This window comes from Mytilus galloprovincialis, chromosome 7, assembly GCF_965363235.1.
Source record: "Mytilus galloprovincialis chromosome 7, xbMytGall1.hap1.1, whole genome shotgun sequence".
Lineage (NCBI taxonomy): Eukaryota > Metazoa > Mollusca > Bivalvia > Mytilida > Mytilidae > Mytilus > Mytilus galloprovincialis.
In genome coordinates, this window is record NC_134844.1 from 47,843,254 (window position 1) to 47,915,342 (window position 72,089).

The 72,089-nt window shown below is 31.5% G+C and overlaps 2 protein-coding genes across 2 annotated transcripts in view; one reads left to right on the forward strand and one right to left on the reverse strand.

The window, feature by feature from the left end:
* The first annotated feature begins 936 nt into the window (after window positions 1-936).
* Window positions 937-46,987, forward strand: LOC143083147 (oxysterol-binding protein-related protein 8-like). The gene is made up of 21 exons (XM_076259384.1): window positions 937-1,033; window positions 6,880-6,950; window positions 8,398-8,492; window positions 11,599-11,679; window positions 12,934-13,122; window positions 13,811-13,933; window positions 14,451-14,535; window positions 15,365-15,556; window positions 21,864-22,012; window positions 22,737-22,808; window positions 24,809-24,921; window positions 26,756-26,837; window positions 28,682-28,780; window positions 30,435-30,531; window positions 32,241-32,339; window positions 33,302-33,399; window positions 33,900-34,025; window positions 34,514-34,614; window positions 36,368-36,553; window positions 37,293-37,558; window positions 39,500-46,987. The coding sequence occupies exons 2-21, from the start codon at window positions 6,899-6,901 to the stop codon at window positions 39,748-39,750; spliced, it is 2,556 nt and encodes an 851-aa protein (XP_076115499.1). The 5' UTR covers window positions 937-1,033; window positions 6,880-6,898; the 3' UTR covers window positions 39,751-46,987.
* Window positions 46,988-52,181: 5,194 nt separating this feature from the next.
* The window catches only part of LOC143083148 (uncharacterized), a 22,348-nt gene continuing 2,440 nt past the window's right edge, over window positions 52,182-72,089 (reverse strand). Inside the window, exons 2-10 of the mRNA XM_076259385.1 lie at window positions 70,495-70,825; window positions 68,527-68,665; window positions 67,516-67,705; window positions 65,891-65,984; window positions 61,033-61,188; window positions 57,840-57,946; window positions 57,303-57,485; window positions 56,729-56,969; window positions 52,182-55,451 (exon numbers count right to left, since the gene is read on the reverse strand). Coding sequence (XP_076115500.1) covers window positions 55,217-55,451; window positions 56,729-56,969; window positions 57,303-57,485; window positions 57,840-57,946; window positions 61,033-61,188; window positions 65,891-65,984; window positions 67,516-67,705; window positions 68,527-68,665; window positions 70,495-70,825 — 1,676 coding nt within the window. The 3' untranslated portion in view covers window positions 52,182-55,216. The remainder of the gene's footprint in view (window positions 55,452-56,728; window positions 56,970-57,302; window positions 57,486-57,839; window positions 57,947-61,032; window positions 61,189-65,890; window positions 65,985-67,515; window positions 67,706-68,526; window positions 68,666-70,494; window positions 70,826-72,089) is intronic.

A 72,089-nucleotide genomic window follows, 5' to 3' on the forward strand; every position in this document is an offset into this window, starting at 1 on the left:
TCATAATATCGGCGAATGTTAAATCCGTCAGATCAACTTTTTTTTTGAAGAACAACATTTTACATATTTAATATAAAGTTTATATTTACTTATTGATCTCTCAGATTTCATAATTTCATAAATTTGATAAAATAAAAGAGATATAAACACTTGTGTCTACCAACTTATTATATTTAAGGCATATAACGGACGAATGTTTGTTCCGTCCGGTCAACTTTTTCTGAAGAAAAACATTTTTATTTACTATAAAGTTTATATTTTCATATCAAGTATTTATTGATCTCGTAGATTTCTTAGTTTCGTGTAAAAATATTGTAAAACAAATAAGATATTGACACTTATTTTTATCAGTTCAATATAATTAACGCGTACATTGGCGAATGTGAACACCGTCCGGTCAACTTTTTTTGGAGACAAACTTTTTTTCACTTTAAAGTTTATATTGCCGTATCCAATATTTATTATTCTCACAGATTCCTGAATTTCATGATCAAATATTGTAAAACAATTAAGAGATATCAACACTTGTTGTCGAGGGGTTGAATATATGTATAGCGTATATCGGCGAGTGTGAATACCGTTCGGTCAACTTTTTTGGCTCAAAAATAAATGTTTTCCCTCTTTTTTTTTAATTTTCATAAAAATATAGTTTAGTATCTTTCAGGTCTACAAATATTAAACAAATCTATCGAATAACAAAAAAGTTATGACTATTTATATGTCGTCCGGTCAACCGTCCTGTCACTATCCGGGTAATCGTCCTGTCATTAGTGCTTCCCTTTATGATGCACTTTTTCAAAGCAGTATCTATCTTTCAAGGTGAAAAATATCACAATTATTTCCACGCATTTTGGCATTTTCATGGCTCTTAAATAGAATAACACTTCCACATTTTACAACGCGCCAAATCTCATCGAATACTGGTTCTAATTACTGGTTTTCTCAAAATCTTCCACTAGGTGTCGTCATCGATTTCCTGTTTACAAGCTGTCAAAATCGAGAAAAATCACTTACTTACAACTTATTTTACTTGGTATGCTCGTTTGGGTTACTTCTAATTATAATGCGCAACCTTTAATCATTGACATGTTCATATTTGTTCTCATTTTTATAGAAATTGTAATCTGTCATTGTAGAAAAAAGCTGTGTACAAAATAGACATCCATGAGCAAATGATGAGCTGATGAAGCTAATCATGGCACGAGTTAGTCCAAATAATTATGACATCTTGAAAGGCTATTATATTTGTTTGCTTTGATGCCTTACATCACCAGAAGGCGCCAAAGGAAAAGTTTTAAATAGCCTTCCAAGACGTCATAATTATTTGGACTTGTGCATGGGCACAACTTTCTGCATGCGTTAATAATTTTTTGGTACAGTGGGGTGCTCATTTTCGCCATATCTTTCCATGTTTTCTACAGTTTATGTTCAGGTCTATATGTTTTTGAAGTATACGATATTTCTATATGAAGATAACTTCAAATGCAAAATATTCTTAAGCTTGAAAACGAGTTTGTTTGGAAATAATCATCTGAAAAGTTAGATTTAAGGGTGTTTGCAATTGCCTGATGTTTTGTCAATGGGGGACACATATTCGCCTTTTTGTATATCTATTTAAACCCAAATAACTGCAGCTTTAAACAATATTTTTCAAATCAACTTCTTTACAGATGACAATAGTAGACATTTTAAAGGTGTACAGAACTGAAATTTAGGGCAATCAGTAAAAAATTTACTAAGAAATACTTCTTTGAAATCGTGTTTTTTCATTCAGGAAATTGGCCGAAAATCGTTGTCCGTTTTTCGGTCCTTTGCGGTAAGTGCCGCAATTTTGTTGTAGTTTAAAAAATAACCATATTTGTTATAAAAATCTTAAGTCACCAGCATATTTCTTCCATTTCAGCCATCTTTTGAAGTATTTACACCTCAAAATAGTAAAACGGCGAAATTGTGTCCCCGGCAAATATGCGCACCCCACTCTACACATTTTGTACTTGGCGATCACAATACTTGTTTATAATTCCATTTTTTTTCCATATCATACTAGTTAGATTTGCACATATTTTATATTGTGATTTTGTATAACATTAATTTTGTATGATTACAATTTGTAATGGAATTATAGTTATTTTGTACCATTGCAAATTGTACCAATCCACCTTTAATATAGATATTTGTTCCCATAATTTACTAGATTTCACACAGGTTCCTGTAAAAGTTTGATCGACACAGAAAGACACAATGAACAGATCTGAGAGTACTTGCAGTTATCTGACAGCTAGTTCAAAGCCACTAACACTAGTTTTTTCAGTCCTAACTTTCTTAAATATTTTTAAAGAAAAAAATCTTAGAGTACTGTAAAAAAAAAATGGAAAATGGCCCTAGCCTGCAGTTCAGTGGTACACAATTAAGATTTCAAAAAGTATTGTAGTTGTTTTAAATGACAGAATTCAGTTGAATTTTAGATAACTTACTATCAACTTTAATCGAATGTTTAGATTTAGAAGATGCAGATTTCTTCCCTGGTCCAAATTGAACGCTAAGCTAAGGAAACAAAATTACATTAAACAACAATTGATTTCAATATTGTCAACCTTTCTACATGTTCTAGCTGCTCTTTTTTTCATTTTTTATATGAAGACTATCAAAAGATACCCCCCTAAAAAAAAAAAAAAAAAAATTGAAACAAGGGCCGTCTTTCCCCTCAGAGCTATTCAGCTCTTTGATTTTTATATTATATTTAAATTGAATTTTTTGTTTCACAAAATCAAAAGTTGAAAGATATCCACTGAATATTAAAAAAGTTATTGAAGTTAGAATTAGTCCGACCATAGATTTTAAGGTCCCTTCAGGTCTTTTCATTTCTCGCAATAAAGAATTAGGGAAAACAGCATAAAAAATCATCGAAAGATCAAATTGGAAAATTCATAGAGAAATCGGAAATACTAACTGTAGAAATTTTTTAACATTGTTACACTAAATTCTTAACACTAATGATAAACAATAACCCACTCATATAATGGTTGCCATTACAGGAAAAAGGTAATTAAATTAAAGTATCTTTTAAGACTGGCTAAAACAATACATTGTTACCAAACTTTTCAACAGTATGATGTAGATATTCTAAATGCAGGAAATAGAAAATTTGAAAGAATCTATACATGTACTCTTATTGCATTTTATCTTCATTTTAATATTTTATTCTTACTTTAACGAATAATAACAATACATTATTTCCTGGTTCTCAACAGATTGATTCAAATCTTGACTTTTAAATAAAGGCAGGAAATTAAAAGTTTGAGAACATGAAGGATCATTTGTGACTACTGTCTTTTGTCTTTACTTCAATATTTTATTCCAGTTAATCACTTTCCATGTAGAATTTCTATAACTGTAAGAAAAGAGATTATTTGTAAAAAAATTTAACCCTCATACTTTCAGCATTAACTACATGTAAATGTAATACATTGTATTTTATTTTTATGTTGAAAAGATTTCTAGAATGCTAGATGCACTCTTTATTTAATTGTCATGACTTGCATGATATGGCATTTATGATTTATTACCATCCCCAACTAAATATGTTGTTTTTTTAAAGAAAAAATAATACATGTACACTTATGACGATGGTAATTTAATGTGGTACCTTACACCTGAACTAAAATTAATTTGGCTCGTTTAATTTTCTTAAAATTTTGACAAAGTATTTACTTTGACCCTTTGACAAAAATATAAAAAAATCAAAAAAAAATCGAACCAACCGTTTAATCAGAAAAATTACACTGGTTATATAGCAGTTTGACAAACACTCATTTTGATCATTGAGAAGCTTAATATTCCCTCAAGAACACAACGTCATTAAAACGTTTAGCTGATTTTACAGAGTTATCTCCCTGTAGTGTTAGGTAACCTTAATCCCAAAATTTCAAGAGAACCGTCAACACCATCATGAACATGATGAACAGGACCAAAAAAATAAATATGATAATAAAACATTAATTACAAACAAGGGACTATTTTGTATCTGAAATAATTTTTAATTCTGGAAAATTTAATTTGAAATTTGTAATGAAAACTTGCCAAACGAAATTGGTGTTTGCATGGCTAAGGTTCTTCATTTCTTTATATACAGAAAAACTGATTGATGATTACTTTCTAACCCATGTCATGCATGTATTGCTAATAATTAAAATTCATTTTTTTTTAATTTCGTATTAATTTTTCAAGGTTCAGTTACTTTCACTGATATTTCAGTATGAACTGATCATGATCACTATACACCCCATGCCCCTTAGTCATCATGGTCATGAATGCATGGCTAACCCCCTTTAACTAGGTTAGTTTTCATTATAAATTTTTCAAAATTTGTCCTTGTTTATAGAGAAAACTGAAGAAATTCTACCAAACAGGGGGAATGATCTCAGGTTACCTAGAAGGTTCAGCACCTTTTGGTTCACTTTTGACACCTGTCATATTATTCTTGTCAAAATGATACATTTATATTATATTATGTAAGTCAAAACAACATACCCAAACATGCCAAATGTATGTGCTGTTTCCAAATTATTGATCATCTTTTTACCCCCGTAGATCGACATGATTTATTGTAATTCTTATTCATGTTATTACCTATGTCTTTATCATAACTATACCAATTTTATCTTTTTATGGCCCATCCATCTACGATAGGAGGGGCATTATGTTTCCTGGTCTGTTCATCCATTCGTCCATCTGTTCTTTCGTTCGTCTGTCTGTCTCTCTTCAGGTTAAAGTTTTTGGTTGAGGTAGTTTTTGATGAAGTTTAAGTTCAATTAACTTTAAATTTAGTACACATGTTCACTATGCTATGATCTTTCTAATTTTAATGCCAAATTAGAGTTTTTACCCCAATTTCACATTCCACTGAACTTAGAAAATGATAATGCAAGTGGGGCATCCATGTACTATGAACACATTCGTGTTAATTGAAGAAATAATCCTTTCTTGGCACATACATTTTTTGTATTTGGTAAAGTCTTAGTTAGCTTTTAAAATCAAAAGTAACTTCATATGCTGTTCTTACCATCCCGTTAGTTAATAAAAATACATCTCAGTCTCCTCCCTCTGTTCCGTCTTTTCCCTTCAAATTATATGGTCCTTGTTTTATATCTTACTCAAATATGTGCCAAACAAATGGTTTGATGCTAGTTAAAAGCTCAACAACCATTTAGTTTTGTGTGTCCCACCAAGGTCATTATGTTTTCAATCTGTACATCCCTTCATCCATCTGTTTGTTTCTCTTCCCCACTGCATGTAAAAGTTTTTGTTCAAGTTAGTTTTTGATTAAGTTAAAGTACAATCAACTTGAAACTTGTTCCCTGTGGTATGCGGTGCATTATGTTTGCACGCAAAAATCAATACATTTGCACGCATTTTTTTGGCAGGTAAACTGAGGTAAAGTCAGGTAAAATACAGGTTATAATATTATTTATTTATTAATTTGTTCAATTATTTACAAGTGTCAGTACCCCTTCCATTAGTCTAAGTCTCATGAGGCAGGGGAAAAAAAAAAGATAAAGCTGGATATTTTTTTTTGGTTTCAAATACAATTCAACAAGTCAAAGGTGTATGCAAAATTTTAAGAAAATCTGTGACATAGCCCATTTATTGTAACTTGACCTTAAGCTTTAATGGAGTTTATACCTGGTTTTAGAATTCAATATGAACAATATATAATTTGAATCAATAAACTTTTTTCAAAATTAATAATTGATAGTCATATCCATTATGAAAATACCAAAAAAATATAGTCATTTATAATTTGATATAATATTTATTTATATTTTTACCTGAGATTACCTGTAAAATGAATGCGAGCAAATGTAATCAAAAGCTGCACGCAAACGTAAAACATGTTAATCCCCAAATGCGTGCTAACGTAGTGCGCCCATGATATGACCTTTCTAATTTTAATGACAAATGAGTTTTTAGCCCAATTTCCACTGATCATAGAAACTGATTGTGTGATTGATTGGGGCATCCATGTACATTTACTTTGGGACACATTCTTGTTACTAAGGATTTTAATGTTTATAGAGCTTGATCCTTTTGATATACAGATATACATGTACTAGTATATATTATATACAAGTGACTAGATGTCTTTCAAATATTTATTTCAAAGCTACATTGTAGGTTGCATTAAATATGCATATATACTCTGCTTCTCCTTTTGATTTTGAATGTGATATACATGATACAAGGATACATATTGCTATTGACCTGTTTAAAGGTGTACAGATAGGACTCTCATTTTGATAAGGTGTAAATGATAAATTATGCATTATTTAATTATCATGATTAAACAGTTATTCCCAGCTTTCACAGTACACCATGTTCACAATGGATTACAAATTGTTAGTTGTAAAAATTTTATAGTTTATAAAATCAATACAGACATTAGATGGTTGATTTAAGATTTCACACTTTGTCATTTTATGTACATGATGTAGGGTTATAGTGGTCAAATTTTACATTTTTTTGTGGCATGTACACACAAATAAAGAGGGGATAAGCTTAAGGAAAAAAAATACTAATAAATGTTTGGATTTAAAATTATTTTTTATTAATTGTAGCCAGGAAGGAAACACTTACGATAGTTATGATAAAATGTCTATACCAAGTTAGGAATATGACAGTTATTTTCTAGGGGTTGATATGATAGCTTTAAGTTTTAATAGTTTTTACGGACTTCCCCCTTTTTGTTATTACATTTTTAATGATATATATACATGTATGTATGACATAACTGGGATTTTTAATTATTTAAGACAAGAGGCATATGAAACATATTGTATTTTTTTTAATATATTAACTAAATTAGATTCATTTATATTTCAGTGAATGAAGACCACAAAGTATGCCTCGTCATGGTAGCACTGGTGACGCGGGTGGCAAAAATTCTGTAAATGGTAAGTTGTCTTTAAAAGCTAATGCAGATTTAGGGGGTGGGGATGGGGATGGGGGGTGGGTTTGTCTGGTGCATTTTTCTTGGCTGATTATATAGGGAAGCACTGAAGCATGGCTGAATTAGCCCCTCTCTTACACAGTCAGTTCCAAGATTTTTAACTGGATTTTTGTGACAAAAATATTGGTTATTGATTTGGGTATGTATGGCGGGCAGCTGGTGGGGTGGTCGGTCAGGCGACAGCCAAATGTTGTCCGTACTCATGAACCGTTCAACCAAAGCTTTTAAAATTTTAAAGTATGTTGTTGCTGACAACAAAATGGAAGTCAAGTTCAATAATGACGATTTTGACTTTTACGGTTCTGGAGTTATGAATCTTGAAAGATTGAAAAATGCCATTTTCTGTCCTGTCCGTGCAGTAACTCATGAACCGTTCAACCAGTACTGTCAGTGCATTAATTTAAACATATTTATTTATAGTGGATTGGGAAACAAGTTTTTCAACTTATATTAATCCCTTTCCACTTTGCGGGTGCGAGTGCTGCCTTGTAGCGACATAAGCCTACTCTTTTTCGAAATCTACAAGGGTGTCTTTTACGTGCAAGAGATATGGCTCTCTCTTAACATGGGTCAGCCATTTATCCTCCCCTTCCGACGATCTTTTAACCTTTCCTCAAGACCTTACTCGCAAATTGTGTCAAAGGAGAGCCAAAAAATTGAGTCCCTAAAATTTTCATCCTGGAACGGGAAGCAAACCAGGAACCTTTGTTCAAATATGTTGTTACTGATGACAAAATTGAGATCAAGTTTAGTAATGGAGATTTTCACTTTTTCTGTTCAGGAGTTATGGTTCTTGAAAGATTGAAAAATTGTGTTATCAGTTACATGTATGTTGTTGCATTTACTCATGAACCGTGCAACCAAAGCTTTTCATATTTTAATATGTTGTTACTGATGACAAAATGGATGTCAGTTTTGATATTGATGAATTTCACTTATTTAATTTAAACCGTGCATCCATTATGGTTGTTGTGATATTGAAAAATGCCAGGACACAAAATAAATATATATATTAATAAATCTGGTTTGCTGTTGCTCTGATAGCCTCTTGTTATTGAATAAGGTATACGAAATATTTTGGCAGTTATTATTTTGGCGAATTCAAAACTAATATCAGTACCTTTGCACGTACACTTTTGAATTGGTGGAAATTATTTTCGCGATTTTCTTGTAACCACGAAAACAAGGCAAAATTTACATCTTGCCAAAATAACCCGCTATACGGTATTGACAGTTCTCAATCTGATTTAATGGTAAATTTAAAATGCATGATAAAGGGGAGAAATGAGGATATTCAAATTATTTTAATGACCTCTTGGTGAATTACATGTTCTCTTATGTATTATTATCTCTTTATGATAACTATCAAAATAAACACATTTTGTTTTCAGGCACGGGTGAAGACAACCATTCCCTAGAACCATCTGTCGGTATACCACAGTCGATATCCTCTCCTGTATTTTCTCCTACCAGAACAAGAGCTAGTGTAAGTGTATGTTATACATAGTAATAAGTCCACTTAATCATTTCTCTTTAATAGCAGGATAAAAAATAGTGTCAGTACATAATTAGTATGGAGTTAGTTCCCTTTTTCACCATTGTCTTGTGACATAGAAAGTATAACATTACTTATCTTCAATATTGAAGAATTGCCTCAGTGGTTGAGCAGTATGATAATGTATATCATACATGAAATTTTCGTTTCTGTTCTCTAACTTTTGTTTGCCTCAACAAAATACTGTATAGCGGGCTATTTTCGCACGTGAAAATTTCACGATATTTACTGAATAAATTATACAAAATATTTTGATGGATATTATATTGGCAGATTCAAAACTTTTATCTATACATTTGCGTGTACACTTTTATTTGGCGGAATTTATTTAGGTGATTTTTTTCTACCCTGCGAAACTAACCCGCTATAAGGTAATTTGACACTTATACACAATGCTTATTACCAGAATACCCATCAAGTTGGAAAGGAGTAATTTCAGTAAGGGCCAAATCCGATTATAAAGTTCAATGTAACAATATGAAAAATGTTTTGATTTTAAGACATGTGAGAAAGGTAAACAGAACTATTTCTATCCAAGTTTTATTCTAAAACGTTTTTACACCCAAATAGGTCTAGATAAGAGATTTTGGCAAAATTTGACAAAATGGGTTGAATTTCAACCACATTAATTAAGGACCAGGAAACATGGAGCGCAGGCATCAACAAACTTAATATTCAAGTTAGACATTTAAAATGTCTTTACAAACATTGTTTTAAAAGTTCTTTTGATGTCAACGTATGCGCTCTGTTTCCTGACTGTTAATCAATAGAAATTTACACATTTTTATTGACATTTTCGTGGAAATCAAAATAAGTACAATTTGTGACTTCATAAGTTAAACACAGGAACGTCAATTTTCAACAAAAGGGCTTATTTCCGATCAAGTCACTAAGCTCTGATTCATTGTGATATTATTGGTCAATAACTCCTAATTTGAAATTTAAGCTAAAAAGGGAGGCTATTTTAGGACCGAACCTACTCCTTTAGTGGTGTCATTTCTGTCGTTCTAGGGTTATGTTCCTTTACAAAAGGAAAAATTGCTGGATTTTTGTTTCCTTTCTCTAACTTTAGTTTGCCTCAACCAAATGTTATGAAACATATACACAATGCTTATTACCACAAAACTCAGATCAAGCACACATTTTAGTAGCATGTTACATGCTAGCAGGGGCATCATCTGCAGCCCATGGACACATTCCTCATTAAGTTATATATGATTAAATATACTTCATATTTCAGGACTTTACTGATCAAGGTACTTGGCTTTTTGCAGTCTACATTTACAGACAGTCTCATATAAATTTTATTGACATGATAAATGCATCAACCGTTGGAATTGTTATAAAACTTGGATAGAAGCTAATCTTTGAGATCAAGAAAAAGCATCTGAAGAAAAAAGTTAAATTAAATTGAAAAAAGATTTTGTATTTTACTTATGAATGGATTTATGCATACAGTCACCATTATATACTTTTACAGTGAGACCAGCATTCGTAGGCAGAACATTTTTATTTTCAGATTTTCTTTACTTGGAGTTCTATACAGGAATGTTTAAAAGTATTATTTTATTTTGCTTACCATTGATTGGCGTTACTTTGGAGTTGCATATGTTATTTTCTATTTTTCTGTTTGTTTGTTTTGTGCTCATTTAAATAATACCATTCACCTGTTTTATATGGTATATATACGTAACATTAAGCCATTTTAGATTATTTTGATTTATAACAACTTTTTGCTTTTGATTTAAAAACATACTTGCCAACCTCTGACAATGGGAAATCATGTCATGACATGACATGATATGTCAAAAAGCGTGTGAAAACAAGTGACGCAGATGCGGACCTTTTGATATTAATGTAGTAATGTTCATAATTTCACATACAAATTTGTTAATATAAAAAAAAAATATATATTCTACTGTTAACTTTTATTGTTAAGCACCACCACTAAGCACGTATTCAAAACAACTGCCAGTTTCAAGTTTAGTTACATTTATTTGATAGCAGCACACAATATAAATGTAACATAGTCAAGTTCTGATCAGAATTCAGTGTCAATTTCTTTATATAAATTGAAAATGCTCTCCAACAGTAGGAATTGATATTTGACTGAATTTTCTTTATATAAATTGAAAATGCTCTCCAACAGTAGGAATTGATATTTGACTGAATTCATGTAGGTTCATCAAGATTTGAAAGAATGTCATAATGTCTTTTTTTCGGCAATGTAAAATGTCATCTATTATCTCTGCCATTGCTCCCATTGCTATTGCCTGGTAAAAACTGGGTAGTTCATCAGAAGATAGCTGGTACTATGAGAGCTGATCCAACAGTTCTATGATATTTTCATCCCCATGGCCTGTAGAAATCTGTTGGCTAGATTTTAAACTGAAATTGAAAAAGAAAAATGTTGTATAAATTTGATTTCCATTAGATAAACATGTTTAATGCTTATTCAAAAAGCTACATTGTATATCTCCTCTCACATGGATTGTTTTTTATCATTGCAACATAGAATGCACAAACTATGCATTACTTGTCACTTGATCATTTAAACTCGAACTCCAAAATATAATTAATAAGTTTTGAATCTTGCCATACACATCGTTTTGGCTTAACAATCTGCGCTTTAGACGAAGGTACAGGCCCTTAAATTAAATTTTTTTACCTGAAACAAGTTTCATTACATGTATAACATGTACAACAAATGTATTACTGTAAATTCAGAAATTATTGTGTGCAATTATTATTGCAATTTTTCAAGAGTGGACAATAAGGCTAGTTTAGGTATCCTGATTTCGACTAAAAACTGCATACAGATCTATGTTTCAGTTATAGAAATGCAAGCTCTTATTTTTGCGATACCCATCCAATCGCATTATTTGAAATGTTAAAAACCTGGCAATAATTTTTGAACAGTAACACTTATGAATAAAAGTCTAAAATATCAGGTTTGTTTTTATCGTGTTACAAATTAAGTAGATAAGTCTTCAAAGACTTTTCAGGTTTTTTTTCTAATTTAGCTTTTTTATTTCAGTCAGAGTCCAAGTTGTCTCAGGGGTCCCAAGATAAAACTGGTAACAGCTCATCTAAATTGTTAAAGAAAGAATCTTTGAAGGTAAATAACATGAATGTAGACTCGTTATTCATGGAATACTAATTTTGATTTTCAGCAAAGTACAAAATACCTGCAGGATTAGATACAAACTTTGCAAAAACCTCACAGTCAAGTTTCAACGAATTTCCTCAATCTTCTAAAAATATATACTAAGAAAAATAAATAATCCACAAGAGACACTAACTGTCTTAAAAGACACAAAATTAGAAGTGAATTTATAGCGCACAACAATATTTATGTAGAATAGATTTAAAGAATCAAATACTGTAAACCAACTTATTTTAGCGGATACTTTATTTTGCATTTAGCCCTTTCTAGCCTATTACGTGGCAATTTAATTTGCCGATTCTCAAGTTTATTTGATGTACATGTAGTCAACAAAGGAAAATCCAAGTTTTACAAATCCAGGGTGATTCATATTCGTGATATTTTTCTACTGGCGAAAAATAAATCGCTCATAAAAATTAATTGATTTACAGTATAAAGAAATATCAAAAACTTACCTGAACAATATTAATTGTATACATCCTTATTCTTTCTTCTATTGGTTAAATATTGTTTCATTTGTAGGTAAATCACATTCTCTTATACAGTGGATTCATTTATAGTCGTGGGTATCAATTTTCGTGGATTGCTGAAAACTTGCATTTTCGTGGATTTCGTGGTTTTGTCAATCTCTGTATACAAAGCCTATTGAAAATATGTTATTCGGTGAACATTTGAATTTGTGATTCAACTCTACCTACGAAACCCACGAAAAATTGGTATCCCACGAATAATAATGAATCTACAGTAGTAATGTTGAATGATCTGTTTGTCAATATTATGCATACAAATAATGTTGTCAAAATTCTTAGCATCTATTTTTGCTAATATTAAAAAGAAGATGTGATATGAGTGCCAATTAGACAGTCCTTCACAAGAGACCAAATGACACAGAAATTAACAACTATAGGTCACTGTACACCCTCCAACAATGAGCAAAGATCATATCTGTAGAAGACCTTGAAATGACAATTGTAAAACAGCTCAAAATAGAAAACAATCTGGCTTATTATTTTTGTACAAAATAATGAAAGAAATACAAATATGTCCCACAGCAACAAATGACAACCACAGAAGCCTATTCTGTCTCAAATTTTGCAACGATAAAATCTACATAAATATTTCTAAACTAATACTTATTATTTTTGTTAACTGTGCAAATGTAATAAAATATATCATTTTATGTGTCCTACTATGCTATTTATAAAGGTGCAAAAGAAATACTATAGGAACCAAAAGAAACAAGCGACCAAAGAATTGCTGAGTACATTAAAAGATGCTTCTGTCATTGTGTTGGCTGATTGGCTTAAAGTGAGGGGGACATTAAAAGGTTGGACCAAATTATGGTGTGTGATTAAACCAGGTCTGCTTGTCTTGTACAAAAGTGAAAAACAAAAGGTAAGGAAAGACATGAAAGATAATTTTATAGTTGAGCAATAAAAGAGGTGGAGACAGGAACTTTTTCAGGACGTTGGTGTGATTTCCAATAAGACAACATACCACCAAAGATCAAAATTATCAAATGATATAAAATTTAACAACTATTGGTCACTATACACTCTTCAACAATTAGCATAATAAGACCTTTAAATTGCATATTCCCCTCAGATTATATAATATCCCATGCATGGCATTTGGGCTTTTCAATAAAAAGTAATGTTTCACTTGACTCTTACCTGCTTACAGTGAGGGCAATTTCTGGCCTCAAAATGTATGTCCTCTTCAGACAAAATGCAGTCAATAGCCTATAAGAGATGAAACAAATCTGGGAAATTTCAACAAAAATATAGTTCAGAAATGTCATTTGTACTTGCAAAGTGAGGTATCTTTATTATGTGAATGTATTATTTAAATGACTTTTATTTACTGTGGATTCATTATTATTTGTTGGATACCAATTTTCATGGCTATTGGTGCCACAAATTCAAATGTTCAATGAATAGCATATATTCAATGGGCTTTGTATACAGAGATCGGCAAACCCACGAAATCAAATATCCACGTAAGTGCAAGTTTTCAACAATCCACAAAAATTGATACCCACGAAAATAAATGAATCCACTGTAGTTTTCTAATTCTATTTCAGAGTAGTCACTGGGTTGGTACTGTACTGCTGAATACGTGTAGACTGATAGAGAGGCCGTCAAAGAAAGATGGATTCTGTTTTAAATTATTTCATCCTCTGGATCAATCGATTTGGGCTACTAAGGTGCAGTGTTATAAAACTATGGTGGCCGGTCAAGACCATTTCGGGTTTTCGCCCTTCATATTCTTTGGGGCCAAAATATGAAATCGTGAAGTCAAAAAGGCTAGGTCGAAAAGGCAAAGTTGAAAAGGCAAAATATTTGTTCTTTCCGATGTCGCGTTTGCCACTTCATTATTTCGCCTCTTCTTGATTTCCCTTTACGCGTTTTCACGATGTACATGTTATTATAACACAACATTTTAAATATAATTGGAGACAAGACTACAGAGTATAAGTCATTCAAATGATTGTCATATAAATTTCTTATCTGTGGTTTACTTTAAATATTTTCTATTATGACTAAAAGTATTATCGAAACAACTACATAGAGAGCTAAGAATTTTGTTTTTAACATTTCCTTTTATGATTTTAATGTGCTACAGCACTTTATAAAAACATAATAAGATGTAAACTTAGTATTACAAATTCTTCCTGTAAAATATGCATTTTCCAATTATCACCATTATTTGTTTATTTTCAGGGACCAAAAGGGGAGACAATAGGTGCAATAGTTCAACCACTGCCATATTCCTACTTGATATGTAGGGCTTTGTCTGAAGCAGCAGGTAAAGGTTAACAATTGGTGCTATAGTACATCTTTGTGTCATATTTATTTGTGATGCATTGGGCTTTCTCTGAGTTTATTTTTAAAGATTTATGTGGTATAGTAAAAACTACAATCCTATTCATTATTAAATTGATATTGCATATGTTTTCATTTTCATGGTTCATTGGTCAATGTTTATATTTCTTGATTGTCTGTTTCTAAGAAATATAAGCAAAAAGTCAACTATATTTAGTGTATTGAATGATTGTATAAAAGGTGTACATGTCTGTCTGGCATGTTTCATCTGACCTTGACCTCATTTTCATGGTTCATTGGTAAATGTTTAGTTTTCTTGGTTAAGTCTGTTTCTTAGAAAATATAACAATAGGTGAAATATATTTAGTGTATTGAAATTGAATGTTTGTAAGATGTACATGTATTTCTCAATTGGTTTATCTGACCTTGAAATCAACTCTTTTGATCATGATAAGTTTATGTGATAGTTGTAGTAAAGCTCATATTAAGGACTATCAACATTATATCAATGGTTAGTATGGAAGGCAAGACATTTCAGCGAGTGCAATCTTGTTAAGCCTTGTGTAAGGGGAGATAACTGTTGCTATTTAATTACCTCTAAAATTGAGCATGGAAATGGGGAACATGTCAAAGAGACAACAACCAGACAATAGAACAGACAACAGCAGAAGGTCACCAAAAGGTCTTTAATGCAGCAAGAAACTCCAGGACCGTGAGGCATCCTTCAGCCTCTGCCTATATAATTTTTGTCTCGCCTCTACAAGTTGGAGTATGCTTATGACAGCAATGCATATATTCTTGTTTAATTTTAGGTAAATGCTGGATGGATGCACTGGAACTATCATTAAAATGTACAAATCTGTTAATGAGGTCAATGAAAAAAGACGTTGACCTTGATACATCACAAGACAGTCAGCCTGATGCTGATTTAAACTTTGACAGTAACCAACAGCTCAGCGAGAATTTGAATGAAAGTGATTGTGAAAAACATTTTGAGGACCAAGGTATAGATGATAAGGATATTTTTTTTTAAAATTTTTAGGACTAATGATATTAATTAAAGGGTATTTATACCCTTTTACAGATTTACAGAATATTTTACAGTTCCTATATAGCTGAAATAACGTATTACAACTATGCTCTGAGTTGTATCTGTGTGATATTGAAAATTGTAAAAAATAACAAATTAAAATTGCTGTAATTAACCAGTCTAACAAGTCATGCATATGTTCCAGTACACACTGTTCAGAGTATAATAATTATTTGCTGACTCTAAAAAAAATCTGTGTCATCCAAAAAATGGTGTTGTAATTTTTTTTTTACTTTCTGGTATTTTTGTTACCATATGGTCAGTATTTTAGCATGGAAACCTCAATGCTAGTTTAATGTTAGGACCTGTTAACATGTATGCAGTATTGATTTTGTGTGTTGATGCTGATAAAAAATAAATTGCAACATTAAAGACTGTACATTGTTAAAATCATCAATCATGAAAGGCTGGGAAATTTAGTTGGTAGAGGTGTTTCGAGCTGTAAGAATCACTAGTTTAACACAAAATTAAAAAGGATAAATAAAATATAAATCCAGTTTTATTGAATAAAAGATTAAGGAAAGATAAATAATATATAAGTTCAAAGTTTTATTGAATAAAAGATTAAGAAAAGAATGAAAGACAAAATCTATTGTCACATGTTAAAGTTTCTGAATTTTTCATCTTTAGAATCTGTTTTTGGTGAGTTCATTTAAAATGATAATTCCTTTTTCCTCTGGCTTATTCAAATTCCTGTTATGGGCCATCAATCTTGCCAGGCTTTCAGAAATTTTCTTTTGATCATGCTATTGGGTATTTCTCACATAAACATGGATTCATTTTAATCTTTATCAATATTATGTTGTTGAATGGCAGAGGAATAAATTCTTTGCCTCTGCATGATTTTTAGTTTGCCTGCCTGGTATGGCATGTAATCACACTAAATATTGCTTACTAACTTAAGTTATTCAGAATGAATTATTCAGAACAGCTAGTTAGCATGATTGATTCCCTTCTTTCAGTTTATGTGAATTTCTGCTCTTGGTAAAGAAGTTTCCCCCTTATATGAGAGAAATTTTTGAAAGGTTTTGGATATTTTATATGATTTTTATAATGACTGAAAATTATGATTAATTTAATGGGAAATTTTATTTTTCTTGATATAATTCTTTTTGACGGCTTATGAAAATTAATAGTCATATATGAGCCAGTCCATGCGATAAGGTACAAAAACGAAAATTTTATGAAATTCTTAAAAGTGTGCATAATTATTGGTAGAAGACTTGTGATTTATAGAACACATTTACTTTTCCTCATATCCTTAAGCTGTGAGCTACATGCACCTGCAAGTGTTGAGACCCCCCCCCCTTTAAGTTTTATCAAGATTTTTAATGAATTATTTCATATATTTCAATCATTTTCAAAGTACAGTTTAAATGGCTTGATTTGCCAATTGATAATGTTAACCCCGGTAGCAGTGGGGATAAGGCTCTCGCTTACGATGCTGATATCAATGTAATGAGACTGGGCAACGGTTAGAATCCCGTGCAACAACTGTTGATTTATATAATATTGAATAACTTAACTTAACTTAAATTTCAATTTCCTAAACACAAGAGGTCATAGTTTTTGTATTTTCCCTCATGTTTTAATGTTGTCTTACTTTTCTTAAACCGGTAAAACGGAAGAAAATTATTGACTTTTGTCTCTGTAGTGTCGTAAAATTTTAAGTTTCTGGTCGGTATAGCATTAGTCCGGGGAACAAATGATTTTACACTTGCTCAAATACCAAAAATTCAGATATTTCTACGTCTTTTGCTGTTTTAATTGACAAATTCGTGATAGAATTGACAATCTTATGAATGTTTACATTAATGTAATTTTTTTCCGATAAAATCGTTTTTCAAAAATATTATAACAAACTTTGATAACGTGTCCTGTAAAGTTTATCAAAAGGACTTTTTGTACCTTTTTGCATGGACTGGCTCATATATATATCAAGTTTTTGCGTCGTATAATGCTATCATGTTGTTGTCGTCCGAAGAAGCATTTAGTTTCCGGACAAAAACTTCAGTTTTAGTGAATGGATATTTATAAATTTTTACCAGAAGGTTCAATACCACTGTTTGTTTTGTGTGAGAAACCCATATTATGTCAAAAATTTTATCACAATCCAAATTCAGAGCTGTATCAAGCTTGAATGTAACATGTCCATACTTGCCCCAACTGTTCAGGGTTCGACCGCTGAGGTCATATAAAGCTGCAGCCTGTGGAGCACCTGGTTTAAGTATTTTGCCAAATTTATTTTGAAAAGTAAAAAAGCCATTTTGTAGTTTCAAAAAGTTTGGACTTGTTTAAAATTTAAGAAGATTTAAAAATAAAATGAAAATTGAGTTAAAAATGTGATTCTTCAGATTGTTCTGATCATTGAAAAATTAAAACTATTATCACTGTATCAGTTATGAAAAATTGATGAAATATAGGTTCAAAAATATTTCCACTGTATATGATAAATGAAATAAGTAAAAAATATCTTTATCATTCACTTAGTGAGACCTTGACCTTGCAGCTTTTTTGGCATCTTGTCTATCACATTGTCCAACACTGATATATATATATATACTGTCACACAATCAATTCCTGTCAATTTTTTACAACATGTTTCAAATAGTTATCCACTGAATAAGCATCGTTAGTTGTCTGAGAATCTTCTAATTTCATTTTATGATATGAACAATGAATGCCTATAGATTTTTAAATTCTAAAACAACAAATTGTTCAGGTATTTTAATAATGAACAGTATCAATAGTGACCCTAAACAAAAAGTGTACAGTTGATTCAGTTGAGTATTACACAGTAAAGTACAATTATTGAATGATAGATTTATGCTAGCACATATACTATATTTACTGTAAATACATTATTATTTGTTGTATACAAATTTTGTGCTGTTCGTGGTCATATACAGTTGAACCTAAAATTAAATGTAAATGTTTAAACAAATTTCATATTTGTTTTTGCTTGTATGTAGAGTTGATATGAAAATCAAATTTAATAAAATGAATCCACATTATGCATAATAAGTAATTTTACATTTTGTTTGTTGTCTGTAGCAAAGGAATGCATATATATCATATATATATAGAGAAGATTTAATTTAGAATGAGATTTGGTGTTTATCAGACAGAATAACATTTTGTATAAAAAAAAATGCCATTAGTTTTTTGTCGAGCCTTCGACTTTAGTCGAAAAAGTGAGACATAGTGATCCTACATTCCGTCGTCGGCGGCGTCCACAAATATTCACTCTGTGGTTAAAGTTTTTGAAATCTTAATAACTTTCTTAAACTACACTGGATTTCTACCAAACTTGGACAGAAGCTTGTTTATGATCATAAGATAGTATCCAGAAGTAAGTTTTGTAAAAATAAAATTCAATTTTTGTCGTATTTTACTTATAAATGGACTTAGTTTTTCTGCGGGAAATCATTACTTTCAGTCTGTTGTAAAAGTTTTTAAAATTTTAATAACTTTCTTAAACTATCCTGAGTTTGTACCAAACTTGGACAGAAGCTTGTTTATGATCATAAGATAGTATCCAGAACTAAATTTTGTAAAAGATTAAATCCATTTTTTCGGTATTTTACTTTTAAATGGACTTAGATTTTCTGCCAGGAAACAACACATTCACTCTGTGGTAATAGCTTTCTTATACTATTTTTAATTTGTACCAAACCTGGACAGAAGCTTGTTTATGATCAAAAGCTAGTATCTAGAAGGGAATTTTGTTCAAATTTTGTACCTGTGTATTTTTCTTATAAATGGACTTAGTTTTTCTTCTAGTTAACATTACATACAGTCTGCAGTTAAAATTTGAATAACATTTATTAGATTCATAAACTATCCTGGATTTTTACCAAACTTTGGATAGAAGCTTATCGAAAGGAATATTTTTATTGATATTTAACCGGATTTTTGTGACAAAAATGTCGGTTATTGATTTGGGGATGTACGGCGGGCGGGCGGGCAGGAGGGCAGGAGGGCGGCAATCAAATGTTGTCCGTGCATTAACTCATGAACCGTTCAACCAAAACTTTTAAAATTTTAATATGTTGTTACTGACAACTAAATGAAGGTCAAGTTCAATAATGGCGATTTTGACTTTTACCGTTCAGGAGTTAAGGTTCTTGAAAGATTGAAAAATGGTTTTTCCAGTCGTGTCCGTGTATTTAAGCATGAACTGTTCTACCAAAGCTTCCCAAATTTTATTATGTTGTTACTGATGACAAAATGGAGGTCAAGTTCAATAATGACGATTTTGACTTTTACCGTTCAGGAGTTATGGTTCTTGAAAGATTGAAAAATGGCGTTTCCAGTCGTGTCCGTGTATTTACACATGAACTGTTCTACCAAAGCTTCCCAAATTTTAATATGTTGTTACTGATGACAAAATGGAGGTCAAGTTCAATAATGAGGATTTTTACTTTTACCGTTCAGGAGTTATGGTTCTTGAAAGATTGAAAAATGGTGTTTCCAGTCATGTCCGTGCATTTTCTCATGAACCATTCAACCAAAGCTTTTGAAATTTTTATATGTTGTTACTGATGACAAAATGGAGGTCAAGTTCAACATGTTCAATAATGACAATTTTGACTTTTACCGTTCAGGAGTTATGGTTCTTGAAAGATCGTAAAATGGCGTTTCCATTCATTTTATTGCATTTACCCATGAACCATTCAATCTAAGCTTTTCAAATTTTAATATGTTGATACTGATGACAAAATGGAGGTCAAATTTGATATTGACAATCTTCACTTTCACCATTCATCAGTAATGGTTCTTGTGATATTGCCAGGACACAAATAAATGTTAATAAATCCGGTTTGCTGTCGTTGTGACAGCCTCTTGTTTTCCTTCTTTTTGTTCAGCCTGCAATTTACAGCAAAAGTAGGTGAGACACTGGGTTCCGCGGAACCCTTACGAATTTTTTTATCACAAACTTGTCTTTGAAATAAAATTATATGTTTCTTTTGGCAGATAATATAACTTGAAGTAGTTCAGTACATAATTGATAAGGGTTCCACTGGAGTTCTGTTAGGGCTATTTCATTAAAATATATTTGGGAGGGTAGGAAGGGAAGTTTAATTAATGAATGCCTGTACCAAGTCAGGAACATGACAGTTGTTTTCAATTCGTTTGATGTGCTGGAGCTTTTAATTTTACCATTTGTTAAGGGACTTTCTGTTGTGAATTTTTCTTTGGGTCAGTTCAGTATTTTTGTTATGTTACTTCTTTCTATTTATCTCTCTTGGCCTGAATCAGACATATGGAAGAGTTAAATTAATTTCGAAGACTTCATATGTAAAAATACACCATGAACTGTGTTTGTTTTACTTTTACACTACCAGACTGATATTGAATATGGCCTCTAACGTGCATGCAGTACATGGTGCATGAATATTTGAGTATTTTTCTTTAAAAAATTGCTTATTGTTTGAATAAACATTATATTTTTAGTTTATTATCATTTATTCATATTATGGATCATTTATTTTTACCAAACCATAAAAGAAAGGCAAAAGATACATAAAAAGAAGTCCTTATTAAAATCCTGTCATTGGGAACCATTGTAATACCTTTCTTATTTAGTTCCTTGTTTAAGTCAATGTACATGTTCTGTCATTATACTGGTTTATGAAGGGAGCTACTTTGTCTGAAAATGTAGCTCTGTCTGAAAATAAGGACATATTTTTCATGCACGAATGACATGATGCTAGATGCTAAGTACATTATAGAAATAAATTTTGAAAGGACTCATTGATGTAATAACTCAGCTGAATCACTCACAAACTGAAGAATGTTTACAAAGGGATTTTATGTTAATTTTGTGAATAAAAGGTGGAGTTTACAAATCAATTAACTGTGTAAATATCATCTTCATTACTTATAATTTAAAAAAAAAATTGCACTATTATAATGTGTAGATGGGAAATTTCTTCTACACTTAATGAACTATTTTGCATGTGTAGGAATTCTTACTCTTGCTGTCATGAAATGGTTAACACAAATGTATGAACTTTGCCAAGACACTCGTAAATAGAATAAACTAATATTATTATAGACCCTTGTCTGCTCTTAACTAGAGTTCTCATGGAGGAATATACCATTTAAACCCTGTTCTTAACGAACAGATTAATTGATGTTTGTGATACACCACATTATCATAAATGGCTATAGTGCGTTGAGTCTATTGGTAAAACATGCATTGATAATTTGACTAGGACTTGATGAGGACATGAAGACAGATAGAGAAGACGTGAAGACGGATTCAGAGACAGAGTCGGAGGAAGAAGGGGAGAAGACAATCAATAATCAACAACAACCATTAGAAACACCCTATGTAGAAAATGTCACAGAAGAACTGGGTCAGGTTGGTATTAGATACATGCTCACAAAATTTGAGTCTGTAATTGAATATTGTACATATTGTAAAGTTTCAATATGTTTGTAAATAGTGTTCCATTTAATCAGAACATGATAATACTAATATTCAGCATTACAGTACATAACTTTAGCCAGACTTGATTATAATGGAGTGATACTATTTTTTTCGTGTTTTGAATGTTTTGTGCTTACCTGTCCATTTTTAATTAGGTTATCACCTTAAACAAATTGACTTTTGGGTATATTTAAGGTCTCAAATCTATAGTTTGGAGACTTGATGTTCTTTAGGTAAGTTATTATATATCCTTTCTTTCCCTTTCTCACATTTGAAATTTCCATACCATTTGCGAGGAACCACAAGTCATGGCTTCTTTTAAATGTTCTATGCAATATGTTAGGCTTCCATGTCTACTTTTGCATAAAGTATTTTGTTTATGCATTGGGGTCTTCTAATTGCTTCTATGAAAGGCTCTAAGATTGAAAATGTGAACTATAAACCCAATAGGATTTTTTCACATGGTAAAAGGAATGTGAATTGGAAAATATCCCAAAATGTTTGTGATTTAGTGTACAACTTCTTAAATATTGTGAAACAGGGTTACTAATTATTGAATTAAAGAGACTCAAACAGGTAAAGGCCTTATTTGATTTGAAGTATTGACAAGCCTATAAAGAATAAATACATTTTTTTTATATTCATCTATTTGCAGCAAGGAGATGCCTGCCAAACAGAAGAAGTAGATGAGGAAAACAAAAGCTTGATTTGGACACTTGTGAAACAGGTGAATAAATGTTACATTCTATGGAGAGTAAGCAAATATACTACTAGAGGCAGAGACCAATTTTATTGAGCCACAACTCCTCTGAAATCATACAAAGACAGAAATATTTGTGATATAACTTATAAATGTAATGTTTTGTACTCCCTTGATTTGTCCTTGAAATCTTTTTTCCATAGAAAAAGCCAAATTTTGAGAAAATATCAAAATTCTGAGGTGGTTATCGATCCATGTCTTATACATTTGTCTGCATGCTCAGTCAATGTTCTGCCTGCGGAATTTAATTTTATATATAAATTATATAGGACAATGGTGTAGATTAAAAATTACACCATTCCATAGCCCTTTTCCAAATACATTTTAATTGATATTACCAATAATTAACAACTTCCAGGTCGAATCTGATACCTCTCTAATAGTATCTGTCACAAAATTACCTGATCCCTGTTATCTGATCTGTATGTTCTGTCTCCATCTGGCACACAACTGAATGGTGTATTCAGGATATGCTCATAAAAAGAAAGAAATTGATATTACAAATTTGTTTTTCAAGTAGTCACTGAACCATGAAAATGAAGTCCAGGACAATGGACACATTACAGAGGCAAACTTCATATCATAAGGCACCTATATACAAAGTATGAAGCATCCAGGTCTTCCACCTTCTAAAATTTAAAGCTTTTATGAAATTATTTAAAACGCCACCTCCGCCAGATCATTTTCACTATGTCGAGCTTTTTGTGACAAAAGTTGCAGGCTAAACAAAAATAGCTATTAAAAGAGATCAGTTATAAAGGTCACCCAGTTATATATTATATGTTTGTAAAAATGGTATACCATCTACAAGTGTAGGACATCTTATATTTTGTTCTCATAGTTCAGTGACTACTTGAATAAAAAAAATGGTAGTATAAAATTCTTTCTGATTTTGAGTAAAAGGATAAATATGATTAGAATGTGCATTCATTGCAAGGTCCTCATGTCGGCCAGATATTTTTTATCTGTCCTCCACCTTATTTCATGGATCAGTGTACACTGTTAAGTTTTCATGGTTAATTCCATACATCTAATACTATAAGCAATAAGTCTACTTTATTTAGTGCATGGAATGATGTCCAACTGGCAGTTGTCATCTGACCGGATCTCATTTTCATGGTTCAGTGGTCAAAGTTAAGTTTTTGTGTTTTGGTCTTTTTTCTAAAACTATATATGCAATAGGTCAATTATATTTGGTGTATGGAAATATTTTATAATTTACATGTCAGTTCCCCAGGTTTTATTTGACCTTGACCTAATTTTCGCAGTTCACTACTTAGTGTTAAGTTTTTATACGACTGCAAACATTTTTGGGGGTTGAGGAATTAGGGTCCAAAAACAAGCATTTTTGTTCTGGTTTAGGGGCAATTACAGGTGTGTTGTCTATTGATATCTCTGCAATTGTACCACAAGGTTCCACATCACAAAGAGAAGGCATAGATTGAGTTTGGGGTAATTGCCCCAAACATGTAGGAGTTAGGGGCCAAAAACAAGTATTTTTCTAATTTCCAGACAATAACTTGTTTTTCAGTGTAAGAATTAAATTGTAATACAAGGTACCATATCCCAAAGGGAAGCCTGGGATTGAGTTTGAGAGTAATAACTTCAAAGGGGGGTTACAATTTTTTGGGGTTCATATTTTTTTTCTTCAAATTTTTGAAAAGTTTCAAGAAGAAATCTTCAACATGTTCAATTGCATAGTATTGCACAACAGATTTTTAAGATCTTTAACCATTTATTTTGTGTCAGAAATCTGTATTATGTCAAAACCTTGATCACAGTCAAAATTTGGACAGTATCAAGATTGAATATTGTGTCCAAACTTGCCCCAACTGTTCAGCGTTCCTTGACCTCATTTTCTTGTGTCATGTTAATTTTGTGTTGTACTTTTAAAAAAATTGAACTAATTTTAATATAAATTAAGTTAAAGGATATCATATAAATGTTTTGAAATATTCCATTTTCAGGTACGACCCGGTATGGACCTATCAAAAGTTGTTCTACCAACATTTATCCTTGAACCAAGGTCATTTCTGGACAAGTTAACAGATTATCACTACCATGCAGATATATTGTCAGAGTAAGTCGTTTATATAGAAGTTCAGTGGATTGTATTTAAATTTCATCCTTTGCATTAAACTATAGCTATCAATTGCAAGTTTCCTATAGGTGATTTATGTTGAAAGTTAGGGGCCAGGGTGGCCGAGTGGTCTATGTAGTTACAACTGTAATCACCAGCCACTATGATTGTCTGTTTTTCTATTGAAGTTCAGTGATTTCCTCTGAGCACTCTGGCTTCATTAATATTAATTGGCCGCTAGGAAATAGTCCAAAATCAGTGCTTTAAAGTGGTGTTAAAACACCAAAAATCAAAAATCAATCAAATGTTTTAAAAGTTAATTTTATTTGAAAAAAATAGCAGTTGGATAGCACTTGTTTACACAGCAGTGTTTATGTTCCGGACTATATGAGTATTTGGACCTTATGCGTATACTCATATGGTCTGATTGTACGGTATGGTCGGACCATATGAGTATATACTCTTTTGGTTATTAACAGGCAGGACCATATGAGTATTTGGACCATATAGGTAGTTTTTTATAAATAATATGCATTAGAAAACTTTATAAAAAAAAATTAAGATGGCTACATGCAACTTTATTAGTTACAATTCAAAGGCTACATAAACATTAAATAAAATATTGAGGCCAAAGTTAGTTTTCATCACTAATTGTATTCTTGCATGTATGCATAGGGTCTCTAATTATGTAACATGACTAAATTACACCATATAACCAGACAACTAGTGTCCTTGTTGGTGACATCATTCATTTTTAAAAAACAAAAACTCGTATGAGTAACAAAATTCTGAATATTGCACTGCTAATGCTAATTGTAAAAAGTTTCAAAAGTAAGCAAATTAATAGACTCTTTATCCTGTCGACTTTAGTGTCAGTTCATAGTAAAACAGTTGACTTCATGTATAACAGATCATTAAGATATTTATGGAAGTTATCTTCCAAAGTCAACATTTTGCCATTCACTCGTTATAACATATATTGTTAATGAAAATTTAAAAAAACTAAAATGTGTTTACTATAGTTTTGACTTGTGATGAAATTAATTGTGTGAAACTGCTTAATTTTTAGTTTTAATGTTGTTATTATTAATTTCTAATAGATCTATAATAAAATTGCCTTTCATAGTGTCTTTTTAATGATGTGACAACTAGAAGGGTTATATAAAGAGATAAGTATTAAAAGTAAACCTGTTAATTACCCCGACCATACGCATATGGTCGGACCATATGAGTATATACCCATATGGTCATGACCATACGCGTATCGTCCAAATACTCATATGGTCTGGAACATGTATATGTGTGCATTTTAAATGGAGTTATTGTAACCTCACACTACAAAGTATCAATGTTTTTATGCTCCATTTATGTTGTCTGGTCTGTGCAACTGTTTGTCCGTCCGTTTGTCCATCTGTTGGTCCATCTGTTCGTTCGTTTGTCAGTTCATTGGTCCGTCCATCTGTCTGTCCCGCTTCAGGTTAAAGTTTTTGGTCAAGTTAGTTTTTGATGAAGTTGAAGTCCAATCAACTTGAAATATAGTAACGTGTTACCTATGATATGATCTTTCTAATTTTAATGCCAAATTAGAGATTTTATCCCATTTTCATGGTCCATTGAACATAGAAAATGATAGTGTGGATGGGGCATCCATGTACTCGGGACAACACATTCTCGTTTTGTTTTTCTTGGGGGTGGGAGGGAGGGGGTATATGGTTTTTTTTGTAGAATTGAGGTATGTATGCTTCCTTATTTAGCTTTTTTTTTCATTCTACACATGTTGCCTTGTTTTGTTATTTACCATAGGAATTCATAATCTAACTGTTTACAATTTCAGTGCTGTGACAACGGAGGACCCATTCACAAGAATAAAGATGGTAACAAAGTGGTATCTGTCAGGGTTCTACAAAAAACCTAAGGTAACTAAGACACAATAGTTTGGAACTCTTAAATGGGAGGTGACCATTTTTATAGAGGTTCTAGTATTTCCTATTCTACAGTAACAAAAAAGATAGGTCAAATATTTTGTTACTGATAAAATGTTTATGGTATGTGCCAATTATAATGCTCAAACAGATTGGAACTTTAAGAAAAAGGTATTTGTTTATATATGTAAACGAAATCCCACCACAAGTACAATTTTATTTAAGATCAGACACGGGAAAATAATTTGAACTGTATACTGCAAACAATAAGTAGCTATTTTTATTTTGCATGTTTTGAGTGGGATCCCCTGAGTTAATTAATTAATCTATGAATTTTATACTTTTTCTTCAGAACACGTAACTAATGAAATTGCCTTAAAGTTGAAAAAAAGACTTTAGCATTGGCTGTTTAGATTATATATCAGTTTTTTGTACATTTACACTTGTTAAAAATTGTTCTCCAATTTAAGACAATTTTATTTAGCAACTAATAGATATGCATAGAAGACAGACTTGGGGTCAATTACATTGGAATGTAATTAATTAAATTACACATTACATTGCAAAAATGATCAATTACACTAATTACACATTACACAGTTTTTGAAATGTAATTAATTAAATTACAATTACTTTACTAAAGTAATTAATTAAATTACACATTACATTTCATCATAATATTTTTTAACAATATTATACATGTATATATAATGCATGTGTAAAATATTGATGTAAGCATAGTTTAAGCCTTGCATTTGTTAATCATTAGTTATTTTAATGTTTTGTCATTTAGTCTGAATCTCTCTTGTCTGAACACTTTGACAGCAATTCTAAACAGTCTTTCGACAGGATATATTGCTTGATCAGAACATGGAAGTTCCATGATCAGAAGATCATCATATTGAGAGGAGAAGGAATTTGTTCCTATTAACTTGCCAAAACATCAAGGGGTATTTTGACATCTCAGAAATGAAGTCATTTAAATTAAACATAATTAAATTAGGAAATTATAAATAAATTATAAATATTTTTTTTTTACTTTAAAAACATGAAAAATATTAAAAAGTGTGCTTGTCACAATAATGAAAATAATTTTGAGTACAAACAATGTATATAATGTCTAAATATTAGCAATATTATGCTAATTAGATAAAATACATGTAATAGTGGCATTGGCCCTGGACATTTTAATCTGACTAATTGGTTTGTTTTTACAGCTGTTAATTTTTATTTCTATAATCCTTTTGTGTATACTAATTTGACAAAATGATTGTGTGCAGTGATTTTAAACTCTAAATGAACTGTCTAAGAAAGATTTTCACAGTGACACATTTTTTTGTTTTTGTTTAACAAGGTGATAAATTACTTATCAATCTATTTGAAGATCTTTCTTGAAAACTGAACAACACTAATATATGATCCTAACATTTTTCTAAATTATAAGACTATTAAAAATTCTTTAGGTGAAATAAATAATATAAAAACTTCAGAATAAATTACAGACTCCATATATTAAAAAAGTATGTGATATCAATATTTGAAAAATAAATATAATTTTACAATTTATATTTAAGATTAAACACAAATACTTATCATAAAAGTACATGTAATTCAAATGTAATTCAAAAGTAATTGAGCATTACATGCTTTTTTCAATGTAATTAATTAAATTACCATTACATGTAATTGAAAAAATGCTCAATTACACATTACATTCAATTACATGGAAGATTGTAATGCATTACACTTAATTACCATTACATTTTCAATTACCCCATCCCTGATAGAAGATGCAACCCAATTTTGATAAATATAATTTAAAAAGTTTTTCTTTACAGGGTCTGAAGAAACCATACAATCCCATAATAGGAGAGACTTTTAGATGTTACTGGCATCACCCCAAAACAAACAGTAGAACCTTCTATATAGCAGAACAGGTAATTTACAAAAATCCTAAATAAATGGTACTTTAAATCAATAATCTGTATGTCATATTAATTATAAAATATATATGATATCATATGAACCAAAATAAAAAGTTGCTATTTATGTGAATAACTTTTGTTATATACTGTGTTGGTTTATTTACCAACATATATGTCATATAATATATACTTAAATCCTCATTGAGATTTTGAGAATTGGCATGATGCAAGTATGATATGTCAATAATGATAAATAATGTATTAAAATTTGTATGCACCAATTTTCCATAGTTTTATTTACCAACACAGACTTGGTACCTTTTTCATGTACATGTGTCCATTTGTTTTTTTTGGGAAAGACAGCTTCAAGCCGTCCATTCCCAATGTGGTTGACCAGACTGACATCCCCTCACATCATTCAGTTTGATCTCTTACCAAGATTGATGAGAAGGAGACACATTAATGAATAGATAGACTTTAAACACTTTTTTTACACATTTCCTTTCTGTTTCACACAAAATTTTCGTATCTTGAGCTCTCCCTTACACTATTTACGTTTCTTTTACAATCTGGTAAAATCAGTATATTCTAAATATAGCCAACCTACATTATAGTGACCTTGTTGGAATGCCAGATTAGGTAAAAGCAGGGATATCTTTTACTGATTATTTCAATCATTCTCAGTGTTCGTGTACTATTTAAAAATTGGTATTTGTTCAATTGAACCATAATAATGTTTGCTGTAGATGATTCAAACATCAACATGCAATGCTTTAATGTGTAGATTAACTTTAACTTTCATAGTAAACAATAGCCGTGAAGACACATGAGATTAGGGAGAGAAACAACAGTTTTCATTTTTTCTGTAAAATTCTGTTTTGAGAATCTTCCTCCAATATACCTTTAGAAATAATTACGATTAACATACTTGGGTAGGATTGCTACGGATGATTCCGACAACAAAGGTAAGCGCGTTACACACTATTGTGAAGATAAATCAATTTATATTTACGAATTAATAAGTTTTAGTGGGGTTGACCGCCGAGAAATCGGCATATAACGGAATTTCGTCACCTCCTGACATTTTTCTAAATCGCGAGTTAAGTACCTTGTGTTATATAAAGGTATATAGGGGAAAAAAATCTGGGACGAGTGCCTGTATACTGTAACAAAAAATGGAAAATGTCCCTAGCCTGCAGTTCAGTGGTACACAATTAAAATTTCAAAAATATTGTAGTAGTTGTTAAATGATAGAATTCAGTTGAATATTTGATAATTAACTTTCAACTTTAATCAAATGTTTTGATTTAAAAGATGCAGATCTCTTCCATTGGCCCAAATTGAATCCTTAACTAAGGAAACAAAATTACATTAAATAACAATTGAGTTCAATATTGTAAACCTTTCTACATGTTCTAGCTGTTCTTTTTTTCATTCTTTATTTGAAGACTTTCAAAAGATCCCCCCCCCCCTAAAAAAAAATTTTAAAAAATAGAAACAATGGCTATCTTTCCCCTCAGAGCTCTTCAGCTGTTTGATTTTTTTATGTATTTTATTAGAAAAATATTCAAGGGTTTTACCTTCTTTTCAAAAACACCATTTAAATTGCTGTTTTTACAGGTAAAACAACTGAAGTATTTTAAATTACCAATTGAATATTTTCCAGATATCCCATCATCCACCAGTCTCAGCATTTCATATAACAAACAGACAAGATGGCTTTAGTGTTAGTGGAAGTATTCTCGCCAAGTCTAAATTTTATGGTAAGAATTTATAAAATGTACTCCTTGTTTTGGAATAGTGTTGTAAAATTTGGGGAAATCCTAGGGATTGAAAAAACTTTTACTTTTTATAGTCCTTCTATTTGATTAATTTTGATTGATTTTTGGAGTTTAAATGCCACTTTTGGACTATTTTGTGGCAGTTTTAATGGGTGGAGGAAGCCGGAGTGACTGAAGAAAACTACTTACCACGATAGGAAAACTGAAAATCCTAGTCAATTAAGATTATATTACAAGCAGGATTTGAACTCACAACCTCAGTGTTGAATTGCTTGTGATTACAGTCTTAGACTACTTAGCCACAGAGGCCCCCTCCATCTAATAGATATCTGACTCAAATGTAACTGATAAGAGTACTTGCCTTGAGTGAGGAAGTTTATGAGTTAAAACCTAGGCGCTTTCAACCCACACATTTTAATATTAATATATTTGATTCTTCTCCACCAAGTTATCTGCATTTAGAAGAATATTTGCCAGAAGGGTTACACGTAATCTTGCTGCCTTCAGTCGATTTATCAATTTGGATATAAAAAAGAAGATGTGTTAGATTGCCAATGAGACAACTCTCCACAAGAGACCAAATGATATAGAAATGAACAGATATTGTTCACCATACAGCCTTTAACAATGAGCAAAGCCCATACTGCATAGTCAACTATAAAAGGCCCTGAAAGGACAAATGTAAAATAATTGAAACAAGAAAACCAACAACCTAATTTATGTTAAAAAAATGAACGAAAAAAACAAATATGTAACACATCAACTAACGACAACTACTGAATTACAAGCTCCTGACTTGGGACAGGCACATACACACAGAATGTAGTGGGGGTTGAACATGTTAGCGGGATCCCAACCCTCCCCTTACCTGGGACAGAGGTGTAACAGTACAATATAAGAACAAACTATAAAAATCAGTTGAAAAAGGCCATACATTGACCTATAGTGGTTTACTATTATAAATTGTTATTTGGATGGAGAGTTGTCTCATTGGCACTTATAACACATCTTCCTATATCTATCAACTCAGTAGGTGGATACAAATAGAAATACATCCAACAAAAACAGAGTGGGTCGGGTACTTGTATATCCCAACAACAAAAAGACACTGAGTACTAATCTGAGAGTACTCCCAGTTACTGAAGCTACTTCAAATTCACTAACAACTAATAAAAAAAATCATGCATCTATGACTAAACTATCAATCAGTACACATCCAATGGATTTAGTGTAAAGAGATCATAAACAGTCAGAGAAAAACATGACCTAATGTGCAGCAGAGCATATTTCAGAATTAGCACATTTGTATGACCATACTATATATCATTTATTGTGAAAATCAGAGTATAAACACTCAGAATCAGATCATCTCATTTAGTTACAACAGATATTTATAGATTACATTGATCATCTCAACGAGATTGATTTTCTCGTTTGAGCCGGGACGGCGAAAGCGAGAAAGGCAATCGAGTTGAGATGACCAATGATAATCTGTCAATCGCTATTTTACCTAAGACGACGTTGCCAATTTCATGTAAATTTCGTTAGCAACGCCACGTGGCCTCCTTAGTTTCTAGCGATAATTTTTCCATCTCAAGGCAGAAGTATGGTATGAAAATTATCACAAAAAAAGATCAAAGGAAAAATGCACAAAATAGCGATAATGAAATATATATACAAATTTCTTTCAGGTAATTCATTATCTGCTGTTCTTGATGGTACTGCTAAACTGACATTTTTAAAGAGAGGAGAGGATTATTTCATCACAATGCCATATGCTCATTGTAAAGGTTTGTTAAACTCTATAATTAAAACTACAATAGAAGTAATAATGTTGGTTGGTTGCCCATTGAAATTTCAAAGAAAAAAGTTCTCTTACCATTTTTAAAAATAACTTTTTGTATTGAAAACTAAAGTATAATTGATATGATATTGATACATTCAATAGTATTTTGTTCTGTTATATGCATTATATATATATAGAAAAACATACAGCATATTGACATATTTTAAAATGTGGATTTTACAATTATCTTTTATAGCGTTTTCACTATGTTATAAACAAAAATGTTTCCTAGGTGTTTTATGAAAATAAACATCACTTTAGAATAATTGAAGACCATATCATAAAACACCCACTACTGGATGATGTTTAAGTTCAAATATCAATCAAGTGTGTAAAAGACCATTTTGTGTTATTTGTCATTCAAAATATTTCGTTTTCTATGTTTCAAAATAAAACAAAAACAAAAACAAATGTAGTTCAGAAAACTATCAAAAATCTTATTACCATTCCTCATTGTTATACTTTATTAATGTTTAAGATCAGCAATCAGTGGAAGGAGTATACAGTTTCCAATGAAAATGGTTTGAACATTCACAATTTGAATAAAACAGCTGTTTTTCTAGTGTGGTTTTTATGTCCCATTTATGGGGACGGGGGCATTATGTTTTCTGGTCTGTGCGTCTGTTTGTTCATCCGTTCTTTTGTCCGTTCATTATTCTGTCCTTCTGTCCTGCTTCAGGTCAAAGTTTTTGGTCGAGTTAGTTTTTGATGTAGTTGAAGTCCAATCTACTTGAAACTTAGTACACATGTTCCTTATGATATGATCTTTCTAATTTTAATGCCAAATTAGAGATTTTTCCACATTTTTACGGTCCATTGAACACAGAAAATGATAGTGCGGATGGTGCAGGGCATCCGTGTACTTTGGACACATTCTTGTTACTATCATATTTACTTTATTTGTAGGTATTTTGATTGGTACATTGACAATGGAAATGGGAGGAAAAGTAACAATAGGTTGTCCTAAAACAGGATATAAATGTGAAATGGAGTTTAAATTAAAGGTAAAGGAGTACCAATACATGCAACTTCATTCATACAACCAACTTATATACTGTACATTTAAAAATGTTTATTCTGATTAATATTTCATTTTCACTCATATTATGAATCATTTTGTAATCATCATCTTTTTCTTAATCAACATGTATTTTGATAGCATCCATTTATAGGAATATAGTGTATCGTCTAGAAAGAACACTAATAGCATCACCTCAAACATTTGAAAAATGTTCAAACATTATACATTTTATTATGGTCGCCAACTGTTGAAGTTCTGCCTAATGTTTTTATATTACTTTTTTTATAATTGTATAAATAAACCAATTTTTCAAGAGGTTTCGGCCATTGGCCTTCTTCAGTTCTTTATTTTTCCTCTCAACTACATGGCTGACATTTCTTTTTTAATCATTGAAAAGATGTTATAGATAAATGTCCTTGGAAACATCATGACGTCATAATACTTTAACGTCATAATAACATTTTTTTTTGTTACATTTTTTAGCCATTTCTTGGGAGTGGTGAAGCATCCAATAGAATTGTGGGTAAATTCAAATGTGGATCAGACACAATAGCAACACTCGAGGGACATTGGGACCAGGAAATTCATTATAAAGATAAAAGTTCAGGGGTAAGTGAAAATATAATGTAATAATAAGATGAACATGAAAAATGACTCAAAAGCCATTACTCAAGTCATGCAGTATTATAACTAGAAAACACAGCTCTATTGTACGGAGTTCACACTTAATAGAAAAGATTTTCTAATAGATTGATTTAAAAGCAAATGTGGATATATTCATAGGAGATCATAGAATAACTTTGTGAACAAAACACCTCTTTTACTGTATGAATAAACTCATCATAGATAACTGGATTGAAATTTTATATTTACGCCAGACGTTCGTCTAGTCTACAAAAGACTCATCAGTGACGCTCAAATCAAAAATTGCTAAAAATGCCAAATAAAGTACAAAGTTGAAGAGCAATTTTGATGACCAAAAATTCCTAAAAGTTTTACAGTGTGAATAGAATACAAACTTTTAAGTCTGACTGTTCCTGTGAATGTATTTTAATCTGTAAATTTATAATAAGAACAATTTGTGTTTCTCTATTTAGGATGTATCGTTATTTTGGCAACCAACACAAGAAGTGAAATCTCAAAGATTAAAAAGATTTACTGTCCCATTAGAGCTACAGGGTGAAATGGAATCAGAAAGGTTGGTTGTTTATATTATTTATATAGATGTTCATTTCTTACAAATATTGTCTTTTGAAAGAATTTTTTTTAGAATATTTTCAAATATATATATACATGTTATCAAGTATTTTAGAGTACAATTTATATTGTTATTTGAACAGGGAAAATTCAAATGTATTTTTGAGTTATTGAAGTAATTCTTTTTTGTTGTTTGCTCAAATTTATTTTACCAAAGAATTTTTAAAATGACAGTTTTAGGTCTAATTTGACAATATCAAGATCTGTATGTTCTCAAAGTGACAAAACATATGAAATATTTCCCATAAATGACCAGATTGGATCACCCAGTTCTGTATGTGTCTGTCACAAATCTGGAGCCTGTAGATAAGTGTTTTTCATTGTTTTATGTCAGTCATATCTGACTTTTGTAAATTGTTTTGTTATAAGTTAGGCTGTTAGTTTTCTCAATTGAATTTTGTCATATTTTTCATGTCTAGGCCTTTTAAAAGTGATATATGGTATGCTTTTTCTCATTTTTGAAGGCCATACTATTGCCTATAATTACTTGCATCCACTTCATTCAAACTTTGGTGGATAGTTGTTACATTGAAATCATACCACATCTCCTAATTTTTATTGTCTCGCCTTGACAGCGTCAACAATGTATTAGTTTGTGATTAGGTCTAGGTTATGGTGAACCACAAGAGGTAGGTCAGTCCTATTTGGTATGCAGTTGTATAAGTATTGGCTCATCTCAATTCCATGGAGATTATTTGGCCCTGCCCCCTCAGTCATGGTCTATTGACTTCGAAACTTTTGCTTATTTTACATGTATTAGTTTGTGATTAGGTCAGATTATGGGAACCACAAGTGGTAGGTCAATGATATTTGGTATGCATTTGTATAAGCATTGGCATATCTCATTTCCATGGAGATAATTTGGCTCCGCCCCCTCAGTAATGTCTATTGACTTTGAATTTTTTTTAGGTTATCATGTATTAGTTTGTGATTGGGTCAGTTCAAGGGATACCATTAGTAGTAGGCCAATGTTAATTGGTATTCAGTTGTATAAGCATTGGCACATCTCATTTCCATGGAGAATATTTGACCTAGCCCCTCAGTCACAGTCTAATGACTTTGAAACTTATCTTAGTTTACATGTATTAGTTTGTGATCAGATCAGTTTAAGATGAACTGCTAATGTTAAGTCAATGATATTAGGTATGCAAATTTATTGGCATTTGAAAGTATTGTTTCCATGGAGATTATATAGCCCAACCCCCTCTTCATGGTTCATTGTCTTTCAATCTTTTACATAGTTAACAAGTTAATGTTTGTATTTAGGTTTGGGAACGACTTATAATAAGTCAGTGGTATTTGGTATGTAGTTGTATTAGCATTGGCACATTTCATTTTCATGGAGATTGTTTAGCCATGTAACTCAGTCGTGGTTAATTGACTTTGAATATCTGCATAACTTGTGTAAGATGTTTTGCTTTTTTGATTTCAACATTTGCATAATCAAAATTACAAAAAGGCGAGACATATCTCTGTGATAACAGTTTATATTAAATAAATATTATAGATTTTTGAAAGAAATTGAAACTTCAGATGCCCATTATCTATTATACCTCCCTTATTTTAGATAATTTTATATTTGCACATTTAATTATTTTACTCGAACTAAATATTTGCCTTCTTGGGTATTTTTTTCATTGAGTACCTGAAAACCAAATAATTTTATCTATATGGCCTAATCTGTTATATTTTAGACTTTGGAGGAATGTAAGTGAGGCTGTGATTACATGTGATATGAAATCCGCAACAGATGAAAAGTTTATACTTGAAGAGCGACAAAGAACTGAAGCTAAGGAACGCAAGGCAAAACTGTTGGAATGGGTACCTGCATTGTTTGAAAGAGACGTACTGACTAGTGATTGGGTCTACAAATTCATTGAGTAAGATATTAGATATACTACATAATTGATATTAAATTCCTGGAATATTTCTGTAATTTAGACTTTGTGCTTCTATTATACCTAGAATGTTAAGGACATTTTATTGTAGAAAAACTTAATGACAATTGAGAGAGAGAAGTAAGATCTAATCGGGGCCTTTTATAGCTGACTATGCGGTATGGGCTTTGCTCATTGTTGAAGGCCGTACAGTGACCTATAGTTGTTAATGTCTGTGTCATTTTGCCGAGTCTCTTGTGGACAGTTGTCTCATTGGCAATCATACCACATCTTCTTTTTTTATAAGATTAAACTGCTCCAGGAAAAGGGGAATGTCAATACTAGTGTTTTGAGTGGTGTTGAGCAGCTTTCATCATCTCAATTTCTATCATAATTAAGATTTATTGATTTTTCATAATTATTTCTGATTATTTCCATGTAAATTTGTAGACAGTTCTAGGTATTTTGGGGGTTCAGTAAGTGATGAGGATCTCGTCTTTGCAATGGTTCAGATTTTTTTCACTTTGAACATTACAGTAAGAGGGAGGTGGAAATGATCTCCTACTGTAAAATCTAACTTCTGCTGAAAAAATAGAGCAGAATTTATGTAGAATCAGCTATTACCCTATATTGGTCCTTAGAGAGAGGCTAGTTTTTATGCTTTACTTCGACTTCTTTTCTGAACATGAGACATTTGAAATTGATGAAAAAATAATTTCTAGTTTTCTATTGTTTTACATAGTATGAGACCATGGGATGTGAGTAATGACTTGTGGCAGTATGAAGTAGACTATAGAATTCAGACCTGGACTAAACATAGGACCCCAGTCGTTAGAACCTGCAGTATTACCAGTCTAGAGAAACAACCTGATAGTCTGAACTCATCCATTCGGAACACCTCTATTAGGAGGTTAAAAGTCGTGGGGGAAGAAAGTGAAAGTTCAGAATGTCCAGAAGCAGAACTTCTTCAAGATAGCGATTCTTCTGAAAGACTTCCTGGGAATAAAAGTAGGTTAAATTCAACTTATTTGTAACTCATTCAAGTTAAATGGAAAAGAATTGAAATTTTTGTATCAATTGTTAGATTGACATAAAAAACAAACAAATTTACAAAATATTGAAAGACCATCACAAATTAAAGGAAAAATACCTGAAAATATCTCAACAATATACATGTTACTTAATTTAACGTTGTCTAATCAAATTCTATTGACATTGCATTGTCACTACATGTACATGTTGATCTGGTCTTTGATGGTCTTCAACAAATCCCATCTACCGGTATCATTGTCGGAAGGACAGTAAGACGAGTTCTGAAGTTATTTTTGTGTTGCAGCACATTCACCTTTTCCTGTTTGCAGAATTCTAATGGGTTGATTCAGTTTTTCATTCCTCAGTTTTGTCAATATGGAGATGCAACTTTTTTAAAATGATTTAAGTGTGTCCAAGGATTGAACGAACTGTTTCACAAAGAAAAAAAAAACATAAAACTTTTATTGGCTCGAAATTTCACTTTCTGAAATTCGTGCGATTACAAAAATCTGGTATGTTTAATAACCACAGGTAAGTCAGATGTTGATTTTTTCGAAAGGGAAAGACATATGATGAGCATGAATAGTAGTTGTATGAGGATCAAACATGATTTGGTAAAAAAAATCTACAAAATGAGTGTTGCGTTTTAAAATCCAGTCAGTATCTATATATGTGGCATTGTTTACCTTAATGGTGATGTTTTACATGGAAAACAAGAATTAACAAATAAACTGAACTCTATAGTCGCCGTCAGCTGAAATTCGTAGCGGTTTTCGGTAAAAATAATCTAAACTATCAATCGCGTTCACTTGAGATATAGTTTTTCACATTCCATTCATAAATAGCCAAAAGAAAAAACGCTACTGACCTACCTTTTAAGTGATTGCACTGTGATAATCCTGACCTTCACATTTCCAAGACAATTTTGAATGGTAAAATCCGCCATTGTTTTGACCGGAAGTCTTTCTGTGGAGTTCAATTTCATAAAATGTGCATTTCCCCATTTCCATTCTCAATTTTATTAAGCGCGTGAAACCTTATCACATCAATGAAAAGAACATTTCAGGAAACTGAGTAAGTGACCAAATGTCATATGTAAACAAATGATCCTCATAAAAACGAAGATTGCAGAATTACAATGGAAAATGTGAAGGTCAGGAATATTACATTGTGATCACTTAAAAGGTAGGTCAGTAGTGGTTTTTCTTTTTGCGATTTATGAATGGAATGTGAAAAACTATATCTGGAGTGAACGCGATTGATAGTTTAGATTACTTTTACCGATAACTGCTACGAATTTCAGCTGACGGCGACTATAAGATGAATTCCATAAAAAATACTGTAAATTCAGAAATTATTGCTAGGTTTTTATTATTGTGAATAATGCGATAGACTTGTAAACGCAATAATTAAAACTCGCATTTTGTAATATTTTATCTGAATTAAGCAGGATTTTTCTCAAAATCATAAAAATTAAAATAGCATTTAAGTTTAAAATGACAAAATCGCAATAATAAATGCATGCAATAATTTCTGAATTTACAGTATTTCCATCAGCTGAAAGAAGGAAAATAAGTGCTACATTTGTGACTTGATATGTCAATTTTTTGAAAAATTTATTCACACTGAAATGGTCCATTCAATTATTACTTGTGGCATGCAACATATTTCTTCCATAATTTCATTATAGAAAAGGAGAAAGGTAGGATTATGAAAAAAAACGAACTATAAAAATAAATGTGGTGCTATGCTAATGTAACCAATTTGAACTTATTTGGGAAAGAGGCAATCATTGAAAGGTCATCAGTTAGTTTTCAAAAGTGACCAGTACCATGCTTCAAAGTCTAAAACTTCAATATAAATGTAAAATCATAGAATTAGAACTAGAATTAATGGTAATATTTATGTATTTTTTAGATCGTAGAGTTCAGCGTTCATGTTCCAGTAACAGAAACAGACTGACAGAAGAGACCATAGTTAGACATCTACAACCGCTGGTGGAAATTCAGAAAGAATTAAATGATAATATAAAAAGATTAAACTCCAAGATCTCAAACTTGTCCCTAAATCAACCAGAAAATAACGTCATGTTTAATGTTGGTTCTCATTGGATAATCCTGGCTGTGGTCTTAACATTTCAAGTATTTTTGCAATGGTTATTCAGGTGAATTATTTGTTTTAACTACAAATATCAATATCTGTTAATGCGCCGTGCACCAATCTATCGGCTCTGTATGTTTGATAATCATTGTAAAAACATGTTTGGTAAGTTTTTCTTGTATTTGGGACCAAATTATCTGTATTTTGTACTAGCTTATCTATCGTCGCTGGGCTTCTAAAATGTCATATATGACTTTTTGGCTAAAAATGCTTTTTGACACCAATGGTCTTGGCGGGAGTAAATCTTTGGTATTACAAAATAGCATACAGTTAGACCAATCAAAATGTGTGAAATAAGACATATTACAAAATTGCCAATGTCCGTTGTTTGTAAAGTTTGCTTCCAAAATGTTGTATGAAAACTTGAAAATCGTTGTAGAATGGCTTTGGGAAAAAAATAATTGTACATTTCTTTATTTCTGTGAAAATAATTTAAGTTCTTGGATAATCCAGAAATGTCAAAGTTTTTATTTCACTGCTATTTACAAAAATGTTCAAGTTCACATACGACATTTTGGAAGCATGCATTTTGCCAAAATTTTCAAAGCCTGTTTGTGAGATATTTTTTTCTTGAAAAATTTGTATTTTACAACATTTTAGAAGCCCAGCGACGCTATGTCTTTTCTGATCTTTTCATTATTCAGAAACATGCCTTAAGAAACCCTTTGAAAATCAGATGTAACTATTGTAAGGCTATAATTGTTACAACATCCAAATTTTGATGTGCAAAATGTAGTACAATTTTACATTATACTGCACATTGTCTAAATGAATATAAAATATCCTTTCTGGTGAATATATAATTTTACAGTTAGTTTTAGTTCACAGAGTACTGTATCAGTATATGAATTTTGCCATTTAAGTGATGTAAATAATCTTTATTCAAGGGCATCAAATACTTGCCTAATGAACTGTATATTTTACGCTTGAGTGCTTCTATGCATTAACTGATTATGCTATTACATTTACTGGGACCAATGCTATATAGAAAACGGTGGGATATGGGTGCTTTGTCTTAAATTAGTGGTTCATACTATAACTAGTCAATTTTTAACTGTCATATGTCGTATATTCTGAACATTTCCTTGAAGCAGAATAAAGTTCATGTTTTCTAATGTAGAGTAAAGGAAGATAATGTAGACTTATTATCTTTCAACTGATCAAATCTATTCTGAGAACTTTAAAAAAAATCAAATTGATCAGGCAGAACTGGATTGAAAATTTAGATGTTACCTGAATCAGTGTCGAGCTGTAGAAATTCAATGCCATCTTAAATTATTTATTACATGTCTGTATGTCATTGTAAGACCTCCTGAATAGGAATGAAATATTTTCCATTGGTGAAATACTTGCCACTGGTCATTAAGCAAACAGAAATCAATAAATCATTGTTTTGCTTTTCACAGACATATGACAATGAACATAGGAAATTTTGATAAACATATAAAAATAGCCCTTTTACAATTAGAGTAGACCTGGTCAGTTGAAAGAAGGTTTTCTTAATTAATCATTATATTATTGCAACTTGAATCTTACAAGTTATTAATGGCAAGAGTTCTTGGAATGTATTCTGTCAAAAATTTCAAAATTTAATCATGAATCAAAAACTTAAATCATAAGCTTTGCTTCTCTTTAAGGGTGCTTTTAATTATGCATTTAGTTAAGCCTTAATTATTTATACTTCATCTCCTTAGTTTATAGATATGTTCAATTTCATTAAGTTTATGGCTGAATTTTTACAGTAAATGCTCAAAGTAATGTTAATGTTTTGAAATATTATTCAAAATGAAATCTGAATTAAAATTCTGGTAGCCTTTTTGTATTGTTACTGGTAGCACCTTGGTAGAATATAAGATTCATGTTATAAACATGTGCAATATTATGGGTATAGATTAACTTTAAATTGGATAAAAACTTGTATGAAAACTTTTGACCTGCAAGATATTCCATTTTTGTTTTCTATTATGGCATGTATGGCCTTTATACGCTTTTATGCCACACTATTGCCTTGCTGACTTGTTATGTCATAGCTTGCCTACTGAAATTCTTTATTATATTTTGAATACCTCAAAACAGGCATTCAAAGTAGTGAAAAGGGCATTTATGCACATATAAACTCATCATAGATACAAGGTTTAGAATTTTTTACGCCAGACGTGTATTTCAACCATAGTGTAGTAAAATGTATATTAAAAAACATGTTTGAAATGAATGAGGTCCCCCTTATGATTAAAATCCCCGGTGTAAATATAAAAAGTTGACGGTATGTGAAGTGGATTCTGTGTGCTTTAAATACAGCAACAGTTTCTACTGGTACCCCCTTGTAATCCTCTAAGGTTGACTGTGTTTTATCAATAACCAGTGTTATGATATTATATCAAATAATATTCAGGAATTATTTACTTTTGTTATTTGGCTTCAAGATAGTTATTGCATTTCAGTATTAAAACTATGTATATATATTCATTTATTATTTGTGCTTCAAATTCTTTATATCTTGTTTTAAAAAATCATTCCTTTATTTGTTGTTTCAGAATTTGAAAAGGACTACTAGACTTTTGTTCAGTCTATATTATGTTTTCTCATTGGACTTTGTTAATTAAGTAAACCTAAACTTTATAATGAGATTTATCTGCTCATACTAGGTGAAGATTCAGACGTGGGATGCTATCACATTAATTCCCTGTTTTGTACAACAAAAAACATCACTGTCTATCATGAAATGGGGAGGAAATTATTAAAAAAAAAAAAGGACTGCTAATTAGTTGAAAAATTTCTTGCTGTCACACCCCTTTCCTATTAACCAAATAAACATGATAAATACGTTAGTGACACATCTCCATTAATCCCGATAGGGAGTGTACACGGATTCCACTGTACCCTCGCAGCTCTCGAGGGGTGCTCCGTAAACGGAGGGATCTACGTACATACATACATGATAAATGTCTATGATGATGTTAATGTTATCAAAATCTAGTGTGAATGAATATGTATATTAAGTATCAACAATATTTAGGTTAGAGTAATATATATTCTTTCTTTTTACTTGAATATAGTTAAAATAATTTGTATGTTTAAATAGGACTGATATTATTAGTAAGAATGATTTTTTTTCCTGTATATCTATCTATTTATTTATTTGAATATCAATTGTTTTGTTTCTATATCTTTAGTTTTTCTATATCTGTGTATTTTTTTAAGTAGATCTGCTTGTGTTCACATTACAATGTATTTACAATATTGTGCAATAGTAATATATGTACAAAAATATTTGCCGATAGTTGCTCTCGAAGAGAATTTTGTGAAAGGTTGAAAGAAGAAATTTTCTTTACATTTGTATTGATATTTAATAAATATGTCAGATCTCTGTTTACACAAAAAGAAGGTCAATTTTAAAGTGCTATAGGGACCTCTGTATGATCATGTATCACTTAATTTATCAAAAAGATCATATAATAATTGTATAGACTTGTGTTCAGTTTGTGCAATTGTTGACTTATGCAGGGTTCCATTAAAACTGATTTCATTTTTGTTGAGCCTTCAACATTTTTGTCCGAGGAGCTCTACATTAAGATCCTACATTTCATTGGCAGGGTTGGCATCATCAATAGTTAGGGTAACTTTGTGGTACACAATTTTATCGAACCTTCTTTGAATTGTAGATGGAACTTAAAAATAAAGTTTACTTTTGCTGTATGTTTATAAGAAATTTTATGTTTTGTACACCTTTAACAAAGCTCATCAGAATTTAAACAGGTTATGTCTAAGTTCAGACCATCAGTACTACAAACTGTATTCCAAAACCTCATCAAGTTACAATTATTGGTGCCCTCACAACCATAGTGCTTTTTTTATTTTATTTCTTATTGATTAATAGTGTGTATACCATTATGTTTGCAATTGGAACAAAACTAAATTGTATTATTCAGTGATGGATCCATAGAGGTCATAAGGATGAAAGTTGGAGAGAAAACTGCACCTTGGAAAACTTGCCTTTTTGAAAACTACTCTTTTTTTCGGGAAACAAAAAACCTTTTGTGGGAGCCAGACACACTTTTCCTCTCATCTTAATCCTACTCTATCATTCGACTTCATGCTACAATCATATGACAAATGTTTACTAAGTGTGATAAAATCTGTTGAGGTATTTTGAACTTTACTTTTAGATTATAACCCGATACATTTGTAAACTAATCTTCAAATTTTATGAGAAGAATTATTTTGTGTTATATATACTTATATAATATACATGATATATGTATGGTTACAAAAATGATGAATTTAAAATATTACATACCATATAATTCTAAATTAGAATGCATATGTTTGTGAGTGTATATATATATTAATATAACCTTACACATTGTAAAAATGATATAATATATTCTATGTGTTGTAATTATTGATATTAAAAGTATTTGGGTGGAATATAAAACCACCATAGCTGATGTTATGGATTTTTGTATAAATTATGTGAAAATTGTTGATGTTTTTATAAATAAAATGATAATCTGTTAAATTGAGGGCCAATACGAACAATTCATTTTTTTCTTTTTTTTTTCCCATCTTTTTTAGTACTTTGGTTTTAGATTTAAAATCTCTCTTAATTTCAATCTTGTTGGTATTTTTAAAGAAAGTTGCTGATTTTAATGTATCTTCTTGAAATAAAATATTTAAATGTAAATTGCTGAACTGTACAAAGATTAATGAATAATTAGATATATATAAATTTATATTTAATTTTTTAGATTTAATTATTTCTAACAAGATCATATTGAAAAAATAGCTATCTAAAAGTAGAATACTAACAGGCTAAAAAACAAACTTGTAAATATTAAAAAATGAGTAATATGTAATTACTTGTTAACTAAAACCACTTATCTAGAATAACTTATTTCAAGCAAGTTGTAATTTTATTCAGATTTTTACAACAAGAACTTTACAACTACTAGCTATGAAAATCCAGATGAATGAGGAAAACTTCTAACAAGCTGTTGAAAAGAGTTGTATGAACTTACACCTACAGTTATTTAACTTGTCATTTGTAAATAATTTTATCTTACTTTAAAAACAAAATTAAAATAATTACTTTGTAAAAATTTGAATTGATTAAATTATGTTTTTAACTAATAATGTCACTTACAAGATTCGTACTTTCAGAGTATTGTAAAATTGCACTCTGTTGATTGATTGATAATTTTCAACATTGCCTTTAAAATAGTGTCTACAAAGTAGAAGTTGAAGAATAACTTTAATCATATGAGCTGCGTGGGGTAGAAATCGCCCTTATTCAAATAATAATCTGCCATTAGTAGTTCATCTGTCTTAGGGTTGAAAAAATCTGAATGCAAATAAACTCATCATAGATACCAGGACTAAATTTTGTATATAAGCCAGAAGCGCTTTTCGTCTACAAAAGACTCATCAGTGACGCTCGAATCCAAAAGCCTTTAACTGTTTTTTAAATTGAAATGATATAAGAACCCTACTCAACAGACCAAAATTCATTTTTTTATATTGTATTTAGATGTTTCAAAACCAATCAAAATCGTATACTTATACATGTATATGTGCACTTGCATAAGGTCGATTTCTATACGACGCAGCTCATATTGAAGTAAAGTCATTTTGAGCTGCTAAATTTTCAAGAAACCCCTTTAGTAAACTAGATAGGTGGACCACTTGCAAGAACAGTTATGCACAATAAGTGACCCCTGTTGTTAAAAGCCATCTTTTGACTTGATAAAAATCTTAACAGCCTCTGTTATGAAACCATTGAAACAATCCAGTATCAAAAACTTTTAAACCATTGCCATTTACTCACTTGCATAATTATTGTATTTATGTTTGAGGTTGTTTTTCAAGTAAAAAAACTGTTCTAATAAATATACCTAAAAAAATAAGACCAGACACCAAATCTAAACAAACTGCGTTGTTTTATTTTGGCATAAATTCAAAAAAGAAAGCATGCTAATTGAGATTAAGAAGTAATAAATGTTCAGAGAGGGAGGCCATGAACAATTTTTGTCATAAAAGAAGGTGATTTGTTTGTGGTTGTGACTAAAGTAGTCTTGATTGACTATAACAATTTATAGTGCTACAGTACCACTTGTACTAATAGTTAATTGTATAATGTTATAAGTAAAATGCTTATGTATTACAGGTATACATTTATAATATATTACAATCCATTAGATCACCCATTAGATCAATAATTGTCATGATATAAAGCATAATATGTATGGTCAACCCCTATAATTATAAATTCCTTAAAAACATATTTTCAAGTTTTGTGTAGATTTGTTTACAAAAAAAATGAGAACAAAGAGAACAACTTTTTTAAAGAAAAATTATTTTTTCAAAAAAAAAAAACATTTCAAAACTAGACTGACTCTAAAAGAGGGACGAAAGATACCAAAGGGACAGTCAAACTCATAAATCTCAAACAAACTGACAACGCCATGGCTAAAAAAATTCTTCTAAATTGAGATATTATTGGTGATAACTAAGTAGTCTTCTGGGCTCTGGATATAGTTGTCTCGTTGACAATACCACATAAATAAGTAGTCTTCTGGGCTCTAGATATAGTTGTCTCGTTGACAATACCACATAAATAAGTAGTCTTCTGGTCTCTGGATATAGTTGTCTTGTTGACAATACCACATCTACTTACTTTTATGTAAATTCAAATCAAATAATGCAATTTCAGGAACAGCTACATAAAAAGTTCTATTCTATATGATACTCTTCTCCTTATTGCATTTATTGAATTAATAAAACTTTGTAAATAAAGGCAACAGTAGTATACCGCTGTTCAAAAGTTGTAAATCGATTTAGAGAAAATAAATCTAGGTAACAAACTAAAACTGTAAACATTTTTTAATGTACAGAGTTTCCTTTACAAATAAAAACCTACTAAATTGAGCTTTACCAGATGCTGATTATTATTTGTTTTCTGAATAACCTATACGTCTTATTTGTTTTAAAATTATATATGCTGATACACATAATAAATATGGCTCAAACTAACAAAAGCTCCATTGGAGGTATCGTGTTTAGAGACCTCGATCTTTATCAGTATTTCTTTATGTTTACTTCATGGTATCTATGGTAACACTCACGTTCACATTACATTATTTGTTCACGTTCTGTTGCATGGCAGAGCTCATTATTTTATGTTTACTTTATGTTAACTGTTATCTATTAATCTTTATTTATGATGGTGCAATAAATTTATGTACATTTTGTTTGCGTTCTTTTTATACCATAGAGTGGAGGCATATTGATGTCCGGTCTATTTTTGCCCTTCTATCATCTACTGGTCTGTCTGAAGGTATTCAAAGAAGTAGAATGTGAGACAGGATTTACAATCTGGTGGCAGCAGTGATGGTGTAAACTATTTGCATAAAGCTTCATATGTCAGAAGATGGAAGACCTGGATGCTTCATACCTTGAATGTAAATACCTGATATTCCAAAGTTTCCCTCTGAAATATGTCCATTGTCCAAGACCTCATTTTTTTATGATTCATTGACTGCTTAAAACAATAGTGCACTCACTGATCTGTCTTGCCTCTTTTACTTATCATTGATATTACCGGTATGTCGATGGTCCTTATTATAAAGCTGTACTACAACTATCACATAAACTTGATCCGAAAAAATTGAAGTCAAGGTCGTATAAACTAAACTGGAAAGACATGAACACATTACAATCATTCCATTAAATGTGCTTGACCTATTGCACATTTAAGAAACAATCTTAACCAGGATAACTTGACATTGACCAATAAACTATGAAAGTGAGGACAAGGTCAGATTAATTCTACTAGTCAGACACCTATTCCTTACGATCATTACATGCTTTGAATACAGTTGACCTGTTGCATATAGTATCGAAGAATAAACTTAACCCTGAAGAATAAACTTAACCCGAGATTAACCAATGAACAATGAAAATATGGTCATGGTCAGATGATAATTGCCACAGACATATACACATTAAAAAAATCATGCCATGCACCAAAATTAGTTGACCTATTGCTTATAGTAAATATATATTTAAACAGAGCATAAAACAAAAACTTAATATTTTGAACTGTAGAATGCGGTCAAGCTCAAATAAAACATGCCAGACTGACATGTACATTGTAAAATATTTTCATATACCAAATACAGTTGACCTATTGCATACAGTATTAGAAAAACAGACAAACACACAGAACAAAAATTTAACCACCCAACCATGAAAATGAGGTCAAGTTTAAATAACACCTCCCAGTTGGACATGTGCACCTTACAATCATGCTATGCACCAAACATAGTAGACCTTTTGTTTTAGTATTTGAGATATGGCTTCGACCACGAAAACATATCCGTGCTTACTGATTTATGAAATGAGATCGAGGTCGAGTTTAAACTGACTGGCATAATGACCTCGCAAGCTACGCACGTACCAAATATAGTTATCCTTTTACTCATATGTGACAGTTGTTATCAAATAAGTTTACGTGGTTAAGTCCGGATTTCATACTATAAGCAGTAGGTCAACTATATATTTGAGTAGGAAATGGTTATAATATGTACATGATAGACTGGCATGATTCATCTTACCTTGCTTGATTTCAATTTCATGATTCATTTACCAATATTTAGTTTTTGTGGTTTGGTCTATTTTTCAGATAATAAAAAAATTAGAATCACAATATTTGATGTCTGGAATGATTGTAAGGTGTACATGTGTGACTGACAGTTTCATCTTGGACCTTTATCTCATTTTCGTGGTTCATTGGACAATGTTAAGTATGTGTGGCCTGGTTTTTTTGTTGATACTAAAAGCAATAGGGCGACTAATTTTTGTATATGAAATGACTGTAAGGTGTACATATCTGTCAGGCACGTTTCATATTACCTTAACTTCATTTTCCTTGTTCATTGATTAATGTTAAGTTTTCATCACACATTTCTTTTCCATTTTAAAGAAGTCAATTTACTCAAGATTTAAATAAATCATTATAACTGTAATATGAGTATACGTTAAACTGACAAGAATCAAATAGTAGTCACCCTATTTCATGATTTTGTGATCAATGTAATGGTTTGAGCTCTGTTTGTTAAAACCAGGTTCAATCCAGCATTATCTACATTTGAAAATACCTGTACCAAGTCAGGAATATGACAGTTAATGTCCATTCGTTTGCTGCGTTTTATCAATTGATTTTGCCATTTGATTACTAGGGACTTTCTGTTTTAAATTTTCCTCGTAGTTCAGTATTTTTTTTCAAATCCTCAACAGTTAAACACATATGTAATATCCTGTAAATTAAGAAACTTTTGAGATGTTTTTTTATGAGAGGGAATGAAAAATCAAGTCCAATAAACAAACACTATAATGGCCAAAAATAAAGAAGACAAAAACAAGAATGTGTCACACATACACGGATGCCCCATCTGCACTATCATTTTCTATGTTTAGTAAACCGTGAAAATGGGATAAAATCTCTAATTTGGCAATAAAATTAGAAAGATCATATCACAGGGAATGTGTTTACTAAGTTTCAAGTTGATTGGACTTCAACTTCTCAAAAACTACCTCGACCAAAAACTTTAAACTGATGCGGGACAGACGAACAGACGCACAGACCAGAAAACATAATGCCCATAAATGGGGCATAAAAAAACTACAATTACAAAACTAAGTAGAAAACTATTCATCAAGCAACACTGAATACAATTAAAATCTGGATGAACTGCGATACTTCTAAAATTAAGGTAAGGGGATTTCGATTACGATTATCATACTAAGATTCAGAAATTGACCAACCGAAACACTAGATTTGGTATTTGGAGCACACATTTTTTAATTGAGTACTGGGAAAAGTTATATTACCAAGTGCCATTTGTAAAGGGGCATAATTCTAGAACTCTAAAAGTGACACCAATCTGTTTTTTGCTCGACATAGGGATATTGATCTGGCGTCGGTGGCGTTAACAGACTTCTTAAAAGCTTTATACATTAGATGGTGGAAGACATGGATGCTTCATACTTTGTATATAGATGCCTTATGTTATGGAGTTTCCATCTGTCACATGTCTATTGTCCTTGACCTCATTTTCATGGTTCAGTGACTACTTGAAAAAAAAGTCAAGATTTTTTGCAATGTAAATTTCTTGAGTAACATGATAACAATGTTTGGTATGTGCGTACCTTGCAAGGTCGTCATGCCCGTCAGACAGTTTTCACTTGATTTCAACCTCATTTCATGGATCAGTGTACAAGGTGAAGTTTTGGTGGTCAAGTCCATATCTCAGATACTATGAGCAATAAGTCTACTATGTTTGGTGTATTGAAAGATTTTAAGGTGTACATGTCCAACTGGCAGGTGTCATCTGACCTTGACCTCATTTTCATGGTTTTGTTGTCGAGCCTGCAACTTTTGTTGCAGAAATCTCGACATAGGGATAGTGATCCGGCGGCGGCGTTAGCTAACTTCTTAAAAGGTTTATATTTTAGAAGGTGAAAGACCTGGATGCTTCATACTTTGTATATAGATGCCTCATGTTACGAAGTTTCCGTCAGTCACATGTCCAATGTCCTTGACCTCATTTTCATGGTTCAGTGACCACTTGAAAAAAAAGTTCAGAATTTTTGTAATGTTGAATTCCCTCTTATTATAAGTAAAAGGATAACTATATTTGGTATGTGCGTACCTTGCAAGGTCCTCATGCCCGTCAGACAGTTTTCACTTGACCTCGACCTCATTTCATGGATCAGTGAACAAGGTTAAGTTTTGGTGGTCAAGGCCATATCTCAAATACTATAAGCAATAGGGCTAGTATATTTGGTGTATGGAAGGACTGGAAAGTGTACATGTCCAACTGGAAGGTGTCATCTGACCTTGACCTCATTTTCATGGTTCAGTGGTTATAGTTAAGTTTTTGTGTTTTGGTCTGTTTTTTTATACTTTATGCAATAGATCTACTATATTTGTTGTATGGAATGATTGTAAGGTGTACATGTCTAGTGGGCAGATGTCATCTGACCTTGACCTCATTTTCATGGTTCAGTGGTCAAAGTTAAGTTTTTAGGTTTTGGTCTTTTTATCTAATATTATAAGCCAAAGGTCAACTATATTTGGTGTATGGAAATATATTATGATCTATGTCAGTCCCCCAGGTTTTATTTGACCATGACCTCAATTGCACGGTTCATTGCATAGTGTCAAGTTTTTGTGTTTTGGTCTATTTTTCTTAAACTATTAGTAGTAGGTCAACGATATTTGTTGTATGGAAGCTTTGTTAGCTGTACATTTCTGCCTGGCATGGTTCATCGGACCTTGACCTCATTTTCGTGGTTCATTGGTCTTTGTTCAGCTATCTTGGTTAATGTTAAGTTTATGTGACAGTTGTAATAAAGCTTTATACTTAGGACTATCAACATAATATCAATTAAATTAGTAAAGAAGGCGAGACATTTCAGTGTGTGCACTCTTGTGGTAATAGTTAAGTGTTTGTGTTTTTGTCTGTATTTCTTAGACTGAAGGCAATAGGTTTACTATATTTAATGTATGGTAATATTTTTTGATGTACATGTCAGTCTCACATGTTATATAAGCAATAGGTCAACTATTTGTTGTACAAGATTGTATGGTGTATATGTCTATCAGGTAGGTATCATCTGACATTGATCTCATTTTCATGGTTCATTGGTCAATGTTAAGTTTTCATGGTTAAGTTTGTTTCTTAGATACTGTGAGAAAAAGGTCAACTATATTAAATGCACAGATTGATAGTAAGGTAGACAAATCTTTCTGGCATCGTTCATCTGATCTTGACCTCATTTTCATGGTTCATTGGTCAATGTTTAGTTATCTTGGTTTAGTATGTTTCTTAGAAACTATAAGCATTAGCTCAACAATATAAGGGGTGTATTGAATGATTGTAAGAAGAACATGTATTACTTATTTGTTAATCCGACCTTGACCGCATTTTCTTGGATCATGTTAAATTTATGCGATACTTGTAGTAAAACTTAACTATCAACATAAATCAATGGTCAGTAAAGAAGGGAAACATTTCAGTGTGTGCACTCTTGTGTATATTGATTTGACTATTGGTTTTCCTGTTTGAATTGTTTTACACTAGTCGTTTTGGGGTCTTATATAACTTAGTGTTTGGTGTGAGCCAAGGCTTTGTGTTGAGGGCCGTACTGTCACCTATAATTGTTAAAACTTTTTATACCTTGCATCTTGGATGAGAGTTGTTGCATTGGCACTCATACCACATATTCTTATTTACATAGATTAAAGTATATATCTCCTCCTTAAGGCATTAAAATAGGCTTTATCATTACTGTAAGATGTTTTAGTAAAGTAATATGAGGAGATGAGATTAACAACTATATCTCCAATTAGGGACCAAATATACAGATATGTAAAAGCTGATTTGTTGCAAAATTTTAATTATAATAGCAGACTTTTTATTACAATAATAACTTAGAAACTTAAACAACAGAACAAGTATTTAATTATTCTTCAATAACCATTAAACTATGCTTTCTGAATATATGAGAGACTTCAATATTAAAATGAATGTTATACCCCATAATAAACAACCATACACACAGGTGATTTCAATCAAAATGATTCAACAAATATTAATATTTTTTTTTATTGAACTACATGTACTTTCATTTATGAATTTCAAGTTGGATTAGATGAAATATAATTAGTCTTTATTGCTTTTTGGAAATCAACATACATTTGTATTAGATTTCTTATAACAGTTAAAGATATATATACCTTTTAAACCAATGATTACTGCAAGGTATGTTTTATGTAGATAAAGAAAGGCAAAATTGGTACTGGTGTTCAAAAGTCATAAACCTATAGAGAGAAAACAAGAGGTTACAAGTTAAAACTGAGGGAAACACATCAACTATAAGAGAAAAAAAAATAACAACAGAAACACTGAAGTGCAACAAAAACAAATTTATTAATACAATTATCTTTATCTAGATGAGATTTATAAACCGAATTAGACTATTTACCGGATTTGTTATCACATAAGCAACACGACGGGTGCCACATGTGGAGCAGGATCTGCTTACCCTTCCAGAGCACCTGTGATCACCCCTAGTTTTTGGTGGGGTTCATGTTGCTTATTCTTTAGTTTTCTATGTTGTGTCAGGTGTACTATTGTTTGTCTGTTTTTCTTTTTCATTTTTAGCCATGGCATTGTCAGTTTATTTTCGATTTATGAGTTTGACTGTCCCTCTGGTATCTTTTGTCCCTCTTTTATAACATGTCTTTAAATGCAAAATTTGATTTGTTTCAAATCTTTAAACAGAAATGCTTATCTATTCTCAATACTATATTCTAAATTGTGTTTTTTTGAGATTTTTAAATTAATAATAAAATAATGGGTTTAAAATTTCAGGTTTTATAAACAAACTTTTATATATAAAAAAAGAATTGAGAAAAAAACTTGTATAACTTATTAATTGGATATAAGATTTCACTTTCACAGTAATGCAGCTTGCCAACAGCTAATGATGAAAACACCAGATACTGATTTATGAGGGACAGATGTCCTGAAACAATATCCATTTAACAAACAACAAAAAGCAGCTGTATTTTGTTCTTCAACATATTTAGCATGACTCATGATTAAATCTACATTTACTTAACTTAATTTTAGAGACAACATACAAAGTAATTTATTTTGGATTTTTGTTGTTGTTATTATCTGATTTCAATAAAGTTTTAAAAACAATGAAAATTAACAGACAATAGAACAAAATTGTACATTTTTTGTTGATAATCACTGTTTTATCTTTTGGTTATTGAGAATCTTTATATTTCTCTCGTGGCTTCTACATTTTACACACAACAGAGGTTACTGATACTTAATTGCTGCATGAATCTTTGGCTTGCAAGAAATAACAAAAAATGATTTTCTCAGTGGAACTCTACAGATTATAATCCTTAAATTAGCACAAAAAAAAAAATTGATATAGTTTAGAAAATAAAATCAACAATGAATATGATGAGAATGATCCATACAAAAAAGTCTACGTAATAACAATGAATGAAAAGCAATAATCACAACATATGTATACATTTTGTACTTGAGAGGTCATATTTTACACTAGTTCTGGGAACATTGACTGGTATATGATATTGCATGATATTATCAGCAACATTATATACTCATCAGTTCAATATTCTTAGGGATTTAGTGCACTAAACCATCGTAAATTTAAAATTAATGTGATTTTTTTTTTCAAATGTCAATTCTAAACCAGTAATTTTTTTAAAATGATAAAAATGTAACATTTGATCTTAAATCTGAATTTATAAGATTGCATTATTCTTACATGACAGATATTCTTACGATTTATGCTAAAATAAAAACACCACATTAATTAATTTACTTTAATCTTGTTATGTTTAACAGAGAAAAATCTGACTTGAAATTACTTCATCAGTTACGGCTTATGCATACATTATTATCAGGTTTTAAAAGGATGCAAAAAAAGAATTCATTTATCTATATTTCATTTTAAAGACAATAATTCTACTGTTTATTATGAAATCTTATTGCAATTACATGTACAAATGAGTGACTTCATGTCTTTGAGTCTATAATATCAGTTTCAAATTTTCAAGTTAAGTTCGTATTCATCATTTGATGTTGACTGTGTATTTGTAAATTGTAAATGTATTGAATGTTACATGTATGCCAACTAAGGGTGTTTTTTTTATTAATCAGAAGTAATTAGCAGATGTTTCTTTGTCAAAAATAACATGATTAATTAGTTTCTAAGCAAAAGCAGGTCTTTGGCAAACTCCCCCTTGCAGGACGGAGCTTTTTTAATTTTGGGTCAGTAGACACACATCATACTTTAAAAATTTGAGAAAAATTGGAACTTACTAAGAAATTTCAATATCATATTTGCCATGAGGTGGTTTGACCAGTGAAATGACATATTCTTAAATCTATATATAGCAAGATAATGGTTTAGTTGCAACTTAAAGGTAACAGACCTTCTAAACAAGGCATAAACTTTATAAGACAAACTTTAAGTAAACTAACTTCATTAAGATGATGGTAATAATGTGCAATTTAATTGAGCTTGCAAGATATTTTTGGCTTTAAGAGTGTGTTCATCTAACAGTTAAGTGATAGACAAAGGAAATTATAGCTTCAAACACATTGTATAACCATTTACCACTTAACCCCTGGAATGAGTTCCTCCCAAAAAGATAGATATTTAAAGACATGACTATGATGTGCTCACCAGAAACCTTTGTACATATTCTGCTTCTGCTTAGAAACTTGTTTCCTATGTAATACCCAGATTATAGTAGTCTCTAAAGACAATAATAAAAACTACATCACTGAAAATAACTCTTGTTTTTAGTGTCAAAAGACATTGTATATTAAGAACAAGCAAATTGATGAGCCGACTAAGCTAATTGAACATTTCCTCTTCAGTTGGCTTAGAGACCCACACTCGCATCTTCTGGTCCTTGAATTTCTTCAGCATCACTTGTTTGGCTTGCTGGAAGTCTATAGCCATTTGTTTGGCTTTGTAATAGCTATCAGCTTGTAAAAGATCCTGACGACCAAACTTCTGACAAACATGTTTGAAAGCATCGTAGAAATTCCTCTTTGTACATCTGGAGAACATACTCCCTTTCTCTATTCTACAATACAAAAACAAAAAATGACTATATAGATATTATGACTTTGTGAAATATATTTTTTTGACATCCCTTCCATACTCTGATATTCATAGAATGCATTATAAATGAAAACCTGCTAGAGTAATTTACTCATTGTCTAACACAAATAAAAAGGATGTGGTAAGATTACCAGAGCGGTTAAAATCCATGAGATTCCAAATAAGGGTGCACATTTTGTTTTACTAATTATGATTGAAGTATTTTAAATGAAGTGGTTATTAGAGTTATCATGGAATCTTGATAATAATCAAGGATCTACTAAAGTGAGGTCAAGGACAGATGATATCTATACAAATACTCTATTACAAATACAGTTGACTGTTGCTTGATAATTCATATGTTTTTAGGTGTTGCTCAATGTTCAAAACAATGCAATACAGTCAAACCTTTTCAAGAGACAATCTGTAGTAAGCTCAATGTTCAAAACAATGCAATACAGGCAAACCTTTTTAAGAGACAATCTGTAGTAAGCAAAAACCTGTGTTATAAAACCTTTATTTAAGGTTCCCCTAGATCTGCTTGTGTTTCATTAAGAATTGAAAGCTTCTTTTTGTATATTTCTTGTGATGTAAATGTGTTGATTGAATTACCTTTTGTATTCAGCGTTTCATTCTATCAATGTGCACACATTAAGTGCTTTTACCCTATGAAATTACTAAAACAATTCAATACTTCTAATTACTTTTTTTGGCTAGGATCATAAAAACACGATTTCTATCAAGTTTTTCTTTTATTTACAAGTGCATTTTATCGTGGAAACTAACATCATGAATGTTACAGTTTATTTTGAAATAACAGTTAATTTCAAAATGACACGAGATTGTTGTTAGCCAATCAAAATAACATATTATAATGGAACATACATGTAATGTAATGTAACTATTATAGATTGAAACTGTATTAAAAGACTCTTATGAGACACATTTTTTGCTCTCCCTTCAGTGGTCTCTTAAAACTGGTTTCAATGTAGTTTTAGTTTAGTTAACACATCAATGTAAATATAACGGAATTTGATGAGACTGTCATCAAAGTGAGAGGGTTAGCGCTATAAAACCAGGTTTAATCCACCATTTACTACATTTGAAAATGCCTGTACCAAGTCAGGAATATGACAGTTCTTGTCCAATCGTTTTTGATGCATTTTGTTATTTGATTTTGCCATGTGATTATTGACTTTCCGAATTGATTTTCCTCTAAGTTCAGTATTTTTGTGATTTTACTTTTTAATCTATGTATACCCAGTATAACATCTTCCTTCTGTGCCATCTGTCACTTCTGGTCTGTCGTCATAGAAATTCCAGTTTACGCTTAAAGCTTTTGTTTTCTGCGTCTCCCTAGATGGTTCACATGCTGTGATTCTTCCTAACCAAGGATGGTTCAGCCTATAACCACCTGGTAACAAAGTTTCTACTTTTGGTTCATCTCTGTCTACACGACAACACATTGCTCTTGATAAATGGCCATGATCATATAGGAATCCTGCATTTGTTAAGAAAAAAATCATATCAATTACTTAATTATGAAGTAATCTTTGCTTGAAGATGTTTTTTGCAGGCATGTGTGCAGAAAGATATTGTTGTCCTAAATAATGTTTCTACCAGAGAAAGTGATGCTAAGATTATAGATAATAGTTAAAAATTGATCCTTAACAGTCATCTCCAATTAATTGCATAATTTTCTCCTGCACAAAACCATTTCAAATTTATTTAATGTAAAAATATCTGGTTATCTGAATAGCCTATCAAGTGACCATTTGGTTAATTGCATCTCAAATAATTCTTTCATTCCACATCACACATTTATATAACCTACCTAGGGTTAAAGAGCTCAGATATATAGGATCTATGAAATGACTGAGTAATGCCCCTTGCATTCCTAAAACATTCCAGCGACAGAGTTTATCTGAGCATGACATAGTTCTTAATCTCTCCCCACGTAGTATCCCATCAAATGTCTGTGCCACAAAATCTTCATCCACTGGTATTGTGCCTTCTCCTAAAATATTTCAAAATTTGTTCTCCTTTAACTTAAAACCTAATAAATCTTAACTATCTGTTAATACGTGTGTTTCCTATTACATCATTCTTTGATAGGGTAGGTAGGTAGGAAACTTTTTTTATTTTACAATTTTTTTTTTACATTGAGGCTATGGGAAAGAAATTCTGACTTTAACAGTGCATATTGAAAAATGACTTAAAAAAAATCCACAATGAAATTCTTTGAATTACGCTATTTTGCTCATTGACACCATCAATATAACTTAAAATGTGTTCAAATTTGATACAAACTTATCAAACAATTCTTTAGCAATAAAAAGGGTGAATAATGTGTTTTTTCAATAAGTCATACCTCCTTCCATTTTTGTCCTAAGTACACCCTGGACTTGGTTGGCAAATGTTGGCTGATGAGATTTATCATTTAGAGATTGTAATGGAGTGTTGTTAGATTCAGCATCCCTGTTTAAAAAAAAATGTTATCATTAACATCAAATATATTAAATATAGTATTTTTAAATGAGATCTTATTGTCGCGAAAGATTTATTTTGGTGACTTTTGAGAGAGTTTTATTTTACTGACTTTCGTGAGAAGAAAAATAACACAAATATAAATCTTCCTGAAAATATAAAACTCAAATCTTTCCTTATCAAACTACATCAAATAAATTAGAAATTCACAAAATTAAATAGCCACAAAGTAGACTAGAAAGGGTAAATCGCGCAATAAAGTATCCCAAAAAATAAGTTTTACAGTAATTGTTTTTGAGACACATATGCATTATCATTAGTAGATTTTATTTATATGAAATTTATCTGATCATAGTTTGTAGTTTGTAAAGAAAAAAAACAAAATAAGAAAAAGGATGCCCATCATGTGGTAAAATCAAAAGAATAAACATTTACCCAAAGGGAATCAAATATAAACAGCAATTACATCCCTTACCTAGATTGAGATATTTCAGTTTTACAAGAAAAAAATCTACACAAAAATTTACGACAAAAGGGACAATTTTCCTTCCCACTTGTTCTGCAAGTTCTCTCTTAGATTTGTACTTCATATTTTTTTCTAAAGGGATATATAAACACTCCACCATGTCCTTGATGTCTGTGTATTTGTTATAGGTTTTTCTGTTTTGTACTCATCTGATGAGCTAAGCCCTTTTCAACTGATTAATAAGATGAGGGTTGGCACCTTCAAACATGTTTAACCTGTAACATTCTATATGTGCCTGTCCCTAGCCAGGAGCCTGTAGTTCAGTGGTTGTCATTGGTTCCAAGGCTTCCAAAATTTCCTGACGACAGCCGGACATTTAACAAAGAAATATTTTTGACGGTCAATGATCAGCTGGATACTTAAATGTAACTGAGAGGATGCATAAGATATATGTGTCTAAGTAATTAGAAGTGTTATATGCAATAAAATTATTTATAACTGTTTTGTTGTCTTCATTCTAAAAATAAATAAAATATTATCCTCGGTATTGTGTCATTTTTCTGTGTATCGGGAGCCATCATTGAATCAGTCAGCTTCAGTACCTGACTTTTCTCATGTTTTCGTTTGTGTTTAAATAATCTATCTTCTCTCTGTGAGTACTCTACACTTGTTAACTTGTTAATTAAGGCCATATTATTTTAAACTGTTGATGACAACTGGCTTTAATTGTAGTACAGCTTGATACACGTGATACTTTTCTTTTTGTGTATTGATTACCTGACCATGTGACCTTTACAACTGATGCGGTATTTATAGATAACATTGAGGAGGCCCAATGAAGGATATTGTTTAAACCTTGTACTGAACAGTGATAACATTTTTCGTTGTACAATTTCCAAACCCGATTTAGAAAATAAGGAATAAATAAAAACATAATCAGTTGGTAGATAATTTAATAAATATTATTCTTTATGATTTCAATTGTAAAAACATTTTTTTAATATGAAAACAAGAATAGAGAACGCCCCTCTTATTCATTGGACAAGTCAGCTTGGTATACACAAGCGAAGCTTTTCTTGGTGTTTTTACTATATATTTCAATTAATTTTCCCCTTTATAGTACCCCAGTATTTAACACGATGTACAGTGTCAAATAAATAATATATATCTGATATCATACTTATTCTTTTATAAATATACTTATTTGAAGAATAACTTTTAAATATCAGGAAACTTTGTTAAACTGAATGCTCATTTAAAATAATATCTATAAAGCGTAATTAAATAGGATGTTGTTCCATACACGCTTACATATTTGACCTCGTTACCTGATCACCTTTATGTACATTGTTATGCATCATTAGTTCTATTGATAAAGACAAGCTAAGGACACCTCATCAAAGGTAACAAACCTGTAATCAGTGAATGATTTATGGCTTCAATATAACTTATTGAAGGGATAATTGTTTGACAGCTTGTTGTGATTTAAATAAAAGAAAACATGTTTTTTTCTACTTTTTATTGATGTACACAAGCTAAAGACCAAGCCGTACATTTATGTATCCAGAGAATAAGACTAACTGAGACACTTCAAAAGAATCTTAAATTTGCTGCATCTGTTGTAATAAACCCAATTATGACCGAAATATCTTTGTGAAATAGTATGCCCAAGCGGACATGTCCAAAGCCCCAAACGGACATTTTTAATGATCGATAGTTGGTCAAAATTGAAATGACCGTTTTATGAAAAATGCCTTGAATAACAAAAAGTGGCAAACCAATTCTATTTGACCATTTGAGGCTGAGAGCAGCCGGACTTTTTATGAAAGTTTCGGTCATGACTGGAATATATGACCGTTTTGGAAGCCTTGATTGGTTCATGTCATTCAAATTTGTTTTTTGGTAAATCGATTTGTTATAAATTATACTGTAAGTTTTTCTCAATTGAACTGTTTCGTATTTTTCATGTCTGAGCCTTTTATACTGAACTATAGAGTACGTGTGTATCTCATTGTTTAAAACTGTACAGTTGCCTATAATTGCTTACATCCACTACATTTTAATTCTGGTGGATAGTTGTTTCATGGGCAATCATACCGCATCTCCTTATTTTTATATACATACGAATTATGTGTAGACATTCTAACCAAAAAATAACAAATATTCACACTGCAAATTTGACACTCCTTTCCACAAAATATATTGAGAAGGTCATATTAAGAACGTCTTTACACTAACTCCATTGGAGGTTGTATGTGTACTGATTGACAATTTAGTCTTAGATGCATGATTTTTTATATTAGTTGTTATTTAATTGGAACTAGCTGTCAGTAACTACGAGTACTCTCAGATTTGTACTTATGTCTTTTTGTTGTTTGTGTGTACAAGTACCCAGTCGCGTCCACTCCGTGCTTTTGTTAGATGTATTTCTATTTGTAACCATCTGATCAGTTGGGTAGGGATCCCGCTTTAGTCGCTTGTGGAGAGTTGTCTCATTGGGCAATTTGGCAACCATACCATACCACATCTTCATTTTTATATTTGATAAAACTGTTCATATATTCTTTTATCTCTGACAATCTTAATGAGCAACATGACTTCTTGACCTTACCTGGGTGAGAATAAAGCTCCATCTCCACATGGCGCTGTAGATATATACAAGTGGAAAGTTATCCCATCTTTAACCTTTAACTTTCCTGATGATGAAGGTTCCAATATCTCATCATTAACACCAGGCTGAAATGACATCAATCTTCTATACAAGAACCTGCAAATAGATAAGTACAATAATGTTGTATCAGATTTCTATGTCATAAGGGGGCCTTTGTGGCAGGGAGGTCTAAGTATTCCAACTACTGCATCACCAGCCTGTGAAAACTGAGGTTATAAGTTTGAACCCTGCATTTGACAGGTGCACTCATTTCAAATCTTAATTGATTTATTAGGATTGTCAGTTTCCCTACTAAAGCATGTAAAGGTTGTGGTTCTCTCTGTGTACTTAAAAAAAGAAAACTGTGCAACTATAAAAACTGACCACCATGTTCTAGCCAAAAGTGCAGAGAGTGGTGTTAAAAACCAATCAATCCATTTAATAAGTAAGACAACAATGATAACAGATTGATTACATTCTTCTAATCAAAGCGCTGTAAGCGCTGAAGGCAGTTAACCAAAAACCAGGCAAAAGTAATTATGTGCAGTGGCGGGTCCAGAAATTTTTATAAGTGGGTCCCACTGCCTGCCTAACAGGGACCTGCTCCAGTCATGCTTCAGTGATTCCCTATATAATTAACCAAATTTTTTCTCAAAAATGGAAAAGGGGGGGGGGGGCCCACTGAAAAACCCTCTAAATCCGCCTCTGATGTGGCATTAAACATTCATATATTGTACATTTATGTTTATCTAATGAATTAATTATTAAGGCAAATAATTTATATGTTATCAAGGTTTCAATAGCAATGAATATATAAATGTATATTTTTTATGGTGAGTCTGCAGTGGTACAAGTTCGCAATGATTGTAGTTGTTCTAGTTGGTAGTTAACGTTGGTTTTAGTTGACTGTTAGTAGTACGTGTTGACTTAGTACGAACATGTAATAGTATGAATGGACTTGTTTCCCTGTAAAGAAAACTGAGTATGTGTTCTATAGTACAATAGTTATGCGACACAAATCAGACAAATGTTCACTACTACAAGGATCAAAGGTGAGGTCTGACTGACCTGCCCATAGTAAATGTAAATGATTTGTTATATTGTCCCATACATGAATATATATGGTTTAGGGATGGGGATCTCAAGGGTTTTCAAGTTCTCAAACAGGAAGGGGTAGGGTGACCCCAGGGACTTCCCCTTTATTTCATTTGATTTGTTATATTGTTCCATACATGAATATATATGGTTTAGGGGTGGGGATCTCGAGGGTTTTCAAGTTCTCAAACAGGAGGAAATAGGATGACCCCAGGGACTTACCCTATATTTCATTTGATTTGTTATATTGTCCCATAGATGAATATATATGGTTTAGGGGTGGGGATCTCATCGGTTTCCAAGTTCTCAAACAGGAGGGGTAGGGGGACTCCCCCTATATTTCATTTAATTAGTTATATTGACCCATACATGAATATATATTGTTTAGAGGTGGGGATCTCGACCGTTTCGTAAGTTCCCAAACAAGAGGGGGGAGGGGTGGGTCACCCCATGGACTCCCCTTATAATTCATTTGATTAGTTATATATATAGTCCCATACATGAATGTATATGGTTGAGAGGTGGGGATCTCATCCGTTTCAAAGTTATCAAACAGGAGGGGGTACAGGGGCCCAAAGGACGCCACCTATATATCATATGATTTGCCTACATTCAGGTAGTTATTTGTGAAAATAAAGTAAGAATCTTCCAGCTACTTTAATTGACCCTTCAAAATTGAGAAAAAAAATAGCCCTTCAAAATTGCAGTAATATGTTTACACTTTAAAAGCATCTTACATGCATTATCAACATTTATCACTGATAAAGAAAATTTATACTGTGACCAGCCTGGTCAGTGGCAGATCCAGAATTTTTCCTAAGGGGGGGTCCTCTGACTGACCTAAGGGGGGGGGGCCTCTCCAGTCATGCTTCAGTGATTCCCTATATAATCAAACAAATTTTTCCCACGAAAGGCCCCCCCCCCCTGGATCCGCCTATGCCAGGAACATATATATTGTTAGTTATACTGTTCCCAGCTGTCACATAAGTAATTTTGAGTTTCTGTTAAATATTTTCTGCTTTTTCTTTCTTTTACATATATCTTTTGGTTTTCAATTTTATATGGATAGTCGACCTTCGTATGGATAGAAACAAGTGCCTGTGGTCACGGACCTCGGACCACCGCTAATTTGAACCACTGCCTCCAAATTGAAAAGATACGAATTTCGTCTTCTAATTGGAAATTGCCGCCAACAGCATGAACAGTTGAACTTATTATATAATAGACTACTGACGTAGTTGTACTACGTATTGACGACAAACAATATTCCTACGACTTTTGCCATTTGGGAAATCTAAACTACTTGTCTTAAAAGATTTTCGGCGATTAAATATTTCGTACAATTGTTTTTTGACATCTTAGACTAAAGCACAGGCGATAATAAACTACATAAGAATTCCTAATGAGCACTACTTCCTATGTGCAACTTCAAAAGTTTTGGGTGATTCAACGATCATTTAAGGTTTTTCTAGTCATATTTTTTGTAATCCAAAATTAAAAGTATTAAAAAAGTGTTCAATTAGTTATATATAACATAGTAGCCAGCTAGATAATAACAATGGCAAGTATTTCAGCATTTATTGGGTAGACCACAAATCTAGGGTGCTCGCATAATGCAGATTAACTGCAGAAAAATTATGGTATAGAAAACTTTAACAATGGGAAGGGAGGTCAATTAAATTCTGATCAGCAGTGTTTGCTTTTGACAGTTCTGCATTTGTACCCATGTCAAGTTACAATAAACAAATCAAAATTTAAAGGAAGCTTACTTCTACCAGCTCAAGAAACAATACTGGAGTAATTTGATCCTAGCGCACACAAATGAGTGGGTGTTATATGAAACAAGAGGCTCTCAAGAGCCTGAATCGCTCACCTTAATTTTTTTGGTTAAATCTCTCATCAATGATTATTTTGGCTTTTCAATTTATTTAAATGTTCTTTGAATCGTCCTATTTTCTTCAAAAGCAAAAAAAAAATCATTTTCTCCTATGTTCTATTTTAGCCATAGGAGCTATGTTTCTGACATACAAGGAAATGAAATATAAAATTTATACTAGATACTCTGAAACTCATTTAGCCTAAGTTTGGCTGAAATTGATACAGCAATTTCAAAGGAGAAGATTTTTCAAAGTAAGTCAACATGATGAACAAATTGTGAAAAAAGTCTTTAAAGGGCAATAACTCCTTAAGGGGTCAATTGACAATTTTGGTCAAATTGACTTATTTGTAAATCTTACTTTGCTGAACATTTTTGCTATTAACAGTTTATCTGTATCTATAATAATATTCAAGATAATAACCAAAAACTGCAAAATTTCTTTAAAATCATCAATTCAGGGGCATTATACCTGAAAAACCAGTTACCCAATTCAGCTGAAAATTTCAGGACAGGTAGACCTTGACCTAATAAATACTTTAACTTCTTGTCTTATTTGCTCTAAATGCTGGAGTTTTTGAGATATAAGCCAAAAACTGCATTTTACCCTGTGTTCTATTTTTAGCCATGACGGCCATGTTTTTTGACGAAATAAAAAATAAAGCACAAACTTTATTTTATACACCCTACTGATCATTCAGTTGAAGTTTGGTTGAATTTGGTTTAGTAGTTTTAGAGGAGAAGATTTTTTAAAGTTAGCAAATATGATGAACAAATTGTGAAAAATTGTCATTAAAGGACAATAACCCCTTAAGGGGTCAATTGACAATTTTGGTCTTATTAACTTATTTGTAGATCTTACTTTGCTGATCATTTTTGCTGTTTACAGTTTATCTTTATCTATAATAATATTCAAGATAATGACCAAAAACTGCAAAATTTTCTTAAAATTACCAATTAAGTGGCGGCAACCCAACAATGGTTTGTTTGATTCATCTGAAAATTTCAGGGCTGATAGATCTTGACCTAATGAACATTTTTACCCCCATTTCAGATTTGCTCTAAATGCTTTCGTTTTTGAGATATAAGCCAAAAACTGCATTTGACCCCTATGTTCTATTTTAAGTAACGGCGGCCATGTTTTTTGACGGATCAAAAATCGAAGCACACACTTTGTGCAGGATAATCTAAGGAACAATCATGCTAAGTTTCATTCAAATCCATTCAGTAGTTTCAGAGGAGAAGATGTTTGAAAAATTGTTAACGACGACAGACGACGACGACGACGACGGACGCCAAGTGATGAGAAAAGCTCACATGGCCTTTTAGGCCAGGTGAGCTAAAAATCTTATGGTTTAGGTCCCATAACCCTAGTATGACAAATTAGAAAATATTCAAAATTCAAAAGGAAGTTTACTTTGACCATTCCCAACAAAAGTTTAAAGTTAACTGTATATCATACCGGTATATCATTTGAATCTTTAGTGGATTGATAGATTGATTGGTGTTAAACACCACTTACCGCGCTTTTGTTTTTTTCCCTGGAAGTCAGTTTTTGTTAATGGTGGAAACCTGAGTACTGGAGGTTGCACCACAACATTCAGCAGGAAAACTGAAAGTCCCCATCAATCAAGATTTGAGTCACTGCCACATCCAGGGTTTGAACTCAAAACCTCAGTGCTGACAGATAAGTGAAACAGTAGATTTACTACTTTAGATCTCTCAGCCAATGAGGTCCTGTTACATTACATAAAATGACCTCTCATTTGAACTCTACTTCACTTGATCTTTATTAATTAATGCAGACAGATATCAAACATTTCACAACAAACAACATTTTATAAATACCTGATAAATCCTCTTCTTGTGATGATTTCAGCATGTGAATCATTTACAGTATTGCCTTCTAAACTTAGCTCTTTTCCAGTGATACAGCGATTTCCTGCAATTGTAAATCAAGTTAATGACATCAACTGAAAATTTTGATCTCCTTTTTTGATATTTATTCTAAGCTTAATTCTTTTACCAAAGATTTATTCTCATCTCTTTAAAAAAAAAATTCCATCAGTCTTTCACAGAAAAAAAGTATCAGAAAACCTGTCATTAACGGAATTTTGTTTCTGTGTTTAGAGTGATGCCCTTTTAAAATAACGTGATTTGTTAATTATAAAATTATAGAAAACTAAACTAGTATGTATTTATATACTGAAAAATTGCATTTAAGGGCAAACGATACAGTTACAGGGGAGGTAATGACGTTGCTAACGTAAAATGTAATTTTCGCGACGTCAAACTGTGACATATCGTGAAAAGATGCATTTCTCGACTGATTTTTATCATTCAAACTGATTTAATTTGAAAACGAGTGCATGGACCCCAATTTTTTAAAAACGATATCTTGTTTCATTTTGCAGGGAGATTATGTGGACAAAATTTTATAAAACTGTAAATAGTGTATTTTTTAAAATTTTGATAAATATACAGCAAAAAATGGTGTTTTTTTTCTCAATTCATGACCATTTGATAAATTATGAGTTATTTCTGAATAAAAAATGCCAAAATTTTTAGGATACTTATAAAATACAAAAATTACAAATTATTTAACAAAAAACAATTTGTGTTTATCTTTTAAAACAAAAAAGTTATGTCTTTCTTTTGAAAGGAAAAATACGGTCACAAATCCAAATTTTGAGCAAATATACAAAATTTCGACCTCATTTAACTCAAAAAGCACATGAAGCTATATTTTTTTATTACAAATTTGATTTAATCAGGCAAAATATAGCCTTTATAGAAATTTTCATCAAACTGTAAATACGGATTCAAAACTGTATCGTATGCCCTTAAATGATGGCAGTGACTTATGGTTATCACTATGACTGGTCTTCACTATTTCCTATAGAAATTGTACAATAACTGGAGTTTTTGAACAATTTGAATTTATGAGAATTTTTAAAGCATGATTCCTCTATGAAATAAACATAATAGTAACTGAAAAACTGGTTATTATTGTGATAAATGCACTGCTGTAGTACAGTGGTATAAACTGTGATAGCGATAATGACCTTGACAGTCATAACCACTGTCCTGTGGGCATAATTGCCAAGTGACATGATATTCATGTGTAATACACGCTTTTTCAATAGTTTACATGCGAGGATTTTGTCACATGGCGTGTACACGCTTTTCACCCCTTTATATGCAATTACACGCTTTTTTGTTCTTTTAATTTTTTGGTCGTTAGTGATATCTCAGATTTTTTCCTTATTTTCGGCGATAAATACAAATAAGTTCGAATTAATTGTTTGGCTGCCATATTGTTTATTTTTCTATTTTTGACATGTCATGACATGATTTCTCATTGTCATAGGTTGGCAAGTATGCCTGTGGGCAGTCCATATATCACGATAATGACCATTTTTTCAATAACTATTATGCAAAAAAGTAGCAATGTCTCAAAGACCAATACTGACCTGAACCAATAGCTATCACAGTTCCCATATCAGCTTCAGACATCTTCATCACAAGCCCAGCTAAAACTTTTCTTCCTGCCAAGTTTTCTGATATAGAAGCTACTAAAGCATTGAATTTCTGATGAGTCAAGGCAGCAATTTTGTCAAAGTGTGTCATACTAGCAGGATCAATCTTGGACACTGTCGAAGACTGAAAATAATTTTTTTTTTAGTTCCTTTAAAATTGTACAGATCTAAAAAGTTTTTTAACAATTGGACTCTTGCCCCTTCATCAAAAAGCAGACTGGTCGGGCTGTTAGTTTTCTCGTTTGAATTGTTTTATATTGTCATTTTGGGGCCTTTTATAGCTTACAATGTGGTATGGTCTTTGCTCATTGTTGAAGGCCATACAGTGACCTATAGTTGTTAATTTCTGTGTCATTTTGGTCTCTTGTGGAGAGTTGTCTTATTGGCAATCATATCACATCTTCTTTTTTATATTGGAACATTTTAATGTGAAAATATCATCAGTATTCAGAATGTGTTAGTAATTTACCATATTACACAAAGTGTATGTAAAATGCAGATTTGGCAGTAAAACAATACTAATGATTATTAGTCTTTGTACTGCGGCAGCAAATACTGATTTTTGATTTGATTAAACAGGAAATTCAAAAATGACCACCTAGCCTAATGATAAGGACACTAAAACAAAACAAGGAAGACATTTTTTTCTTAGAAGAAAGCAATGTTGGCTATAGCAGTGTTCTCATGTGAGTTTATTTTTCAATATGTAAGCAGACTTTTTTTTTTATAAATGCTTTAAATGTATTGCCTTGAAAAGTGTACCATGTGCATGAAGAAGGTCATATTTTGTTTTTCATTTGTTCTTCATCTATCCCCATTGCAATGATATATTGATATTTCAAGATACCTGAAGTCCTGGTGGCAAGGTTGCCATACACGTTTATTTATGTATTATAAATAACACTAATCAACAACATGGTTTTATGTCAACCTTTGATAACTTACAGCAGTATTAACATTGTACTCCCCAGAAGCAATCAGTATCCTCATAGCTTTATCAGCAACCTCCTTCCTTCCATCTTTCTTATTCATACATTCAACTGTAGCTAACATTTTATCACCAACATAGGCAGCCATCAAAAATCTGTGAAAACATGAATGATATTTTTTAATGTAAAAAAACATAAACTAATGTGGATTCAGTTTTTTCAGTGGGTATCCATTTGGTTGATTAAGGTAAACTTTTCTTTGTTAAAAGATAGAAGCTTGTTAATGCAATGCAGATTGTTGTATACATCTTGATGTTTATTAAGAATTTCATTTCACATTTAAATGAAAATAAACGAGCTTCATACAAAAACATGCAAATGGTCTGTTCATAACATAAAGGAGTAGGTCCGGTAAGGACCGATTTTGGCCTCAAATTTCAGGTTCATCTTACGAAAGATTTTGACCACTTTTTAAACACTTAAGTGTCTATTTCATTTGAATCAATTAATTTATTTGAAAGATTTTAACTGATTTAGTCATTAACAAGAATGTGTCCTCAGTACACGAATGCTCCACTCGCACTATCATTTTCTATGTTCAGGGTAAAATCTCTAATTTGGCATTAAAAGTAGAAAGATCATATCATTGGGAACATGTGTACCAAGTTTGAAGTCGATTGGACTTCAACTTCATCAAAAACTACCTCGACCAAAAACTTTAACCTGAAGCGGGACAGACGGACAAACGGACGAACGAACGAACGAACGAACGAACAGACGAACGTACGGACGGACGAACGGACGCACAGACCAGAAAACATAATGCCCCTCTACTATGGTAGGTGGGGCATAAAAACAACCCGATTCTAGCTCAAATATGAAAAATCTACCAAATATGCCGAAAAATGTCACTTTTCAGATGATTTTTGTCAAAAATGAAGGTGGCCGCATCCGTGTTCATCCTCAACCTTTATATATGTTATGTATTATCATAAAATACAACTTACATTTCAATGTTAAGGACGAACACGAATGCGGCCACTTTCGTTTCACACGAAAACTGTCTAAAATTTAACTAAAATGCTAGAATTGTGAAGATTTCAGTAATTTAGCACGACTTAATGGTGCTAGTACCCGATATATGTGCATTGTATTGTCAAAAATAGCCCATATTTATGTAGCAGAAGCATTCTACTGTCCAATAAATAACTAAAAGTTTACATTTTAACAATTTTGTAAAACTGCTATATTTTGGGGCCAAAAAGGGGTCTTACTGGACCTACTCCTTTTGTTAAAACCTAAAATCATTAACAAACATTGACATACAGATTGTGGCTAAAAGTATTCGTCACTTGAGATTTTTTCCTATATATTGTATATAAAACTACTTTTTTCAAAAAAATATTTAGGGGTCATTTTTGGTCTCATTTTAAGCAACTTGGTACCAATAAAAGCAGAATTGTCACAGGTTTATTTGTTTATTTGGTTATATATTGTTTTGTGGATCATTTTTACTTTTTCACAAGATAAACACAAAATATTTTTTTCTGTTCAGAAATGCGCTATATATTCAACCAAATTAAATCTAATACAAAAATTTAGTGTATGTGTTTATATTAAGAGAAAACAAAAACACCTGAGGACAAAACTATAACCAAATAAACAAACATACTTTAGGCAATTCTACGTCTTTTAAGACCTTGTTGATCAAAATCCAACCATAAATGCCCTCAAAACAATTTTTTGAAAAAATGTGTTTTTATACATTGTATGAATAGATAGCAAAAAAATGAAGGGGACGAATACTTTTGGCCAGGTACTGTATGAACAAACAATTTGGGTAATTAAAGGTTAAATGTTTTTTACAAAATGACTCACTATATCAAAGAGTCAAGGATGAAATACTTTGCTGTATATATTGTACCTTCAAGCTATCATTATTAAATCAGATATATTTTAACTATAAATAGTGTAAAAAACAAACCTAGGTTTATGAGATGGACCCTTTTGACACATGACTTCTATTCTAGCAACACTATGCCTAGATTGAGCATATTCCATCAATGCACTCACAGGATTTTTATTCAAAGCAGCAAAACTTTCTGAGGTCAGATCCAGGCTTAGCGGACCAGGGGGTGGTGCCATCTGGGGCCTACCTGTTACAGGTAATGATTGAAATGGTAGAGGTCGTCCCTGATTGGACATTGGTTGATGAGATTGGGTATTCCCTGTAAGGGTTACTTGATCTAACTCCAGAGGTTGCTGGGATATTAATCTTTTTTCTGGTGTTGGCAAAATAATCTTTTGAGATGAATCTGAAATAAAAAATTTCCAAATTATTCTTCATATATCATGTATATGATGAACTTTTAAAAATCAAAGCAGTTATTTTAAACTGAATAATTGATGAAGTAAGAAATTTATAAATCACTTGTTAAGTACTGTTTGCACTACATGTATGTACTTTATTCTATAGTATCATGCGTATGAAATACTGAGAAGACATCTTGTATGCTGTATTAAATCGGCAATGCTTTGCCATTTTAGTATTTTTGTTACTTTTCTTTTTGATCCTATTGACTTATATTTATTTAGATCAAGGCCTGAACTTGGTACTTAATATAATCAGGTAATAATTACGTGTAACATCATTTAATAATGCAATTCATGGTTTTATATCAACTTTCCAATGAAAAGAAAGCCATTAACAGGTTATTTTTGCAGGATGTTAATTTTCAAGGATAGAACAAAACCGCCAAAATAAATACCGCCAATTCAAAAGTGCACATGCATCTAGGTATTGATAAACGTTTTGAATCCACGAAAAATCAATACTGCCAAAATATTTTGTATACCTTATTCAATGAAAATCAAGAAATTTTACACGTGTGAAAAGAACCCGCTTTACGGTATTTAAACAACAGAGGAAATGACCTTTAACCTTATCCAGTCAAGGGTGTAACTTAAATAAGTTATCAGAGAAAAATACCATGCATGTGTTATTACAGATACTTTCATGAGTTGTCTGTTCTTTTTTCCTTATTCTGTAGTAACATATGTTTGTTATCAGTTAAATATATCATAAATATTTCATCTTTTGTCATGTTTGTTGGCACTTGGGAATTCTTGAAACTTTGCGCAGTAGCTTTATATATTACCTTGATAACTAATTTTCAAATTCCATTGATACAATTTTGATCAACATAGTAAATCAATGAGACAAGGCCTAGGCCTTTAAGGGAAAATTAAGCTGTAATAACAAGGCTTAGTTATTACAGGCATGTAATTAATTATATGAGAGTAAATGAGACACTTGGGAATTATTTGAAATTTTGCACAGTGCCTCATTTCAAGTTCTGATCAACATTTCTTACAATGAATTGAAATACATTTTGATATATGGCTGAGCAAAGGCTTAAAAGAGATGTACATTTGTAGAGAAGCTGTAATAACACTCTTTGGTTATTGCAGGAATATATTTTCTGTAATAACATACTGTGAAAGTACTTTAATTCGTGGGTATCAATTTTCGTGGTTTGAGCAATAATTACATGTTCCTGGGTTTTTAAATTCGTGGAT

Excerpts from the sequence above, each read along its gene's own strand:
- LOC143083147 (XM_076259384.1), top strand. The coding sequence starts at position 6,899 with ATGCCTCGTCATGGTAGCACTGGTGACGCGGGTGGCAAAAATTCTGTA. Across the intron at positions 22,013-22,736 it reads TCACAGAAGAACTGGGTCAG|CAAGGAGATGCCTGCCAAAC; the intron begins GTTGGTATTAGA and ends ATCTATTTGCAG. Across the intron at positions 37,559-39,499 it reads AAGACTTCCTGGGAATAAAA|ATCGTAGAGTTCAGCGTTCA; the intron begins GTAGGTTAAATT and ends TGTATTTTTTAG.